This window comes from Rhinatrema bivittatum, chromosome 18, assembly GCF_901001135.1.
Source record: "Rhinatrema bivittatum chromosome 18, aRhiBiv1.1, whole genome shotgun sequence".
NCBI classification, from domain to species: domain Eukaryota; kingdom Metazoa; phylum Chordata; class Amphibia; order Gymnophiona; family Rhinatrematidae; genus Rhinatrema; species Rhinatrema bivittatum.
Genome location: NC_042632.1, coordinates 36,264,726 through 36,316,413, shown reverse-complemented (window position 1 = coordinate 36,316,413; position 51,688 = coordinate 36,264,726). Strand labels below are relative to the sequence as shown.

General features: G+C 42.2%; 2 protein-coding genes across 4 annotated transcripts; one reads left to right on the top strand and one right to left on the bottom strand.

Annotated features, from left to right (window-relative positions):
* The first annotated feature begins 264 nt into the window (after positions 1-264).
* Positions 265-20,425, top strand: RBM22 (RNA binding motif protein 22). 2 transcript variants are annotated; one of them, XM_029583224.1, is made up of 11 exons: positions 265-419; positions 1,737-1,790; positions 6,065-6,094; positions 8,437-8,569; positions 9,058-9,158; positions 9,338-9,510; positions 13,219-13,419; positions 14,195-14,359; positions 14,933-15,021; positions 15,685-15,813; positions 19,242-20,425. In XM_029583224.1, the coding sequence occupies exons 1-11, from the start codon at positions 366-368 to the stop codon at positions 19,376-19,378; spliced, it is 1,266 nt and encodes a 421-aa protein (XP_029439084.1). In that variant the 5' UTR covers positions 265-365; the 3' UTR covers positions 19,379-20,425. The 2 variants fall into 2 exon arrangements, with proteins under 2 accessions (XP_029439084.1, XP_029439085.1); XM_029583225.1 differs by lacking the exon at positions 265-419 and adding an exon at positions 498-776.
* Positions 20,426-22,663: 2,238 nt separating this feature from the next.
* MYOZ3 (myozenin 3) lies at positions 22,664-49,999 on the bottom strand. 2 transcript variants are annotated; one of them, XM_029583226.1, is made up of 6 exons: positions 49,772-49,999; positions 37,703-37,792; positions 37,141-37,295; positions 36,329-36,560; positions 32,814-32,994; positions 22,664-31,058 (listed from the first exon to the last, which is right to left on the bottom strand). In XM_029583226.1, exons 2-6 carry the CDS (start codon positions 37,782-37,784, stop codon positions 30,875-30,877), a joined length of 834 nt encoding a protein of 277 aa, XP_029439086.1. In that variant the 5' UTR covers positions 37,785-37,792; positions 49,772-49,999; the 3' UTR covers positions 22,664-30,874. The 2 variants fall into 2 exon arrangements, with proteins under 2 accessions (XP_029439086.1, XP_029439088.1); XM_029583228.1 differs by lacking the exon at positions 49,772-49,999 and adding an exon at positions 49,282-49,391.
* Between the last annotated feature and the right edge of the window lie 1,689 nt (positions 50,000-51,688).

The window sequence follows — 51,688 nt, the reverse complement described above, 5'->3', positions numbered from 1 at the left end:
GCAGGACTTGTATCAATCGGATTATCTTAGTCTAACCTGAGTCCGTGCTCTGGCGAGCTGGTCAAGACTATTAAATTAGTCTAATAAAATGGGTTTTCTACTTACATTTTTTTTGTAAACCTTTACTTCCGTCCATTTCCAAACTAGTTAAGAAACAAAACATGAGGCTACGTCTAATAGAGACATAACTTGTCAGCTGACTTGGCAAATTAAGATCCCTTCCTGCAGTGGGACTGGCCACGCTGGAGTGCGAATTGCATTATGGGACGAGGCGACGGGGAATCACTTCCGCTTGTCGCGGGATGAGCTGACAGCGGGGCGAGGGAGTGCGCAGGCGCGGTGGTGGCAGCGCCGGGGTTACCAAGATGGCGACGTCGTTAGGTTCCAACACTTACAACAGACAGAACTGGGAGGACGCGGTAAGTGGGCGCAGGGAGTGACCGTGCGGGGATGGGGGGGGGGAGAGGGAGCGAGCCTGGGCCGGGCTCTCCGCGCGGGAGAGAGAGGAGTCTGCGGCTGGGAGTCCTCCCATCCTCTCGTTACAATGAGCGGCTCAGGTGGTCCCCGGCAGAATTATAGGGACCCGAGCTTCCCGTTCTCGCCCTCGTTCTTTCTAATTCTCAAGGCTGAGCTCCGGCGCTCTTGTAGCTCTGGATACGTTGGGTTTTCATTTCGTTTTTAGCACATATACCGGCTTTATCCACAATACAGGGGGAACCCAGGACGGTTTGCATTATAAAATATGAGTTAAGAGCATAAAAGTTGTGCTCCCCAAAGTTAGTAGCACAAAATATGTTGTATTGCTTAAAACATGTATTGGGGAGTAATAGCTAATGCCTTGTTTAACAAGGGATTTGCTTGGAGGAGCACTAATTTGTGTGTGTATTTTTTTCTTTATTTAAAACGAGTTATATTCTGCGCTTTCCAGGAAGACTTGTTCAATGCAGATTACAAATTCCTTAATAATTTTAAAATCAAAGACAACATCAGATTATAATAAACAGACAATTGGTCTTTTCTGTTATGCTACTATGTATATATATTCATATTAGTATTTTGCACTCTTTGCTTTGAAAAGCAGCAATCAATACTACAATTTCCTCTAATTTATAAAGTTTGACAGAATGGAAGAATTTTATTTGGGGCATAAAATATTGGCACTGGGCAACATTCCAGTGAGTATAAATCTGTTCTCTGATGTGGTAGCATGGTAAATGACAGCAAACAGACCAATTGACTCATCTGGTCTTTCATGCAAACTGAATTGTAATGTGCTACTTCAGAATGTCTGTTTTGCATGAATATAGAATTTAGAAGGTGGATAGCCTTTCAGCTTGTTTTAGGCACCTGGACTTACAAAGGAAAAAGCAAAGAGTGAAGGAGTAGTCTTATGGTTATAGCAGTGAACTGTGATCCAGGGAAAATTAAGTTCGAATCCCACTGCTGTTCCTTGTGACCTTGGGCAAGACACTTTACCTTCCATTGCCTCAGCTACAAACTTATATTGTAAGCCTTTTGGGGATAGGGAAATACCTACAGTACCTGAATGTAATCTGCTTTGAAAAGTGGAATATAAATAAATAATGATGGTACTAGTAGTTACAGGCCCCAGTGTAGTAAAATGTGCTCTGTTGTGCACACAGTTTTGTGCATACTGTTTACTCTTGATTGAAAAACAAGTTTAGTGCACAAACCATTCACTCTTTTGTTCTAATAAACGCTTTGTTTTGGTGCAGGACTTTCCTATTCTATGTCAGACATGCCTTGGAGAAAATCCATACATCAGAATGGTATGATAATTTTATACTTTTATTGGATGAGTAGACAAAACACAGACAATGTTGATCCTTTGTATGAAAATGATAGATTCTTGAAAGGGAAGGCTGAGTAGCGGCTATGATAGTTTGAGTAAATACTGTACAAGCCTCATCTGCAGTTTTGAAAATCTTAGGTATGAACTGTTTCACATTTGCTAATTTGTTTTTTCTGCCTAACAAGAGAGGCTACCAATCTGTGTAAAGTTTGTGAGGTAACAATATGATATGGACAGATATCTGCTAGAGACAGTCATATCTGTCAGATAGTTTGCTAAGTACTGATACTAGCATGGAACCAAGGGTTTTAGTGTTGTGAAGCCAGCATAATACTTTTTAACACCTTTTCTGTGCCCTAAAATGTTATTTACTGGCACTTGATGACAAAATATCCATTTATGATTTTATTTTCAGTTATTGTAAATTGTTAATTCTATTTGTTCTGCCAAGTCATAATCATGCTTTTGCCATTGCATGCACAAAGTACCACTATAGCTGCAGCCAGGACCTCTTTTGATGATACAGTAGTGTGAGCCCAGTGTGGTGGGCTTCTTGTAGTGATATCTGCCAACAGTTGGGGCATCTTTGGATGACACAACAGTAGTGGAAGGGAGGGAAGGCAGGTACAAGAAAGACTTGGGCTAATGAGCATGAGGAGGGGGAATTTAAGGAAAATCAGAATCTCCAGCAGTTAATAGCTGAAGAGAAATTATTTTTTTCCTTGTTATCCATTCTCATGCTCATTAAACTATGCCTATCCCTTAAAAAAAGTATTAGGGTGGAAGGTTAGTCTAGTACTGCTGGTCATCTAGCTTGGAACTCTTCTTTATCTCACCTTGAGTAAAATCTTTCAGGCTTTCTTTGCTTTATCTGTTTTTGTCCCTGTCTTTGTATCTGAGGTTTTATTGCCATTTTAACTGCTTCCTTGCCCATGTCTCACAGCTTTGGGGTATACATTTAGCTGTTGGTGCTGCTTTCTTATTTCTTGGTGCTGGCTTTTGTTATTGTACAGTTGTGCATTTTTTGGAGCTAAAATAAAGACATTAAAAAAAACAACCCACTAATTGTGCTCCAGGGGTCTCTCCTCTGGGCCCCCCCCCCCCCCCCCCTATTTGTTGAGCTCCAAGATGCCAAGGCCCCAGCTCAAAAAACTTTGCCAGCCCCTGGCCTAGGATAACAGCTGTTGATCATATAAACTTTTTAAAATAAATAGTTTGTACACACTTGCATTTTTATAAATGATCCTTGCTTCAAGCTAGCTGTTTTACATCCGTGACATTAGGGAGAGCTAAAGAAATGAACAGTTTGTCCTTCCTCTCTTGCTCTTTTTACTTGACCACCTTATTCATTGGGTACCACTTGTAAAGCTATAAATTAGTGATGAGAGCCATGAGAAGAAAGAGGAGGAGGAGGGGTAAGAAACAGAGCTCCTACTAGCTGTTCCCTCCCCGATAAGGTTGGAACCACTATTGCCTCTAGTGGTTCAGTTCTACTTTCAGAAGAACTTTTTCTCCTCTTCACAGCAGATGTGAATTTTAACAAGTAAGAGGCATACTTGTATAAAACATAAAGGGTGAAGTTTCAAAGCATTTATGCACATAAAATTAGCATATATGCATGTAAGTAGCCAGTACTCACATAATCGCTATTTTATAAGCATCAAAAGTGCATGCATACATTACATTTCATCCGCACATATATGAGAGAAAAAATGGGCAGTCTAGAGGCGTACCAGGCTGGGGCCAACAGTTACGTGCGTAAGTTGCTATTTTATAAGAGACTTGTGTGCATACACTTGACAGCTTTTTCACCTAACTTTACACTTGCTAATTATCTCGCATGATTGATATCAGACTTGTTTATTGTCTACTGTTGGCTGGGTGGGAGGTCTGTGTGAATTGAGAGGAGTTCAGGCTGAAGAACCAGGAGGTTCTTGATGACCTGGGGGAGTACTGGGCAACCTAGTGGAGTAACTGGGAAAACTTGCACATGTTTGAAAATATACCAACTTCCATGCATATATTGGGTTATACGTGAGTAAGTTCTTTATTTTCACACACAAAATATATGTGCGTATATTTTTAAAATTGATAGGAAAAGTGTGCATTGCATGTATTTGTGTGTAATCATCCATGTGCACATATGTTGCTAGGTAGAGAACCTGCGCGTATTATAAAGTACGCATTATAAAATACTATCATAGATCTCTGTGTGGCCATATACGAATGGTTTGCATGTAGAATGAAGACAGCACATTTATCTATTATGACCCAAGTAGAGCTATGCAGATATTTTTTCCTAATAATAATAATAATAATTGCAGATGTGTAAAGCAACCTATCCAAATCACTCATCAATTTTCCAAACAAAATCATTGATATGTTTTTTTAATATTATACAGTTATTTTAAAATTCTGCGTATGTTCATGCTTATCCCATATGTTTCTGCCAGCCATTATCAGCCAGTGTGTAATACCTATGCGAGGAGAAGATTGATTATAGCAATACAGGTTGCACAGCAATGTATGATCATGCTTTGGAAGAAAACTCATCCAAGATGTAGAGTAAAGATCATTGCTCCACTCAGTAAACAATTTATGCAGCATGAAATAGAAAGGAGATTACTGGATTATTTGGAAACCAATTTTAGGCTCATGCCTTGAGTTTTGATACATAACTTTCGTCAGAACTGGAAATAATCCCAGGAGCCAGGTCGTCTTGGCACTTAAAATTCAGAAAATCAAAGAATAAAGGAAAAGAAAAAAAAACCTAAAAAAAATAGCAACTAAAAAGTAAGGAATCATTTTTCCTGGCTCCTAAAACCTTTTGACTAGGGCCTTGTTTTCTAAATATATTTCTGCTCCTGACTTACAATTATTTTTGAGTAATATATACTGTAAGTGCGCACTCATGAAGATATTGATATCCTTGCTTGACAAACCAGTGTAAGTGCCCATCAAACTGTGTCATTGTTTTCTACTTGTTATAATGTAAACCGGAGTGATAAGTAATTCTGTTACCTGAACTTCGGTATAAAAAAAAGTTATAAATAAATAAATAAATATGAAAAAATAAATGCATGTTCATGTGTATATTCACTCTGCTGACTTCACCTTGCCTCTGTGGCTGAAAGTAATAGCACGCCTCCTTTCCCCAGAGGGTAAACCAATGTGTGGTGAGGCAGCGAGCTTTCCCAGTGGGTAAAAGCATGTGCACGGTTGCATCGTGCACGTATGTCTGCACGCGAAGAAGCCGGGCACTGATCAGAATGCCATTTTACGTGCATGAACGCTTTTAACCTGCTTGAAGCACACAGAATGCTGCTGCCTTTGCGTCCCATGGGAAAATTGTTTTTATTGTGTTTCATCTTCAGTTTAAAGTTATTGAGGCACAATGTTTGGGGTAGCAAAAGTGCACAATAAGGAAACAGTCAATCAGTCAGTATCCTGAAAAGGCAGTACCCATTGGGTTTGAAAGTGCCTAATTGACCAGCACACCACCAATTATGTATAGTGATTCTTCAATATATATTGCAATACTTTTAACACTGTGTATGATTTGTAAATTAGATATCCACAGATAGATGAGTAAAGTGTAATTGCTTCACTCATCATGTTAAGCATTCTCAATGGACCAGATGTGCTAGAGGTTTTCCCCCATAAACTCAAACTGGGGAAAACTACTTTAGTGCATCTGGCTCACTGTTTGGTGGTATTAATCGCATTGGCACCCACAGTGACCAGTCACACTTATTTGAGCATAATTTGTTACATGCTGTTGCACCTGTACAAAATGTAATTAAATTTAAGAAAAAAATACAGTGGGATGTGTGTTTGGCTCTGCTTCATGGACATATCCCCCCTCTAAGTTAATGTGCTTGAATGGAAACACCCCCCCCCCCCCAAAAAAAAACAAAAAACCAGAAGACAAAGCGTGGTGCTTGTGGGTATCCATGCATTATGTTCTGAGTGTAAAGAATTTTTTAAAAAGAAAATATAAAATGGGACTTTTACTGTATTCAGAAAATAACTGCTTACAGTGTTTGGTTTAGTATATTGCTGCAGTGCAGTTTAAATAATTTAAGTATAATTTATAATTGGTACAGGGTGGCTATTACTATTTTCATGTCCATTTCTGAAATATTTCATAGTACACAGCAGGGTGCAACTTTATTTGAAGGCAGCTTTAGTAAGAGTTTGGGAAGGGAATAACTGACCATTGGCCTTAGTGACATTTTTATTTCATTTCAGACAAAAGAGAAATATGGTAAAGAATGCAAGGTAAGTTCCTTCTCCCTCATGAAAAACACGAGACTTTGTTTTAGACTGAGTAGAAGTAGCAATTAGCTTCACTGTATGTGTTCTATATTTGGCTTCTGCTGTCCTCAATTTCAGGCATTGGCAGCACAGATGCTAGTACTGTGGAGAGCCACACCACAGCAGATTATCCCAGAAATAAAGGTTAATGATATTTTATTGAATTAAATACATTTATTAACTAGCTTTCAGGAGCTACTGCTCCCTTCCTAAGTCCCAAAAGCTAGTCAACTTTTAACAATTTTTACACATTGTTTCCAAGGAATCAAGAAAGGGAAAAAAACCCCCCCATAAATCCCTCAACACCATTATCCCATCTCTATTGGAGGGACCCCTATCAAAACATATATAATACAATAAGAAAACAAATCTTCAAAACTATATATATCTATGTACCATCATCATTGATGGATGTAGCCCAGGCTTGTAAAAACAAATTTAACTGATTAGATCATACAAAAACCTCCTAACTTAATTTCACATTTGTAAGGATGCTTCTAAAGAAGTGCTTATGCCTAACCGATACATCTGATAGCCCAAACAACATATTCCTTGTCTGGTTCTCAAGTGAAAACACCACAGAGTTGCCCTGGCAGAAATTTCTAATTGGGAATCCTGCAAAAACGCAGTAAGATTAAGGCTATCAGCTGTTCTAACTCAGGATTAGCCTCAAGTGGTAGAATCTTGTAGAATCCTTTCAATGGATCAGTAGGAGCTATCAGTGGGGACTTTGGAAAAATCAAAAGTTGAAAATTACATATTTTACATTGATTCTCTAACATTTCTAATTTGCGATGGATAATATTCCTATCTTTAAGGCAAGTTCACATGCTTGCATTTCCTTTTGTTTGGTCCCCACCTGCTCCATTCTCTGTTCAGTCTCCAACCTGGGAATGTAAATCTGTTAAAGATGATAAAGTACTACCAACTGTTTGGCAGGGCTTTCTCCAAACTACAACTGGCTGTTGCTAGAGAGTGCAGAGTTGCTGTCGCTGGTTTAGTACAGAATATCTGAGTTTCTAAGCTTCGTGGAGGGTGACATAGACCCTAGATCTACCCCTGGAGCTGCCAGGCTAATGGAGGATACTCCATCATGCAGCTGGAGTTCTCAGACATTCCTGATCATCACTCCCGGCGTGTGGGGCCTGTTTGTGCAGGTGAAGGCAGCGGAAACCTCTGAGGAGCCTGGCCAGGATGCTCGGTTGGAAGCGGAGGTGGCCTATGTGGCCAATGCCCTCTGTAATATGCTTCACGCTTCAGTTAGGAATATGGTGTGTGTGGTAGCCACGCGAAGGCTTCTGTGGCTATGTAATTGGTCGGCGGATGTTTGGTTGAAGGTGCAGCTTTGTAATCTCCCCTTCAAAACACGGTTATTGTTTGGGGAGGATTTAGAGAAGCTGATGAAGCATTTGCCAGATTCTGTAGCAGTGCCTCAAAGTTTTGTTCTCTGTCTCCATCTGCTGGTGGGAGTGCATAAACCCACTTGTCTGGACTGATCTGTGCTATTCCAGGAATGAAAATTAGCAGGCAAGAACCAATTTTCCTTTAAAACAGGATAATAAAACACAAAAATCTGTAGTGATGCACACACAAATATTAATTAGCAACGCTGGAACATTCCTAGCAGCAGAAAGAAAAGTATCCAAAATTCAAGCTGCCTGAGTAAATGGCTTTCTGAACAAATAGATCTTTTTAGAAGGTCTTAAATCCTTATCGGTCGTGTAGTAAATCTGTCAAACTGTTCCATAAAGTGTAGGGCCTGCCACAGTGCGCAATCTCTCTCAAGACTCAGCAAGCCTAAGAAGACGAATGGAGGGAAAGTCTAAAAGGCGTAATTGGTAATGCTGTGAAATCTAGAGACAAAAGTAATGTGACTGGTGGACTTCTAGATGTGTTCTGATTACCCTCCTTCAGTTTTGGGTCCTTGCTGAGATGACCCAAGGGGGTTGGAGCTAAAATTATTTCTACGATTAGGCTTGAAAAATGTGGTGCGTCTGCTTTTGGAGCCACAAGAAAATGACTGCAGTGGCAACTTTACTGTCTAGATGAGGACAGTTTTCTTACATGTAGTTATAGAGCATCCCAAATACTGGCAGACTTAGGCTGTCTTTATGAACTATTTTTTTTTTTTTTTTAAATTTTAAACTAGTTGACTGGAATAGGCTGCCCTAAACTTTCCTGTCCATTATTTTGTTTAAGCTATAGAAACCGAGTGGAAATAGGGGCCAGATTGAAGACATTTTGAAGCCCCACCTTAAATTGCTCTGTGGCTGGAATTTTCAGCGTTGCTTCATCTCTTGTCTTAGATCTGTGCCCGGCCTTTTACTGTTTTCCGTTGGTGCCCTGGGGTTCGTATGCGCTTTAAGAAAACTGAAGTATGTCAGACGTGTAGTAAGCTGAAGAACGTGTGCCAGACCTGCTTATTAGATCTGGAATATGGTATGTACCTCCACTTTCTTGTTCATTTTTCCCCCTTTATACTTCAGTGGCTCTAAACAGTGTCTATTCCACTGCCCCACAGTATATATCCTAAAACTCTTTCAGGGCTATTGAGTTCAAATGAAAGCTAGAAAATGGTAGTGAGTGAGGCAAAGAGGAAAACTCACCTATCCAGTATTTCTAACTCATTATATCCAGTAGTTTGAAATTTAGAGGATGTATGTACGTGCCAAAAGGATTTCAGAACAATACGTCTCCTCCTTGAGACTAAAACTGACCCTTCTGCAGCTTATCCTGGATTGGTCGTTGCATGTTTCTCCATCATACTAACAAATATAGATTCACAGCTACATCTAAAGTGGAACCCGGTCTTCCCCATCTGACTTTATTTTTTATTCCAAGTCCGTGTTTCTCAGTATTTGTAAATATACGTTTCTACACTAATTTGGGTTTTGTTCTGTTTTTAAGCCTCTCTTATTTGCATTTAGGTTTACCTATTCAGGTCAGAGACGCTGGTTTATCCTTGAAAGATGACATCCCCAAATCAGATGTCAACAAAGAATATTACACCCAGAACATGGAGCGAGAGGTACAGATATACAGGCACATTTTCCTTTCGCTTCTGTAAACTGGTACCAGCGGAGCCATTTTGTTTTACTTGTACTATGTGAAGCATGAGCATCAAGTAGTTATTAAATGGCATGATGATTATCCATACACTGTTAGAAAGCGATCCACTACACGGTATGCTGTCTTGTGCTTGTGTAGATTCAGAACTCAGATGGGACGAGACCAGTGGGGGCTCTGGGCAAGGCGACCTCTAGTTCTGACATGCTGCTTAAGCTGGCTCGGACCACCCCGTACTATAAGCGCAACCGACCTCACATCTGCTCATTCTGGGTGAAAGGAGAATGCAAGAGAGGAGAGGAGTGTCCCTACAGGTAAGGGAGCCTGCTTACTGCCTCTGAGCTTCTGTTTGCCTATTACAGCATTTTAATTAAGACTCAAATGCTTGGAAAACAGAACAATGGAATTAACTTTCCTGGTGCAGTCTAGAGTGTATCTTCCCTTGAGGCAATAAGCCAACTTTCTCTGCCTTGTGCAGACTACCAGTAAAGAGAAAGCTGGAATAGAGAACTTTAGAGGGTAAGTTTCGTACAACCTGCATAGGAAAGTTAGCAGTAACCTAGTGTAAAGTACACTCATTTTCAACACGCGGAAGTCTGCTTTCAGAATTATCCTGCCCAGGTTACACTGGCTACTTGATGTGCACAGGATTTTCCTGAGAAACATACATGCGTGCTGCCGGATTTTATAAAGTATGTGCATAAGTCTGACTCCCCCCGCTCAGTCCAGGTAACTTTAGCTCTGACATGACTTACACTCATAGGTTTTTCTCCACGGTGGTTTGACAATTTTATAAAAGGCATGAAACAGTGAAAATGACCCTACTTAATTGACTTGATCCCCTGCTGCTTTGGTTTAATTCTGTAGAAATGTCACAATCCTCTTCTGGGGAAATGATTGATTTTATAAACTTGTAATTGACACAGGATCAAGTAAGAGAAGGAAATGGGTATGAGGAATAAAGTTCTTGTTCAGACAGTTATTTTAAGTAATTAGCAAAAGATGCAAGAATGACATAAAAGTATTTTTAAAAACATATTTGAAGTCTCTTACAAAGTGTATGTAAGGCAATATTTAAGAGCAATATAAATGAGTACTAATATATAGCTGAAATGTCTTTTTTTAATTGAAATATTTTTATTGGAAACCACATAAATACAAACATATTACGAAGGTACTTACACCATTATGTTGCAAATAAAAAGCCATACATTGTATCAAAATGAGAAGCCTAAGCAGAGACAACTGCCCAGAACAAAATTAAAATAAGAGAACCAAATCAAACAAACTATAACTTGCAGGATATACTTTCACTCCAGGTGGTCTCCAAAAGTTTGACAAAACACCCCAGCCGTAATCCCTCCCAAACCCAGTGCTCAAGAAAGCCAGTCAAAGCAATCGGCAACTTTTATCCATTAGGCAACCTTACATAAAAATAGTGGACAATATAAGAGTGTGGGGTTAATAGTAAGAGGGAAGAAAGCCATCAATACTGGCATAATGATGATACAAAATAAAACAAGTCAAAAATGAAGTTCAAGTGCATGACTTCCACTTAACATAAGGTGACCAAACCTTGACGAATTGAGCATTAGTCTTCTTCTTATACGCCAAAATCTTTCCCAACCAATAAATTGCATCCAATCTAGCATATAAGACCTGAATGGAAGGAATTCACAGTGAGCAGCCACCAATATTTGATTAACCAGCTTTTGTTGTTGTTTGTCCTCTGATGCGATACATTCAGAAGAGCTTGAGCTAGCGAAAGTACAATCGTAAGATGGAAAATGGGGGGGGTAATTCAGTTGAAGCATATCCAGGAAGTGAACCAGGGATTCTATGCATGGCGGTACACAATACTGTCACCAGATCAGCATATAGTCTTTAGGATTAGCAGTAACTCCTCTTCGGTTATTCTACGACTTCTGCAGTGAATGCATTTTGTCATGCGTCCACCTGGATAACACATAGCAAAGGCTCGGTTTCACAGTCTCTGCCTAACTAATTGTTTCTTATTGGCAAAAAGTATGTTTTGTATGTTTAATATAAAACTGAGTCATTTTTTTATTTTTAAATTTCATAAATATATCAAACAGTTATAAATATTTCTAGTGGTAGAGATCAGTCTACAAGAAGCTGCAACCTAAGTATTTGAACAGATCTGAGATTTTGCCAGTTGAAATCAGGGAGCAGAATTTAAAATGAAAATCATCAACAGTGTAGTTAACAAGTTACTACTTTTGGGTTTTTTTTATTATTCTGCAATCAGTATCATTTAGATTAGAAAAAGAAAAAACTCATCATTTCCCAACTCTTGAATATGATTTTCATTTTCTCTTTTAAACCTCCTTCAATAGTCTGGAAAACAAATTATCTTTGACTGTCAGCCTATAAATGTAGATATTCAATTAAACATAACACAACACAATAGTGTCATCTAATTGACAAAAGTTAGCTGCATGAAACATCATTTACACACTAACGTTTTTGAAAATACTAAGAGCTAGTTTCTTGAATCTGAGTCAGTGTCTGAAAGATAAGTAGCATCGGATTCTGAAATTTTCATTTTTATTTCCAAGTGTTGATTGAAACCAGCTTCTCTGCTCTTTCCCATGCGAGTCTGTTTCTGGATGTGGTGCATTTCCCAACACACGCCAGCTGCTTTCACATGCTGCACTCTGAAGCAGCGGAGAAGCAAGAGGGCTCAAAGGCTGTGTTGTGCCAAGGCCCAGCCACCATCCTGCAGGAGCAGTGCGCTTGGCTCTCTTAATGACCTCATACTTGGAGCACTTAAAGGGAACTCAAAACATTTCAAATTAAAGCAATCAAACACTTGGAAATAAGCATAAAAGGACTTAAGAATATTGGCTTTCTGACCCCTATCAGATATAGGTTGTCTGAATGTTAAGTTTTGCTCTGTCACCTCAGTCACCCCCAACCTCATTGTCAAGTTGAATCTCTAATGCGTATGTAGACCACCTATGGCCTAACTCCCTATTATTTAAACCCAGCGTAATTATACTGTTTGTTCACGGATCTGAGTCTCAAAAGTTAGTCGCAGATGTATTAAGTTAGTCGAGTAGGTGTCGCCTACATCGTATCACAGCAACTGCAATACTTGGCTCAGAATTGGAATGAACTAATATTTTTCATTGAAGATGTAAGACATACCACATAGTTATTAGCAAGCATTTTGAGAGTTTAATGGGCGAGTAGTTGTAATATCTTAAAAACATGTCTCAAAGTGTTTCACATGTCATTTTAAGAGCAAATATTTCAAAAGAAGCCTATGGGGAAAAAAATTGTTTTCCCGTTTTCCCCCCCAGGCCTTCATCTCTCTATAGCTATGTCAGTGGTCCATGTTCTGTAGTGTTTCTCTGTATTTAGGTATCCTAATGCAGAAATACAGAATCCTGGTTCTTCAAGGCTGCAGAGGCCAGTTTTCAGGATATGTGTAATGAATATCATTAGGCCTGTTTACCTACATTTATGACCTGGGTGGTGTACCCTTCCTATAGGGCATGCACTTTTGTTATGCATCAGTGTTTCTGTAGCACAGCACCCGCACTCTAGAGCAGCACAGGCTGAATAATCTCATTAGGTGGACTCTGGGTTAGTCCTGTTTGACGGCGTTAAGGATGCTCAGGTTCCTGTGATGCCCCTGCTGCCTCAATGGTTCAAGCAATGCAGATTACAACAGTAAAGGGGAGTCAAGCTGAGGTAGCAGCAGCATTTTCAGCTCTGTGAAATCAGGTCAGTGGTAGAGAATTGTTTAGGAAAGCACGATGGAGTTCATGTTGGTGTATTTCATGGACAGGTGATAACCGGGAGTTTATGGTGAACGGATAGCAAAACAAGTGGAAAACTGCTAACCGGGGCAACTGTTTCTTTTTTTAATCCTCAAGAGTTAATGTGTTTGATCTGAAATGAACAGAATTTGGGTTTCCTTCCACTGAAACATTCGTTGCTCAATAGTTCTTGTAATTGCTCCCATTTATTTGTGATGTTTATATTTACTGCAGACATGAAAAGCCAACAGATCCTGATGACCCCTTGGCAGATCAGAACATTAAAGATCGTTACTATGGGATCAATGACCCCGTGGCAGATAAGCTTTTGAAGCGGGCATCTACCATGCCTCGTCTTGACCCGCCTGATGATAAGGCCATCACTACATTATATGTAGGAGGTCTGGGGGATACGATCAGTGAGTCAGAGCTCAGGTGAGTGGCTTAGCCTGCATTATCCATGGTTTCCTGCACTGTCCTTGTTTGATTCTATCTGTGTGTGTGTTTGTTTTTTATTTGTATGTGTTGACTGCACTCTGTTGAGGGTACGGATTGTAAGATCAGTGGACTAGAACCATTTTTAAATAAACTGTCCCAGAAGCCTAAAACAAGGCATGGAAGCATTAGTATATGCTATGGTACTTAGGTAATCAGGTTTCATAGGAACAGTAAATGATGGCAGATAAAGACCCAAATGGTCTATCCAGTCTGCCCAGCATGGTGTTTAGGGTTGTAACTTCCACTCTGTGCAGGTTACCCCCTTGTTTTCCATTTAGGGATTTCTTACATTATTATCTGTACTATCTTCAATATGAAATGACATTGGAGATCTTGTATACTTTTAGCACAGATATCTAGTATACTTTTAGCACAGATGCAATTGGAAAGCATGTTTAGTCGGTCATCTCCTTAGATGATGTAAGACAGCATCTTATCTGTCCCTCATTCTCTATTTTCTCATTCTGTTCTTCATATCCATCTTGTTGTTTGAGACCTTTCAAAATGCATTCAGAATGAAAGAAAATCCAAGTATGACCACCTGCTCATGACTTAAGTGTCTGTTTTGTCTTTCATAAGGCCGGATGCATTTGGTTTGCAGTAACATCGGTGCTCACACGGCTTAAGTCTGTGGACTGCTTGCCCATAATTATGTTAAAATGTTTTTAACTGCATCACTAAAGAGAAACAGAAAGCATTCTTTGCCTTGCAGGAACCATTTTTACCAGTTTGGTGAGATCCGGACCGTAACCGTGGTGCAGCGGCAGCAATGCGCCTTCATTCAGTTTGCAACAAGGCAAGCAGCCGAGGTGGCGGCCGAGAAATCCTTCAACAAGCTGATCGTGAATGGACGTAGGCTGAATGTCAAGTGGGGAAGGTAAGCCGTAGGGAGCCTTTTGAAACAGCGCTGGTCAGATGCTCTGCAGAAGCTTCAAGGTCGTCTTAGTCATTTGAGATGCCCGACCGTTTTGGGTGCAGGCCACACTGCAATATTTTTCACCCTCACGGGGCTGGTGAGCCAAACGGCTTCCCCCCTCCATCACCCTAAAGCAAGCTGTTCTCCCCCGGCCCCTTGCTGGCTCCCACCGCGTTCTCTTTCCTCACTCTCCCCCCACACCTCTGAAGCTGCCCCCTATTGCCTCTGGGCAGTTCTGGTCTCCTTTCTGTCTGTGTTGGGCTATCGCCACTTCCTCTTTGTGGCTTCAGGAGCTGACGCCTCCTTCGTGCCCATGCAAGCTGTCACCACGTCCTCTTTTCAGCTGCATTCCTCGATCATTGGGATTCATCTTTGCTGCACCGACTGTCACCCCTCCCCCCATCCTCATTACCCCTGGGTAGAAACTTTTCGCAGGCCAAACGGGCCCAAGGGACGCTCTTTATGCAACCCCCATTGTACGGTAGTTTGCATTTTTTTTTTTTTGTTCCAACCTTTTGATTTTGGCGGTTTCAGGTCTCAGGCAGCCAGAGGAAGGGAGAAAGAAAGAGAAGGCACCACAGACTCGGGTATAAAGCTGGAGCCTGTCCCCGGACTACCAGGAGGTAAGGAAATCTCTCCAAATCTCTTCTGAGAGGAGCAGACTGTGCGTGCTTCCTTTTTCTTAAATATCTGCCTTTTTTTCAAAGGATCTGTTTCATTATCCAGTCTATCTGATGTAGAGTTATATATCTCCGTATATATTTCATCTGAGATGCTGTTTTTTTTTCTCTTTTGGAGTATACATTAAAAAAAAATCTTGTTGGCAGGCTAAAGGATGTAGTTGTATTTTGAGTGGTGAAACCCCACAACATATCACTGAGTTGTCTTTTTGCTAGAAGCAGTTCAAAATAGGTTTTGCAAAATGCCTGAGCAAGATGGAGAGTGATAGGCTGGGGTTTGTTTTTCCCATTGGCTATTTATTTATGTAACATCTTTTATATACCAGTATTCGTAGATGCATGATATCGGTGTTTTGGGGGGAGGTCAGGTGTCCTTTGCTTTCTGAAACAGCTATACATTGCGCTGGAGACTAAAGCAGTACAGAACTCGGATCTTTTCTGTCCGAGATTTATCCTCGTAACTGAGCTTGACCGACTTGTGTTGAATGGTTCACCAAGCTATCGGCCGGGGGCCTTTTTGTGTGTTTGTTTGTGTGTGTGTGTGTGTGTGTTCAAAGCTGGCAAGAATATTTCATGCTCTTTTTTTTTTTTTTATAACTTCTGCAGCTCTGCCCCCACCTCCCACATCAGAAGAGGAGTCTTCTGCCAACTACTTTAACCTGCCACCGAGTGGCCCTTCAGCTGTAGTCAATATTGCATTACCACCACCTCCTGGGATTGTTCCTCCTCCTCCAGGTAACCTTTCATCTTCTCCCGTGAGGCTAAGCACACGCTTTCACCTGCAGCTGTGCGCACCTGCAGACTTTACACCCGATGCAGCAGGAAGTTCTGTGCACAGCAATGCGTGTGCAGGTCAGCGCACCCCCCCCCCCTCTGCGGGGGGGGGGGGGTGCGGAAGAGTTAGTACAGTTTCTGGTGCTACTGTATGGAGCTGATTTGGAAGTTTGCAGGGCTGAGGACTTGAACTCGGGATTTGTGAGCACAGATCGTCCCTTCCTCTCCCTCTCACCTTTAGGAAAAAAATTTTTTAGTGCTCTCATGGGTCTACTGTCCTCTACCTCCCTCCAAATAGTTTCAGCCCCCATGGGGCTACGTCTCCTCCACCTACCCTCAAAACTTTCCCAAAAAGGGAAGTGACATCGGGCATCCCCCATCCAAATAAAGGGCATTCTGTTTTGAATTGGGGGGGGGGGGGGCAGATTCTTTTTTTGGCCAGGGATCCCCAGTCCTCGCTACCCTTTTTGGGGAAAAAGCTGCCTGCAGAGTTTTAGCTAGGAGGGAAAGAAACAGCAATCCCTCAGGGGCTTGGGTCCTGTGCCTTCTCACTGCTTCTCCTGTGGTCGTCTTCACCCAGGCTCTGCTCTTAGCTCACCTGCCTTATGATTTATGCCCACAAAAGATAATTTGTGCATATATTATGATCGCAAGGGACTCTTTCTTTCCTGCCCAAGTTAAACTGTGCACTCATACTATGCAAAAGGCTGAACATGCTTTGGTTTTTTTTTTTTTAATTCTGATGCATTAGCATACCAATCCCTGTACGTACCCGGATCAGTCCAGAGGCTGGGGTTTGCCTCCCATCCAGCAGATGGAGACAGAGAAAGTTTGACTGACTCTGCCAACTTAACCTGAGGTGCCACCTGCAGTCTGCCAGTATTTCTCTGTCTCCAGCAGATGGCGGAGGTGCAAAATCCTGCAGTCTGAGATTTAAAAAAAAAGAAGATAGAAAGTAAAGCCAAAAAAATAAAGGAAGAAGGCTTCAGGAATTAAACTTTTATTTTTTAGCTCATGTGTCAGACTGTATGCTGGATTTCAGCTCACAGTCTTAATGCATGGCTTATTACATTGGCCTCTTTATTTACACAGGACCCAGTGTCACCTCTGTGATCTAATTGTCACCTTCTCAAAGTGCTTTGCTAATCATATTTCTAAATAACTGGTTATTCCCTGTATGTTCCCAAATCAGTCCAGATTCCTGGGTTTTGCTTGTGTTTTCTGCCCAATATGCCTGTTAGAATTCAAAAATAAGTAAATCAGAAAATGAGATATAAAAATTGTTTAAATCAAAATTTAAAAAAACCCCAAAAAACATTGTATAGAACATGGCATCAGAAATATGAGGTGCAAATAGGTATACATCCACCGCCTCTCGCCATGCAATGGGCTACAAGCGGGATCATGTCAAACACCTTGAATATCATTCATTTGCTGATTCTGATCTCATAAATAACTCTGAAGGTAAACCTAGCAACTCTTACAGCTATTAACCAAAAAGTTCAATTACAAAGTATGTTTCTCCCGCCATAGCAAAGCAATGGTTATTGAATAACACAATATTACTGCTTCCTTGTTCCTACAAATAGAATCCAATGATCAAAGAATAATTAATGTGCATAGAAAATTATTTCATGCAAAAATCATATTTCAAAAGGAGGTTTTATGACTAATGATTGAACATCTCCAGGGTGACTATTTAGTTAGCCCTTCTGGTATCTGAAGTCTTTTCCTCCTATTAATAAAAATAAATATAATTCAAAAATATACAAAAGTTTTTAGACAAATTTTATAAATAGTTTTTGTCATCAATGGGTTACTTTTAAATAGATACATAGGTGTGGGTTTACATATTTTCTCCCGCCATTACAACACATTAAAACCACTCTAAACTCCCAAAATAAACACTAATCTTGCACTTTTCTTGCACCAGTTATGCCTGTAGGCTGAACATGGGCGTACTTCTGTAGAGACATTCTGTCCTTTGGATGTCAGTGGGCAGCAGTTTCTTTCTGGGGAGTTCTCAAGCACCAGTTGATTTTTCGGTTGTCTTGTAACACTGAAGGAAACTGTGTGGCCTTCGTCCAAGAGTCCTTCTCTTGTTTACATCTCTAGCCTTTTTCCTGTATCCAGGAGGTTCTAAACCTACTGTCATCGGGGTTTACTGATCTAAAGCCCTGCTTGTAATGTTTTCTGTGATGTGGAGTGTGTTTATTGTTGGTACTCGCATCACTCCCCTGCCTTAGGCGCCTCTGTTACGCATCAGGGTTTTGTCTCAATCTTTTCTATGGTTTTCTCTTGTAGAACCCAACTATTTTCCTGCCTAGACCCCTTTGTGCGTCGGCTGCCTCACAGATAAAAGAGAGAGAGGGGTGGTGCTTTCAGCACAGTGCGGTTTCCCGCTTTGTCCTGCTCGGACAGCCTATAGCTTGGGATGCATTCATATGTGAGGACTACCATCCTGCTTGTCCCCAGAGAAAGCAAAGTTGTTTACCCGTATCAGATGTTCTCCGAAGACAGCGGGATGCTAGTCCTCACGAAACCCACCCGCTTCCCCTGGGAGGTGGTTTCTCCATGTGTTGGCCATATTATGGACTGAGGGACTCTGACTGCAGCCTCACGTGCTCAGTGGGGCATGTTTGAAAGTTCTAGATTCTTTGAGGTCAAAATTCCATGCTGGGCTCCATCTGATGATGTCACCCATGTGTGAGGGCTAACATCCTGCTGTCCTTGGAGATCACCTGTAACAGGTAAGCAGCTCTGCTTTCTGAAAGGCAAAAATGGGTCAATGCTGTACAGATCACATTTGAGTTCAGATCAGTTTAATTTGAGTTTAAGCTTTATCTTCCTCTAAATTGGCCTCAAAGCATGCATAAGCTGGTAATTTGACATAGAAAGACTGTGTGTTTGTGTGTGTATTGGAGAACACAGCATATTAAGAATTCCTTTATAAAGCAGATAATTGCTGGCCTTAGTAATATTTTGCATATAGCATGAGAACCTCTGCCTCATCTTATTCTTCAGAGATTTTCTCTGGTAGTTCTATCCGATTTGTAAACTAGAATTGTATTCTTCTGGCTTTGTGTTCGTAATGTTTGTTTGCGTGCCTTTTTCTGATATGTTGATGATGTCTAAAGTTGACCTGAGAACTTGCCTACTGATACTCTTTAGCAGGGATGTGCATTCGTTAGTCATTCGTTTCACGGTACAAGCGCAAGTGTTCCCGCTTGTACGGTGGGAAAACGTATGCGTTTACCACGAAACGAATGCACATCCCTGCTCTTTAGCACTGTGCCACATGATTTGTCATTGGGGGAAACCAGCAACAATAAAACATGGGAACCCGGGGACCTTGGTTTTAATTTTGTTTTCTTTACTTGTCTCTGCAGGTTTTGGGCCGCACATGTTCCATCCGTTGAGCTCCCACCCACCCCCTCCCTTCTTGAGAGCACCAGGCCCCATCCACTACCCTTCTCAAGATCCGCAGAGGATGGGCGCTCACGCTGGCAAACATACCACTGCTTAGTCCTCGCTTTTTGGGTCAACGACTTAATCGTTCCTGTGGTAGCCAAACGTTGCTGCAGGAGAACAGGATAGCGCCAGTAACTGGTTTCCTGGAATCGTCACAGGAACAGGAGGAGCCATGGTCTATCTCTAGCTGCAGTTTTGTTTTTTTTGTGACTCTATACCTGATTCATTTATTCCTTAGCATTGGAGAGAGAGTAGGTGCTTCCCTGCTGAAGGAATGAGCCAAGATGGTATTACGATCTCATTTTTTTTTTTTTAAACATCAAAGTACATTTTCTTAAAACCTTTATATCCTTAACCAGTGGCGCTATAAACAGATATTTTGTACTGTCATGAGGTTCATTTTAATCGTGAAGGTCAGAATTGCTGTTAATCTATCCCATCACCAGTGTGCCATTAAAAAGATGTAATGGGGAAACAGTTGGGCATACAGGAAGGGCGTGTCTGCACTTTCATTGCATCTGACCCAGAAGCTTGATCTTGCAGATAAAGTTTCCCAAACTTGCTTCCTCCCTCACCTCATGTTGAGTCAATGTGTCAGAAGCCCTCAAGTTTCCAGTTATTCCTGTTGCATCCTGCAGACTTTGTTTCAGTGTGCTCTGACTGTAGCACTTCTCATGTGGTCCTTGTTTAAAATTCATGTAAAGTAAAGTGACCAAACCGTTGCCTTTTGCATGGAAAATCTTTCAGTTATTTGTTTCTGCTTTTAAAGCAAAATCTCGGTAGTGTGTAATATTCTCCATGGAGTGTCCTTGAAGGACTTTCTTTGCTTTTGTTTATACATGTAATTCTTCCAGTGACTTGGTCTCTTATGAAGGAAGCAGCAGGTTTTTCCTGTTCATATGCCAGATCAGTCCAGACCACGTGGGTTTTTGCCTCCCTACCAACAGATGGAGACAGTGAAGAAAAGCTTCACTGACACTGCTTAACCTAGAGTGCCCCCTGCAATCCCTCAGAGATGTTGAGGTGTAAAACCTTCAGTCTGGAGTTAAAAAAAAAAAAAAAAAAAACATTAAACAGGGGAGAGATTTCTTTCAGGAGCTTCCTCCTAGGAGGTAAGACCTGGTGGGGGCCATTATCCTTGGTTGAGGTGGACGAGCAAGGGTTCTGTGGCCTTTTTGATGCTCTTGTCCTTTACAGAGGGAAGTGTTGATAGCCAGAGATGCTGGTTCCATCATTCCCTCTGCCTTGCCTCGCTGTCTCTGCACTGTGGCCTGCCTGGATTCCTCTAATCTCAGGGACGTGACTTTTTTTTTTTTTTTTAATTTGTTTATGCTGTGATTCAAGCTTGTTTTGAAAAAAAAAAATGGCAGCCAGCACGAGCTCTGGAGGAGCCTGTAAAGGTGGGCTGGCATTCTCCCATAATGTGGGATTGCGAACAGGCCTGGGCTGGTGGTGGGGGTGGTGAGATGGTAAATACCTACTGGTGGAGCTGTGCATGGCCATGCAGTGCAGCTCTGGTGATTACCACTGGATGTGTGAGGAAATGCCAGCAGGAAGGGATCGTCCTGGAGCTATTCTGGGCCATGGACTCGGCTAACCATGTTCGGGAGATGGAGGGCCGGGTGGCAGTTTCTGTTTCAGAATCGGAAAACCGGGGATTGGATCCATCCTTAGGATCTCAGTCTGTCCCGCTGCGGCTGAGCAGTGCACGGGAACGGTGAACAATGTGCAGGAATGGCAGCCCATATTGCTTAGAATAGCTGAGGCGTTGTTGTCTGACCCGCTGATCCTGACCATGCTAATTCTCGTTCCTGGAATACCACTGATTAGTCCAGAGTCTCTGGAAAGACTGCTCTGTTTGCTGTGAGTAGATAGTAGAACCAGATTATTTTTAGATTTGGATGAATGGGCTCTGGTTGGGGGGAGCTCAACCTTTCCCCTGCTTGCTTTGGGGTGGCATTCATGGTTTAACCTCATCTTGGCTTGGGTACCGGTCATACTGAGGGGACTGCAGGTGGCGTGCTAGTTTAAGTAGCAGTAAAGCTTTCCTTCTGTCTCTACCTGCAGTTAGGGAGGCAAAACCCATGCGTCTGGACTAATTTGTGGTATTCCAGGAAAGAAAAGTAGCAGGTAAGAACCAATTTTCCTATTGTGCTCTTGCTCTTTATTTGTAACTACAGGCCATCTTACCATGGCTTTCACATAATCTGGTACAAGATTTATTTTGCAGCTTCCTTTAAAACAGCAGCACTGGAATTGCATTTTTCCTTATTGTTTTAAGTTTGGCATGAGGCTCCAAAAACCGTTTGAGTTAAATGAGGACCTTTTACTTCTTAGTAGTGCTACATCAAAACATAGGCCTGATCTGCCAGCATGTTCTGTTGGACCCTTCTAGTCTTCCCACTTCACTTCTTGGGCACGGTTGACACTGGTTGATGCCTTTTGCCTCGCTCCTTCACAGCGAGTGCTAATATTTCTGGCCAGCAGAGGGTACTAAGCTAATTTGTTGTGTTGGTTGAAGTCTGGGAAATATTTGTTCATTGCAATATTAAACAGTGGTGTTGGAATCTGGTAACCTGGAATTCAAACAGTTATTGAATTTTTCATAGCAAGGGGTTCCCTAGTTAAACAGTGGAGAGTGCTTCACAATTTCCTTTTTGTGACCTTCCTCTTGAATTAAGTCACTTGTTAACTGTAGCCTTATTGGTATTGATCCTTTTTTTATTTATTTTTTTTAGCACCTATAAATATGACCCTCCCCCACTATGATCGTAACAAGAGTTACCTACATTGATTATGAGCTTTGTATGAATATGATTTTTACTCTTCTTGGGTTATCTGTTATGTTAACAAAATGCATTTTTATCATTCTTTTTTTCTTGAAAATATGTAGGGGATTAAAAAAGTACAGTATTCTATACATAGATTTAGTCAGACAGATGAAATCCCTCTAAAACTTGGTGGCTGATCAGCTTTTTTAATCATCAGTGACTGGCTACTGGACTGACAGCAGAAATTCATGGTAGACTTTGTAGTCAGTTGGTCTCCTGCTTTTTATGGTTGTCCTTGTATTTCTGTGGTCATGGTTTTGATTTAGGGAGAATAACACAGATTTTGATACATGGTCTCCATTGCTTGCTCCAGAACTCGAGTGGTACACTCCCAGCACTTTTTTAATGGCTACCACCCCCGATCTCACCTCCCATCTGCAACAGCAACAAATCTAACCTAATAACCTTATCGCATCAGCTGCTCCAACTATGGTAAATAGCTGGAGTATGAAAGCTGACGTTCTTTAGCATCTACTCATAAGCATAAAGCACCAACACAGCCTTAAAAATATAGCGAATAGTTTATTATTTTACCCATATTTCTGAATGGAATTCTGTTTTCATGTAGCCTAGAGAGAAAAAGGAAGATGCAGAAGCATGAAAGTCCATGAATGGTTAAATATTGACATGTCTGTTCTAATAACTGTTTTCCATAACAAGCCATTTTGAAATGGAAATATTGATAGAAATAATATGATTGAAATCTTCACATTTTTCTTCTTCTTGTCTTTTATCAAAAAGGACATTGGTTTGCACCTAATATTTTTGCCCCTGTTAAACTGAAATGTTCTCACAGTGTACCCGCCGTTAATCTCCCTTCCTACCGTTGACGTCACAGATATTACCACAGAAGGTTGTGAAGCAGGATAGTAGGGATAAGTCAATTGAGAAACAGCAGATGAGTCTTTAGAGTCCTTATTCTGGTTCTTTTATTTTATTGTAAGACGTTTTACAATTTTCCAGCATTCAGTGGAACTCGTAATAAGATTAATGGTGGTAAATTTAAAAAAAACAACTTTGACTCTGCTTGCTTCGGCAGCGCCTCATTGACAAGGATTGGGTGAGATGCTGTGGTTGCAGCATTCTGAACAGGGAAGTGTAGCTGTTGTACAGCAGTGCCTCCTACAGGTTTACTTTGGGGTATATGTGTCAGGATCTGTCACCTTGATGACTAGATAATGGAGGGAGAGGGATGGGAAATTAATTATTTATTTATTTTAAATGGTGGCTAGCTATAAATGAGTGTGTATTCCCCAATCAAGGTAGGATCCATTCAAGGTGAAGGCCCAAGAAGCAGGAAGAAACTGCCATGCCCAAAAACAGTAACACAATTTGGGCTTTAGGTGAGAAAAAGCAGATGGATTCTGCTAAACATATTGCTTTCCGGGTCTGATGGTGCACTAAGGAGTTTGCCTTACATTCTGTCTTGGTGAAAAAGCCACAATACATAGGCACAATCTTTGCCCTTTCACTTGCTAAAAATTCCCTAACCTTAACCAGTTCGTGTGACACATACTATCTTTTCAAAAGCCAATAATGTTGCTTTATTAAAATGGCACGGGATAACTGTAATTTGACAAGTCTCAAAAGACATCCTTCACTCAAAAGCAGGAGGGGGACGGTGTAACCTATCCCTCTGGGTTGTAGATTATCTACAGTGAACAGCCCACAAGGCACATCAGGAAGAAAAAAATATCAAAGACTTGCAAGACTCTCTATTCTGTCTCAAAACCAAAGAGCTGGTTTGACATCTGTTTGTGCGTCGTAAGAACAAAAGGAACGCCATGCTGAGGTCACAAGTACCTGGCAGGTCCTAAACGGTAGAACTATTTCTTGTCTGCTCCCAGGAATAGCAGTGGCTTTCCCGAGTCTGACAGACTAATAATGTTCTATGTGCCTTTTCCTCCAGGAGGTTATCCAAGCCTCTTTAAACCCCACCATGCTAGTCACCTTCACCACACCCTCTGGCAACGGATTCCGTAGCTTGATTGTGTGCTGAGTGAAAAAGTATTTTCTGCGATTTGTTTCGTGGAGATGGGGGGCAACCAGAACTGCCCTCGGTACTTAAGGTGCAGTCGCACTGTGGATCTCTACTTCTTTTAGGATCTTGAAAAGAGTAAAGTTCCCATTTTGCCACCTGTTCCAGTGTTTCCAATTGGCACATACATATTCGTGTTCTCTATCATTCCATCACTTTCTAACATCCTTTATAGCTCCCGCTGCAAACTATTTCTGTTTAAAGAAATCTACTTCCTCCACACTTTGCAGAGCTTGACCCCCCTGTATTTTTGGAAAACAATCTGTTATAAACAAGTCCAGCTATGTGGTTTTCACACTCTTATCTCATGTGAGGTCATAAGCTTCTCTGATATCATTGGAGAGGTATGTATTAATTGAATGTAAATATTTGTGAATTTGTTTGGCTTAAAGCTAGTCAAAAGCTCTGGAAAGCTGTGTTCAGAAATAAGGCACACTATCCTGTGGGAACAAACCTCCTAATTGTTGCAGACTTACTATTTGTGTCTGTGCTTTGAATTGCTGTCTGATTCATGGTGGTATGTAAGTGGGAATTTTTTGATTCCCTGTACATACCTGGATCAGTCCAGACGGTGGGTTATGTCTCCCGTCCAGCAGATGGAGTCGGACAAAGCTTCGGAGGGTGCTGCCTTATAAACCAGTGCACCCTCTGCCAATCTTCAGTATCTTTCTGACTCCAGCAGATAGGAACAGGGGAACCTCTGATTCCCCAGTACATTGATAGAAAACTTGATTTCTTACTTTTCTACTTTTAAGCTTCTTCCTTCATTAGATGTATCAAGTTGTACAATTAAAAAAAAATAATAATACTGCTTATACCTTGCAGACAGATCTGTTCTTTCTTCTCACTGTCTGTTTTCCTTATCCTGTTTGGCTGTACCGGGGTAGGTTTGTGTATTTGTTTTGTTGTTTCAGGGTTAGTCTCTAACTCAGCTCTACTGGGGGTGCATGTTGGAGGTTCCATCCGACCCGCTGCCCCGAGAAGCGCATTCCTTGGTGCTGCTGGCCACAGAAAAGTTACATTCCTCTGTGGCGCCTGTGAATTTCATCGGGTCGGTGTGAGCTAGCAAGCGGAAGTTTTTTCCTGCTGCCCGCGGCACTGCCTGTTATTTCCTCGCGGCTCCCCCCCCCCCCCCCCCCCCCCCGGCCATGCCAAGGGCTTACCGGTGTTCAGCGTGCGGTGAGCCCGGATCGAGGCTTTCCCGTGAGGATATGTACGAGGTACCTCCCCGGTGGGGAGGGCCCCTCGCAGCCGATGGGACATTCTGTTTCGCACTCTCAGGCGCGCCTTGACAGGCAGAGACCGTCCCCGATCCCGCTTAGCGCGGGGCCATTTTGGATGCAGAGCCAGCTGCCCCAGGGCTCCCAGAAGATGATTCGGAAGGCATTTCTTCACTATTACCGCCAGTTTTAACACGGGTTCCTCCTCTGGAACCCTTCTTACCGTCTGGGGATCCCCCAGTTTTGCCTCCCTCGGGCCCGCTTCAGTTTTCCACGGACTTCATACTTCTGATGCATAATGCCTATCTGGCCAGGATGACCCAGCCTCCGGATTCGGCAACAGGGCCTCCGCCTCCCAAAGTGCTCAGGACAGCTGATCCTCCTCCCGTGGGATTCTCCCAGGGAGTAGAGGGCTTAGGGGTGGGGGGGCATCTGGGGCCCCTCAGGAGTTCTCCAGGGTATGTTTGGTACTCCCTCCTGTGGAGGGGGGTGGATTTTGTTCCAGACCCTGACCTGGACAATTCCCTGCTTGCTTCCCAGATGGAAGGGGACGATCCTAGAGTGCTGTGGATATTCCAGAGAGACGAGTTGGACACCCTCCTTCCACATATCCTGCAAGAATTGGATATTGAGGCCCGTCTGGACCCGCCTGGTCCCACTCCAGTGAAAAAGGGAGACCCCGTGCTTGCGGCGCTACGTCCTCCGACCAGAGCCTTCCCTACCCATCTACTTTTCTTCAATTGTTGGCAAGGGAATGGGATTCGCCCGAAGCCTCACTTAAAGTCACCAGAGCAATGGAAAAACTGTACCCCCTCCTTGAGGACTTTCTGGAGCTGCTTAAGGTCCCGAAGGTGGATGCAGCACTTTCGGCAGTCACGAAACGACCATTCCAGTGACGGGAGGCACAGCTCTCGGGATCTGCAGGACAGGAAACGAAGTCTATCTCAAAAGAGTGTTTGAGGTTTCTGCGCTGGGAGTCTGGGTGACCATGGCGACCATCTGTAGCTCACTAGCGCAAAGAGCGAGACTTCGCTGGGTGCAACAGCTACTCACCTCACAAGAGTTACCGTTGGAGGAAGCACGACAGGCAGACCGTCTGGAGGCCGTCATAGCCTATGGAGCAGATGCCCTGTATGACCTTCTCAGAGTACTGGCCAGATCAATGGTCTCAGCGGTCTCGGCCCAACGCCTTCTCTGGCTCCGCAACTGGTCGGCAGATTCCTCCTCCAAGACACAGTTGGGATCACTACCTTTTAAAGGGAAATTCTTTTTTGGGGATGACCTGGACCAGATTATCAAGTCCCTCGGAGAGAATACGGTGCATAGGCTTCCGGAAGATCGGCCACGGGCTACTAGAATGTTCAGTGCCTCCAGAAGCCGGTTCCACAGTCAACGCCATTTCCGCACCACAAGACAGTCGACACCTCGGACGCCCTCTTCCCAATCTCAGACCTGGTCCCGTTCCTTTTGAGGCTGCAGACCGGCACGTGACGGCATGGCCCAAGGGGCACCCTCCAAGACTTCACAATGATGCCAGACTGGCCCACTCCCCGACCCCCAGGATAGGGGGGCGGCTCTCTCTTTTCTACGAGGAGTTGGTCCAGATCACGTCGAATCAGTGGGTCCTTGGGTATTCTAAAGCACGGCTGCACATTGGACTTTGCTCGACCCCTAAGAGACAGATTCCTCTTCTCTCCCTGAGGACCACCCAAAAGCAGCTCATTGTGCGACAGATGCTCGACAGGCTCCTAGCCCTCGGAGCGATCCTCCCAGTGCTGCCCACGGAAGTTGGGTCCGGCCGTTATTCAGCCTACTTTGTGGTTCCCAAGAAGGGGAGGGATCCTTCCGCCCAATTTTGGATCTCAAATTGGTCAACAGGTCGCTCAAGGTCCCACACTTCAGGATGGAGACCTTGCGCTCGGTGATTGCTGCAGTACATCAGGGAGAATTTCTCGCCTCCTTGGATCTGATGGAGGCTTATCTTCACATTCCCATCCTCAAAGCGCATCAGCGCTTCCTTCGATTCAAAATACTGGGTCAGCATTTTCAGTTCCAAGCTCTACCTTGTGGCCTGGCGACCGCCTCCTGGACATTCACGAAGGTAATGGTGGTGGGAGCAGCAGTTCTCTGCTGAGAAGGGGATTCTGGTTCACCCATATCTGGACGAGTGACTCATTCAAGCAAAGCCCTTGAGTCAGTGTCACCGGGCGGTCGACAGAGTAGTACATCTCCTACAATCCCTTGGTTGGGCTGTCAACTTCACCAAGAGAAGTCTTTTTCCATCTCAGTCTCTGGACTTCCTGGGAGCGCGGTTCGACACAGCGGCGGGCAAAGTCTTCCTGCGACCAGACCGGGCCCAGTTGCTCATGGCGCAAGTACAGCACTTCTCTTGTCTCTTCTTTCCCATGGCTTGGGATTATCTACAGGTCCTGGGATCCATGGCATCCACTATCGATCTAATACCCTGGGCTTTTGCTCATATGCGTCCTCTGCAGAGAGCATTACTCTCCTGATGGAAACTGGTGTCTCAGGAGTTCCAGACCATCCTTCCACTCCCACAGCTCGCCAGGGACAGCCTGCTCTGGTGGCTCGATCCGCTCCATTTGGCACGGGGAATGCCCTTGGAAATTCCAGAATGGGTGGTTGTCACCACGGATGCCAGTCTCTCCGGCTGGGGGGCAGTGTGCCAGACGAGTTCAATTCAGGGGCAGTGGATGAAGTCTCAAGCCACATGGCCGATCAATCGCTTGGAAACAAGAGCGGTTCATCTGGCGCTGAGGAGTTTTCTTCACCTCATTCATCATCGGGTGGTCAGGATCCTCTCGGACAACGCAACCACGGTAGCATACATCAGTCACCAGGGGGGCACAAGAAGTAGTCATGTCTCGTTGGAAACGGACAAGTTGATGACTTGGGCGGAGATCCACCTCTCTCGACTGGCGGCCTCTCACATTGCAGGAGTAGACAACATTCAGGCTGACTTCCTGAGTCTGCAATGTCTAGATCCCGGGGAGTGGGAACTCTCCGAGGAGGTGATGCAGCTTCTCATTCATCGTTGGGGGACCCCTCGCCTGGATCTCATGGTCACCTCCCACGATGCAAAGGTACTGCGATTTTTCAGTCGCAGAAGGGAGCACGGCGCAGAAGGCGTGGATGCGCTAGTCCTTCCATGGCCACATCACATTCTCCTCTGTGTTTCCGCCATGGCCACTCGTGGGCAAGGTCCTCTGGAGAATAGAAGTCCACCAAGGTCCGATGATTCTGGTGGCACCGGAATGGCCCCGCCATCCTTGGTTCGTGGACTTAATCAACCTCGCGGTGGAATGTCCTCTTCGCCTGGGCCATCTGTCGCGCCTACTGCATCAAGGTCCAGTATTTTTCGACCAGGCAGATCGCTTTTGTCTTGCGGCCTGGCTTTTGAGAGGAGCAGACTGAGACGCCGTGGATACCCAGAGGCCGTAGTTTCGACTCGCCTCAAGGCTCGGAAGACGTCAACGTCCATGGCTTATGTCCGGGTTGGGAAGGTTTTCGAATCCTGGTGCGCTGCCCAGGCAGCATTGCCATGGACTGCTTCAGTGCCTCAGATCCTTTCTTTCCTTCAGGCCGGGCTGGAGAAGGGCTTAGCCTACAACTCACTGAGGGTTCAGGTTTCTGCCGTTGGATCCCTAGTCCATCGACAGGAGGGAATTCCTCTTTCCTCTCACCCGGATATTGTCCGGTTCCTCAAGGGATTGAAACACCTGAAACCTCCGGTTCAAGCTCCTTGCCCTTTCTGGAGCCTCAACTTAGTCTTCCGGATCTTGGGCGGCCCTCCTTTCGAGCCGATGCGTGCCGCTACCCTGAAGGATCTCACCCTCAAGACTGTTTTCCTCATGGCCATTTGATCTGCCCGCCGGGTTTCCGAGCTCCAGGCGCTGTCCTGCAGGGAACCCTACCTCCGTTTCACGGACTCGGGGGTCACCTTGCACACGGTGCCCTTGTTCCTGCCCAAGGTGGTTTCTGCATTTCATCTGAATCAGACGGTTGAACTCCCATCTTTCTGAACTGATGATCCCCGAGATCTCCATAAGTTTGTCAAGCGCATCCTGATTCGTTTTCTGGAGGTCACTAATGACTTTCGTCTGTCGGATCATTTGTTTGTCCTTTGGAATGGTCCAAAGAAGGGATCCAAGACTACGAAGACGATTGCTTGCTGGCTGAAAGAAGCTATTGTGGCAGTCTATATAGAGGTGGGGCGGCAGCCTCTGCTGAGCATCAGGGCCCACTCTCTTCATGTGCAGTCAGCATCCTGGGTGGAGAGCCAGTCAGTTTCCTCCCAGGAGGTATGCCGAGCGGCAACCTGGAAATCGTTACATACCTTTGCTCGGCACTATCATTTGGATCTCCAGTCGCTGACTTTTGGTTCTTTTGGCAATAGAGTCATTCGAGCAGGGCTATCAAGGACCCACCCTACGTAGGGAAGCTTTGGTACATCCCACCGTCTGGACTGATCCGGGTACATACAGGGAAAAAAAATTATTCCTTACCTGCTAATTTTCATTCCTGTAGTCCCACAGATCACTCCAGGTGCCTTCCCTAAGAATTGTTGGGATTTCTGGGATTTACTGCTTGATTTGTTTTGCTTTTGCTTCTCTGCTCACCTACTTCTGTTGTAGCCTCTCATATATGGGGCTGTTCAATAGTTCTTTTTGCAAGTTTGCCTTTTGGCCCCAGTTTGTGTTTTTCCATACACACTATTTAAAGTTACACGTGTTTGGTTTCCTTGATCCATCCTCCTCTGTGTCTACTGCTTTGATATTCTTAATACTGAAGATTGGCAGAGGGTACACTGGTTTATAAGGCAGCACCCTCCGAAGTTTTGTCTGACTCCATCTGCTGGATGGGGGACATAACCCACCGTCTGGACTGATCCATGGTACTACAGGAATGAAAATTAGCAGGTAAGGAATAATTTTCTTTTTTTTTTAAAAGATTTGTTCTGCAAAGAACACTTGTTTCTACCTTGGTAAATGTCAGCTGACATGGAGCAATTTTAAAGCAGATGGGGACTAAAATAACTTGGGTTTTGCTCTTCTAATTGGAATCCTTTGCAATCTCCACCTCTACGGATTCGAAGCATGAGAAAAACGGAAAGGTGAACTTCCAGAATTATTTTTGGATAAAATTGAAACCAGAACTAAAACTGTCACAAGAGTAGCAAGGAGAAGGAAGTTGGTAGTTTGGGGAAATTGGCTTCTTCATTTGTTGGAGTGAAATTAACAAGGAAACTCAACAAGTGAGTAGCTAATTAGGAAAACTGGGTAATTTGTTTTCCAAAGTAAGTTTGAGAATAACCCTTTCTGCCACTTGTTTGAATGCTAAAGCAATGCTTGTGAGTACTTTTCAAATGACATTTAAAAAGTAAAACTGGGACATGAGAAAAAAAAAAAGTGCACGGTGTGACACTCATTGCTAGGAAAACACTATAGATCGCACGACTCTGGTATAATGCGCGTCTTCCACCCTCTTGGAGCTCGGTTAAAGCTGGGTCTCCTGTTCATAATCTCCAGGTTAGTTATAGTATCCATGTGATCCTGGGGCTCTTCAAATGCAGGCAAGTTGATCATCCTCTCACCAACTATTAACCCACCAAATGGCACTGGAGTCCTAGAAAAGGCAAGGAAAGTAACAGGATAACTTAAGTGATGTATGCTTCTAGTCCCTACTTCTGTATCTACTTATCTTGCTAATACCAAAGAATTTTTCATAGCAGAGGGAGCTATTTCCAGATATACCAGCTTTAATAGGCAGGTTTATGATCAATCACTAAATCTCTCCCTTTTGTGATCGATCTGGTTCTGACAAACAGCAACTCATGGGTGCATGCATCCATCTTATGGCAGGAAATTAAGCAAAGAAAGACAGCTGCAACCTCGAGTTGATCCCTACATCCTCCACGGGGGCATAATTATAACAGAAAAACAGTCGTGGTCATCCATCAGCTTTGAATGCTGAAATAATTGTGATCAAGGCAAGAAGAGACGAGAGATTCACGGAGACACGATAAAGATGTATGGACAGCATTTATGGAAGTGCTAACAGGCAGTTTATCAGATTTAGTAGATGCTTCTAGTTTGTCCTGTTCTGGGTGCTAAACAAGGATCTGAGAGCTTCGGAGTTAAGTGAGTGCCAGAGAAAGTATATTAAATATCTCAGCAGAAAGCTTTAAATAGAAATACAAGCCATTGCTGGAAGGAACAAGATGCAGAAAAAGTGAAGGTATATCTGGCATCACTACCAGCACTTAATTCACTATCCATAAATACAAACCTATCCTCCCACCCCCACGTGAGAAGGAGACAGACAAATGGGAACATAACCAGCCATATATCTACAAATAGAGCTAGAAACAAATAACAGTGCTGAATATTAAATTGTGCCAATACTGGAAGCAAATGTGCTATAAATGTGAAATGCCATCTGCACTCACCATGCTTGCCTCGTTCTATCCTGATATTTGTACTCGGGCATATTAGAATAGTGGTATAAAAATTTTACATACATAAGAAAATTCAATTGATGATTTCTCCCATCTAGCGGCTTCAACTAGTATTACCATGTTCAGTCTCATAATTTCCACATTTCCTGATTCAATAGTTTAATAAATATCACAACTTTGACCCGTTCTAATTAGTCAAAAGACTGTCTAGACATACCTTCCTCATTACACCTTGAGCATTGACCATCCGGTGGATGTGGTTCATTATTGAATTGTCCTGCTGGGCATTCTAGACCCAATCACAAGCTCACTTGTGTGAGGTTATATTTAAACCTAGCTATGCTAACGAGAAGACTAAATTACACTTACATATCACCTCTTGGGTAGTGCTGCTACATGCCATCTGTGCTCATCAGTTGCCTTATGCAGAAAGAAATAGAGGGAAAGCTTGCATGCTGCTTTTAGGTTACAAAAATGACTTTAAACCTTTTTTAAAACTTATATTCCACCTTTCTTTGTGATTTTCAGGTGCCAAGCTACAACTATTGGCCTTGGATGGGCTTATTGCTTAAACTACGTTTCTAATTAGGGCATATTCTTTAGTTAGCAAACATTGCAATCTGTTGTCTGTGACTGCAAAGGATTACATTTTTTAAAAAGCTGGTAAAACAGTTTTAGCCTGAGCTCTCACTTTATCCCATCCCCTAAGTTTCACAGACCTTGCAATTCTTCCTTCATCCACAGGAAGTCCTCCTTAGCATCATGTGCCCAATAGAGAAAGATCTTTGTAATTTCAGAGTTTCCCTGTCTGCATGCTGGAAAGACTGCCTTGCTTGAGAGCAAGCCATGAGAGAGCACTGGAGTTTCGTAACTTACTGCATGAAGACATGCTTGGAACCTCCTTATGGAGTGATGATACTAACCTGTTGAAGCTCCGATACAACACGTAGTTAGGTTGTGCTGGAGACTCTGAGGGATCCACGTGAACATTCACCACTTCATTCTGGTTGCCAAGTGCATTATGCCATGGAGAGCGATAGGCTTTGGGGATGATTGTGACATTAAATTTCTCTGGTGGAACCCCCAACAAAGGTCCAGAATAACCTGAGGTAAGGATACAGGATGGATGCAGGCATCTTTATTTTAACAAAAGACACACAAAAAAATGCCATAATGGATTAGACTAAAGGTCCATCAAGCCCAGCATCCTCTCCAATCCAGGTCACAAGTACTCAGCAACATCCCGAAAAAATAGATCTTACCCTCCTTGCTTCTGACCAAGGATAAGCAGTGGCTTTCCCAAGTCTTCATGGCTAATAGTGGGTTATGGACTTTTCCTCTAGGAACTTGTCTAGACCCTTTTTGAACCCAGGCAGCTACGTTAACTGCTTTCAGTACATCCTCTGGCAACAAATTCCACTGTTTAATTGTATGCTGAGTGAAAAAATGCTTTCTCACATTTGTTCTAAAAATGCTATCTATTAGCTTCAGAGAGATCCCTTACTGAAAAGGGTAACTAACTTCCCTATTTACCTTTTCCACCCCACTCATGATCTTATTGTCTTCTAGCTTATCTCCTCAGCCGTCTCTTCTCCAGGCTGAAGAGTCCTAACCCTGTCATCATAGGGGAGCTGTTACATTCCCTTTATCATTTTGGTTGCCCTTCTCTGTATCTTTTCTATCTTCTTTTTTGAGATTGGGGCAACCAGAACTGCACACATTACTCAAAAGTGCAATTGCATCAAGGAGTGATAGAAGGAAAAGAAACCCACTTTTCTTATGGCCACACAATTTAGATGTCCCTAGCAAGGGGCACATAATATTTTGCTGAGGTTGCTGAAGTATAAAAGAAGCAGGATGAAAATAGACGCTCGTAGTGAGCACCCATCGCAAACGGGCACCTGATGCAATAAACTATTGAGTGCTACGGAGACACAGTTCTCCTTTTTAGTGCACCCTTTTTAACGCTGCCTCTCATTTAAATATTGCATCGGGTGGCCACGCTAAGACCACGGGTGCTCTATACTAGTGCCCATTTTCAGTGCACGTTTTACTGCATCGGCCCCAGTGTCAGTCGTGTAGACCAAATAACTTCCTCCTCACTGAGGCAGACTAGCAGTAATTTAGATGAGTTCAGTGGGTCCAAGCAAACAAATCAGTTCAACTTATCCATGGTTCCCCCAGAAGGGAGTAGACAATACCAGGAGTGGATCTAATATCTCTATCTTCCATTGACAATGTACCTTGTACCTTTTGTAGCTTGCTTATTGCGGTGGTTAATACCCCTAACTCAGGGGTCGGGAACCCATGGCTCGCGAGCCAGATATGGCTCTTTTGATGGTTGCATCTGGCTCGCAGACAAATCTACTAAATCAGTGTGTCGCCACACTTTCCAGTCCCCCGCTGACCTAGCTGCTCCCCGGTCCTCTTCTGCCCGGGCTTAAAATGCTGTCAACCTGAGCGGAACACGGCAGAATAGCTGGAGTTGGCGGCACCGGCATGCTCTCTTCTTCCCGCCCGCCCGCCCCCCGCCAACGGCCCGGAAGAGGAAGTGGTGAGCATCGGGTGCGTGCGTGGGAAGACCACGCTAGTGTGGTCAGCGTCAGTCCGAAAAGAAGACTGCAGCGCGGCTCGGAGGAAAATAAAGAAGAGCTTCAACCACGGCCGATGGGACTCCTTCTCCGCGAGGGCTGAAAATGAAGGAGGTTAGCGTTGGGAGGAGGCTGCTGCTGCTGCCGCGAGTTACCGGGGTGGGGGAGAGAGAGAGTGAATGAGCGAGCAAGCATGTGTGTTTGAGATCCTGTGTGTGTGAGTGAGAGATTGCATGTATGTGAATGATTGAGAGCCTGTATATGTGAAAGAGAGTATGTCTGTGATTGAGAGCCTGCCTGTGAGAGAGAGAGCATGAATGTAAGTTTACGATTGGGAACCTGTATGTGTAAGTTTGTGATTGAAAACCTGTTTGTGTGAAAGAGTATGTGTGTATGATTGAGATCCTTTGTGTGTGAGAGATCATGTATGTATGATTAAGAGCCTGTGTGTATAAGTAAGAGAGAGCATGTGTGTCTGTGTGTGATTGAGAGCTGGTTTAGGTGATGGAGCATGTGAGTATGTGATTGAGAGCCTGTGTGTAAATGAGAGAAAGAGAGGACATGTTTGTAAGCATGTGAATGAGAGTCTGTGTGTGAGGAAAGACAGCATGTATTATGTGATTGAAAGTCTGTGTGTGTGTAAGCGTGAAAAGATAGACAGCATGTATGTAAATGTGTAATTAAGAGCCTATATAAGTGAGAGAGAAAAAGCATGTGTACATGTGAGTGACTGAGAGCATGTGTGTATAGGTGTGTAATTGAGAGCCAGTGTGAGAGAGAGTGCTGGTATGTGACTGAGAGAGGAGAAAGTTCCAAGCAAACCACCCCTCCTCCTGCTAATTCAGAACAATCTCAGGACACCTGGATATCAAACGTTCCCAGGTATGCAGAGCAAAAACATTTTTGTATCCTTATTATTTTTCATTACTGGGTCTTTGTGTCTGCTAATTTGAAATATTTTGTTGGTATCTGGAAATTTTTTATATGAGTTTTTAATTATTGGATATTCCACTCATCGGCTGTTTCGAAATATGTTTTTTTGTTAGTACAGTTTTACTGCTGATGATTTTATATTTCTTGATTGTTTTATAAGGATGGTGATGTTTCTTTTTTCCTTTGTTACACTGCATACAGAGACTCTGGCTTGTTGCAGTTTCCAATTCAGTTTTTTCTGCATGCTTCTAGTTATGCGTTTGGTCTCTTTATTCTATGTTAGGTGAGGGACAGCACGTGATTCAGGTGAGGTTTTCTGCTGGCGTGTAGTTTCTGTGTAGGACTCTATAGCAGCCTGACTTGGTCCGTTTTCCTAATAGGAGATGTATTGGTGTCTTAAGGCCTGGTGTAATATTTTCAGAGACTTATTGTACTTTAAAAGTGTGATCTTACATAAAATGCACACATTTACTTGTATTTAGTTTTAAACATATTGTATGGCTCTCATGGAATTACATTTTAAAATATGTGGCGTTCATGGCTCTCTCAGCCAAAAAGGTTCCTGACCCCTGCCCTAACTAAGTAAGCTATTTAAATTAGATGTAGTTCCAACACTGCTCTCTAATGGCGGGGGTGGAAGGGAAATAGAATAAAAAAGGTTGCTAAGAGCCAAGAGTAACAGATAAGTATGAGAGAGAAAAAAAAAGTGCAAAAGCGTGCTGGGCAGACTGGATGGCCGTTTGGTCTTCTTCTGCCGTCATTTCTATGTTTACCAATCTAAAGTGTTTCTCTGAGCCATCTTCATATACATGCAAGTGTACATATACGCTACATATCTATGCACAAATAAATTATATCCCCATTATAATCTATCACTATAATGTCAAGGACTCAGTACTGATCAACTTGGGTACCTGGAGCAATGGCACTAGGGTTTAGAGATGTCTTCATCTGTAAGACTTTATTTGATTTCTTGAGCACTTCGGGGGCACGCCCTTTGCTGGTTGGTGAGATGTACGTCTCTGGATGGTAGTTCTCTTTTCCCTCTGTACTGCTGGCTTCTGCAAAGGCAGTTCTAAAACGGTTGGTGCTAGTACTGCCAGCTGCATCCCTGGCAGACTGGGTCGTGTTCAGATTCTTACTGCCCTGACAGAACCAAAGAGAGCAATGAAAGTGTTATAAAAACCGGTGCATAAAATGACATATTAAAGACTACTTGGCTAATACAATCACCTAACAGTTGTATCAATTTCTAACATAAGTATAGTGCATATTTCAAAACTGTGTATTAATAACCCCTGTTCAAAATGGCCAGAAATGTACCTCCCAATGACGATCTTAAATTGAAAGGATTCATTGCAATAAAGGAATATTGAATATTTCTAGAAAAATACAAGTATTACCAAAGGAATTGATCGATTTGGACCAAGCTGGCCCAGTTCTGTAGGTTTTATTTTTTAATGTTGCATGCTATATTTGGTCTTGCTGTGATGAAGTAAAAAAGAAATGTATAAGTGCCAGAATTAGTGTGGCTAAACATGCAATCCATTCTTATTTTTGGTTCCTATTTTCTCTTAGCATTATAACTCCTATGCACATGTCAGATTTTTTTTTTGTTTAAAGAAACATCTTTAGCAATAAGAGAACCAGTGATAGTAAACTACATCAGGAAGAGGAAACATGCACATAATGTTCTAGGAAGAGATGTGTCCAGTGGGAGACTCACAATGGTTGTGTTCGTAGGATACTCCAAGATGAATCGCTGCACCCTTTTCTGTCGTTCTAGGAACATTCGTGAGGCCTTGTTGTTCTGTAGGGACAGCTCCTCTATCATCAGATCCTGAGGAGTGCTGACCTTCTTACCCAAGTACAGCTGAGGGTCTGTGGGAAGTCAGAGAATGGGATACAAAAAGTATATGGTCTTTAGGAGTTGGTGCTAATCCAACCCCAATGATTATGTGTATTCCATTTCTGATGATGTGGGGACTCTCGTTAAGATTTCATGAGCTGTGGCACCCTATTACTCCTGCTGTACTCAGCCTGGGTTTCAGAATATAGATCTCATAGTACTATGAGGCTGGGCATGTAAATTTAGATCCTACTGCACACTGAGGCTGGAAGGAGTTTTTGCACTATTGTATTGAATCTATGCTGCCGTAGAGGCTAAATCCTGAGCACTGAGTGATGTGGGAATACTATACTTCTTACAAGCTGGCAGTGTTAATACTAGCACTGTATTTTATTTTTTTTTAACGTTGCAAGTAATAGGTGGTGCGCTGTAGTCTTACCTTGCTCTCCGATCTCTGTAGCAATGGCCCATGTTGTGCTATTCTGCAACTTGGTGGGATGTGAGGTAGCCACGGGGATCATCTTCCCAGCTAAAAGTAGAAAAAAAGTCAACAAATGACCTCAATTATAGGACAAGGAGAATCTACACTTATTCTTCAAAATAAACTGTAGTGTTCTAGTATTTTTGGTGTATTGCACCCATCTTCAAAAACATGGCAATATTTAATTCTATTGCTCAGTTCTTGAAAAGTTTTTCTGCGAAGATGAGACCTACAACATCGACATGACTGGGAGTTTACCTTTGAAAATATCTCATTAACCCTTGATGTTATTACTTGTGGAATACATAATCATAAAAAGCCATACTCCTAATCATTAAAAAATTAACAAACAAAATAACTTTATTCATCATTTATAATATAAACGTCACCATTCAACTAACCATCATAATCATATTAATGAAAAACAATTTTCAGCTAACATAACATAAAAGTTACATATTTGTGTTCTTGTTTCATTGTATCACTGATAGGGGCCCAAACAACAAAACAGAATGCCCATACAGTACAGATAAAGACATAGAATAATAAAAACCACACAATCACCCCAAATTAATCCATCAGAAAAGCCAAAAAAAAAACCACAAAAAGGGAAGAAAAAGCAAAATATCTCTACATCCGCTAGAGAAATTTTATTACACAAGTTCGGTCTGGTCTGTTCCCCTGCCTTGGGGTTTAGCCTCAAGCGTCAGTTTTTATTAACTATCTTCTTGCTATTAAAGAGGATGTTAAAAGTGCTATAGTTTTAGGGATTTTAACCTTCCAGTAGACTTATTAACTTTCAAATGTAATTAGGGATTTTTTTTTTTTAACAGCCTCGCAGGCACTAGGGTGGACCCAGCTGATTCCCATGCGCATACACACAGGCTGGGCCACACTCTTGGTCTGGTTTTTGTTCACAGTGACTGGACTGGTTCCTGCTGTTTCTCTTGCTCTGATGTGCCTTTTTAATTCACTGTTTGCTAATTTACCCAGCACTTCCATTCCATGGCACCATTGCCCCTCCTACGATCATGAGGTGGCCTCCTATTGATGTCGAGCAGCTGCGGTCTCAGTGGCTGCCTGTTCTTTCTCAAGACTAATAATTTAATTGCTTTTTGGCAATCATCTCTTCATACAACATTAAACACTCTTGCTCCTATGAAAGCTTTGCTAGTAGTGACAGCAGAGAGCTGCCCTTTGCTAGTCCCCTTCCTTAAGCACAGTGAAGCGTGATCTTCAAGCTGTTGAAAGCCATTGGTATAAGAATAAATTTGACACTGTTTCTTCCTACTGTATTAAATTGGCAGCATACAGGTCTAAGAACATATTGGGTCAGATTGAGGGTCCATCAAGCCCAGCATCCTGTTTCCAACAGAGGCCAAACCAGGCCACAAGAACCTGGCAATTACCCAAACACTAAGAAGATCCCATGCTACTGATGCAATTAATAGCGGTGGCTATTCCCTAAGTCAACTTGATTAATAGCAGTTTATGGACTTCTCCTCCAGGAACTTGTCCAAACCTTTTTTTTAAACCCAGCTACACTGCTTAATCACATCCTCTGGTAATGAATTCCAGAGCTTAATTGTACATTGAGTGAAAGAATTTTCTCTGATTTGTTTTAAATGTGCTACTTGCTAACTTCATGGAATCCCCCTAGTCTCCTTGTTTTATCTGAAAGAATAAATAATTGATGCCATTGATCAGGCAAAGCGTATGTGGTGTTTCGTATCACTGCTGCTGCTTCGCATCCTCATGAATTATTTAGGATTGTTCATTCAGTGTTTACAACACCCCGGCCTGTAATTCTGTAGTTGCTTTGAATGCAGCCTACAAGAAGTTTACATCATTTTTCTCCCAGAAGAAAGCACAGGTTGTGAAGTCTTTCAGTGCTCAATTACCAGCAGGTCTTACAGTGCAATGTTCCACTGCCTCTTCTTGATGAGAATTTACTCCTACCTCCCAGTTTTGAAGTTGTTTCTGTACTTAATGAGCTGAAGAATAATTATTGTGTCAAATTCTTGTTCTGCTTTGATTAAAGTCCTGTGTACTGATGGTGCTTTTATTGCTAACCTTACGAATGCCTCTTTTTTTTCTGAGGGGCAACTTCTGTCTCTGCTGAAAGTTGAAGCTGTATACCCTCAGGGGAAGATCCTGTCAGACCAATCTGATTGACTTTTTTGACTAGGTGACCAAGGAATTGGATTGAGGAAGAGCGCTCGATATCATCTACTTGGACTTCAGCAAAGCTTTCGACACAGTCCTGCACAGGAGACTGGTGAATAAAATGAGAAACTTAGGAGTGAGTGGCAAGGTGGTAGCCTGGATTACAAACTGGTTGACGGACAGAAGACCATGTGTAGTGGTGAATAGAACTTACTCTGAAGAGAGAGCTGTGTTGAGCGGAATGCCGCAGGGATTGGTGTTGGGACCAGTCCTGTTCAATATCTTTATGAGCGACATTGCAGACTGGATAGAAGGTAAGGCTTGTCTTTTTGCAGATGACACTAAGATCTGCAACAGAGTGGACACGCCGGAAGGAGTGGAGAGAATGACAGGATTTAAGGAAACTGGAAGAGTGGTCAAAGATATGGCAGCTGAAATTCAACGCCAAGAAGTGCAGAGTTATGCATATGGGGTGTGAAAATCCAAAAGAACTGTATTCAATGGGGGAAGAAGGGCTGATGTGCACGGAGCAGGAGAGAGACCTGGGGGTGATTGTTTCACCAACTTCAGATCATTAGACACTATGTAACAAGGCGATAGCTAAAGCCAGAAGAATGCTGGGCTGCATAGAGAGAGGAATATTGAGTAAGAAAAGGCATGTGATTATCCCCTTGTACAGGTCCTTGGAGAGGCCTCACCTGGAGTACTGTGTTCAGTTCTGGAGACCGTATCTCCATAGAGACAGGATGGAGGCAGTACAGAGAAGGGCAACCAAAAAGGTGGAGGGTCTTCATCAAATGACTTATGAGGGGAGATTGAAGAATCTAAATATGTACACCCTGAAGGAAAGGAGGAGCAGAGGTGATATGATACAGACTTTCAGATACTTGAAAGATTTTAATGATCCAAAGACAACGACAAACCTTTTCTGTTGCCAAAAAATCAGCAGATCCAGGGGTCACGATTTAAAACTCCAGTGAGGAAAACTCAGAACAATGTCAGAAAGTATTTCTTCATGGAGAGGATGGTGGATGCCTGGAATGCCCTTCCGGAGGAAGTGGTGAAGACCAAAACTGTGAAGGATTTCAAAGAGGTGTGGGATAAACACTGTGGATCCATAAAGTCTAGAGGATGTGAATGAAGTTTAGAGGCATGTGGGTGGCTTGCGGGAATGACGGCTACTACCTGGAGATTAATATCCTAATTCAATAAACATACACTCGGTTAATGTAACTCCAACATTGCTCTATGCTTCAATGGTAAGAGGAAATGTGAAAAAAAAGGATTTGCATCCACAAAAAAGCAGGGGAGTAGCTTGCTTGATACGGCGGTTACTACCCTAAACCAAATAAGCCTGATACTTCACTTCAATGATATCCAGCATAGTTCTCTGCTTCAACGGCAAGTGGGAATGATGAAAAGATCTCTGCTTCAACGGCAGGGGGAATGTTAAAAGATGATTTATATTTGGACAACAACCAACAAGGACTGAGTTGGCATAGGCCTGGATAAACATGCGTGGGAGTAGCTTGCTATGACGGCGGTTACTACCCCTAAACAATTAGCTAGATACTTCACTCAGATGCAGCTCCAGCACTACTAACTACATTGATGATGGGGGTGGAAGGGAAATAGATCAGTGGGGGTGGAAGGGAAATAGAACAAAAAAGTCAACTTACAAGGGACAAGATTAACAGATAAGAATGGGGGGGGGAAGTGAAAGCTTGCTGGGCAGACTGCATGGACCGTTTGGTCATCTTCTGCCGTCATATCTATGTATGTTTCGAAAAATGCCTATTTATTTATTTATCGAGTTTTATATACCGTCATTCGTATTCATCATCATAACGGTTTACAAAAAATACAAAGGTTACAAGGTTAAGGGGATTAACAGGGTTTCAAAAAAGGTTTAAACAATTGTTAAACATAGGGGAATCATATGCTAGTTAGTTACTGTTCTGTTTTAAGTTTCATTTCTTGGTTATAATCTATAGTTGAGATGTTCATTTATTCATTTAATCTTCAGGTTGGAGTGGAGGGTGAAGATGTTATGTTGTTCATTGGGTGAGCTGGTATACTTTGTTGAACAGCCATGTTTTTAGATCTTTTTTTGAATGTTTTTAGGTTTTCTTGGGTTCTGAGTTCAGTTGGTAGGGAGTTCCAGAGTTTTGGGCTACCTAGAGATATTGCTCTCTTTTGGGTTGAGGTGAGTTGATTGGAACGCATAGGTGGTGTTTTTAGAAGTCCCTTATTTGCAGATCTTAGGTTTCTGTTTGGGGTATGTAGTTTTATAGAGGAGCTTAGCCAATTTTCTTGTTTTCATATAAAATTTTATGAAGGATGGATAGTACTTTGTATTCAATCCCGAATCTTATTGGTAGCCAATGTAGTGAAATAAGTATTGGATTCAGACCCTTCTGATTCTGATTGGATTCAAACCCTTCTGATCCATCAAACGATCGTCTTGTTTCTACTCTGCCTCTATTGACCCAGTTGCAGAAATATATCAATGACAACAATTTCCTTGATAGTTCACAGTTTGGGTTCCAGTCATTTCATAGCACTGCATCATTTTTTCTGTCTAGACACTATTTGCCAGGGTTTTGAATCTGGTGTTAAATATTTCCTCATATTACTTGATATTTCCTCAGCCTTCAATCCCCTAAATCATGATATTCTACTGGATCACTTGAAGGCCTTGGTATTGCTTCTATTGTCTATTCTTGGTTTTCTTCTTTTTTTGTCTAATCAGTTCTACTGTATAAGGTCATGATTGGTGGTGCATTATCCAACTTGCACCCTTTGTCTATGAGGGTTGCCCAAAGTTCTTCACACTTGGCTATTCTCCTTAATATTTAATTTAACTCCTCTGTTTCATCCTTTCTAGACTGGATGACTCCTTTAAAATATATGCAGTTGGGATAGTTTTTCTTCCCTATTTCTTCTTCTTTTGATATTTCTCTGAATAGGTTGCCTTTGTTTAGCCCAGGTTAGAGATTGGCACTGATTGTTAAAAAAAACAGAAATTTTGTTTCCATCTCAAACTGTGCCTGCTGATGACCCTTCCAGTTTTTCTTTAGATGAACTCTCAATAGCAATCAAATGTCAAGCTCGTAACTTGAGGGTCCTGCTTGATTCCTCCTCATCTCTGCATCCACCCATTAATTCCCTGGTTCAAATATCTTATTATAAGCTTCATCTTCTGTGTTCCTTAAAGCCTTTCTTTGCTATTCTGATTTTCTCACTGTTGTGCAATCTTTGGTCTGGTCTTGTCTTGACTATTGTAATGCATTGTTTTTGGGTCTCCCTGATTCACACTAAAGGGCCTTACAATTGATGCAAAATTTTGCCACTCATTTAATCTCTGGTTCTACTTTACGTGAGCATATCTCTCCTGTCCTGGTTGCTGTATATTAGTTATCTGTCACATGGCAGGTGAAATTCAAAACGCTTTGATTTTCAAGGCCCAAACATGATCTTGCTCTGTTTCATTGTTTCTGCAGTATGGAGTTATCAGCCACTCCAGCTCCTCTTATCTACCCAGCATCTATTAAAGATTACATCTCTGCAAGATGCTCAGCTGGCTGAATCCAGAGAGTGAATTTTTAGGATAGCAGGCCCTATTTTATGGAATAATTTACCTGAGGAGATCAGGGCTGAGAATGACCTCCTCCATTTTAGAAAAAGGTTTAAATCTCAGCTTTTTTTCCTTGACATTCTCTGTATGACACATGCTTGGATGCATTGGTATGTGTCTCTATGTCCTCAGGACAAAAAAACAGCTACTGAATTTTTATAACTATTTACTTTGATTTATTTTGTCATTGTTTATGGTTTGTTTATTTATTGCTGGTTTGACTTGTTTCTGATTATGTACATATGTGCCTGAGTTTTGTGGATTGGCGAAATACAAAATTGTTTAAATAAATAAAGCGCCTAACTTGTAAAGCTTCATAAAGTTCCTTAGAAGACTTGTAAAGAAACTTTGTAAAAAATCCTTTGGCAACCAGAATGTACTCACTAAGCGGGATACAGAGAAATACCAGCATGGTGTTCCTTCCTCCTCAGCGAAACAGTATTCAATCATACAAAAGAAAGAAGAAGTAAAGCCTCATCACAAATGGGAACACTTTCTTCATGGATTGTTGTAAAATTTCAACATCACCCTGACTTGTTTCACCTAATGCCTTCATTAGGGGTTGACATCACACAGTTATCAAATCACATAAGTTTCTCTTTAACAATCCCAACCAGCTTGATCGCTAAAAAACAAATATATAAAAGAAACACATAAAACCCAAATAGAGCGGATTGCCTCCGAAACAAAATATAATCCGCATTAACTTCAGTGGATGACATGCATACACACTCAAAAAATAGATCACGCCACCATTTTGAAAATCAGCATGTAATGTAATCCATTGACGTGCCTTTATAAAATCCATCTAATAAATAACTGCACACAATTTAAAGGGACAGATTTACAAGAACTCCCCCCCCCCCCCCCCCCCAAATCTTGTTGTTTTTTCAACCAGCAGGAGTTAACCCAACTCGTACATTCATCTTCTGTTACTTATGTAGCAGTATACAGAATGTTAGCACCCTTCTTGCCCAATGTCCCAATACACAGATTCTAGAATCCCTCTACAGCATACCCTTGTTCTTCCCGGTGCTCTGACAGGGATGTTTCAATATGGTTAGTACAGAGTGTTGCTACAGTGTTCCATAACAAGGGTCTTAATAGCTCTCATAGTTTTTGCCACATATATTAAATTGAAAGGGGCATAAAATAAGGTACACAATCTGATGAGAAGTACAATTAGTGTAGGATTAAAATTTGTAATTTTACCAGTATGGTAGGGAATGAAAAACTACTGCGAGACAAATGGTCACAGCTTTGGTGTCCAAAATTATTGACGTGAACCACAGGACAAGACCAATGAGATGAGGCCAAATGGTCTTCATACTCTATCTTTTTAAAGACAAATGCAAAAAAAGATGCATGAGCCTCTTATAGAGACCAGTGTTTCTGATAATTTTAATAATCCTAGATGTATACATGGTGTAAGGAGGAATGCAACCATGCGATCCAAAGAGCGTACTTTAGACTGTTGAAACAAAAGATCACAGTTCACATAACAAGCATGTTTATAAGCCTGCCATACTGTGTGTACAGGATATCTGTTGTAAAATCTGTACAATCGTAGTACAAACCTGCTATAAACAATGGATTGTTTGATCTCAGATATGGAGGTTGTAAGCTGTTTCTATCAGTCAGCTTCCTACATAAAGTAGTTATAAAAACACCAGTATTATACCCACATGCTAAAAGACACCTGATGTCTATTCAAGGTAAATGCAAATCTCAAATTGGGATCACACTGTTCTTTAAAAGGTCCAAAAATTCCTGTGAACCCTTTAATCATAAATATATCAATGTATTTTAACAAAAGAGGATAAACCTCCAAAAACCTGAGTAGTTTACACTCATCTTTGAAAGCAGAAACAAAAAGACAAGCTATATTGGGGGCCTTGGTGGACCTTGTAGCAGTCCCCTCGATTTGAAACATAAGAACATTTGCTTATACATTGTGCCTCCAAAATCAAGAAAGTTCTTTGTAAGGGGCTAATTTGGCTAACAACACCAAAAAACAAGATGGTGACCTTGTCTGTAGAGCATGAGGAATCCAAACAACTCTGTACAACATCAAGGGTTTCACCCTGGGTAATCTTAGAATATCGAGACCCCTTGTCCAGACTAGCCAGCCAAACATCATTACCTTGCAAATGGAGACCACTCAATAAAGTGAGAGGAATCCCTCACATAAAATTGAACCTTTGGAACAAAGGGTTGAAGAAATTCATCCACATATTTCGATAATAGTTCTAATTTGGAACCCAAACTAGAAACAATTGGGCATCCAGGAAATAACGCCAGCCTCATGTATTTTTGGCAACAAATAAAAACAAGCTAATCAAGGATGATATTCTACTACAAAAGCTGCTTCCTTATTAGTAATATAACCTACAGATAAAGCATTAGATACAAGTAGGGATATCCGCTTCAACAATTCTGAAATAGGTTCAATCATCAATTGTTCATAAGGCGCAGAATCCAAGAGTTGTCTAAGGGTCTCCCACTGGTAATCCACAGAGTTCATGACCTCTATGCTGCTTATTTACAGTCCACAGTGGCTTACTAGTTTACATACACAATATATCAACAAAACAGTAGACAGACAAATACAAATATAACAAACAAAATAAAACTTCAAAGTAAAAACAACTACAATTACTTTCAGATCAGCATAACACGGGAGTTGGAATCATTGCCAAACTACTCACAGCTACTCATTCCGTTGACAAATTACTTTTACCACACAATGGTCTAGATAACTCTAAAGTCTGTGCATCATACATGCGATATTTGCTGCATTATATGTAAATATACCCCATGCCTATTCATTGTGGATATCCTGAAACCAGGCCTATTTGTGGCACTCCAGGACTAGCATTGCCTACCCCTGTGTTAGTTATATATATTTTAAAGGCCAGTATAATTATTATAGTAACCTAAAGCAGCAGTACTTTTCAATTGATTGTGAATATTAACTTTTGCAGTGAACAGGAGGCTGGTCAATGGAATTATATTCTTCTTAAATTGTCGTTTTTGATAGACTGGGAGGGTTTAACTCCAGATTTTCAGTTGCAGGATTGATTAGATCTGGCCAGATCAGTGACAATGCCCACTGCCCTATGGAAGACTTGGATTTACTTCTCAGCTCCTGTTTTCTGCTTCTTGGTTGAGGCTGAGGATGCTGTTGGGACAGCATTCACAGAGCCTAGACGGAAGGCGTTCCAGTCATGATCCAGCAATGACACAGTGGATGGATTTTCTACCATAATTGCTGAATTCTGGACGGGGAACCCTGGTCTAATTTTTTTTTATTTATTTTAGATTTAACTCGTGCCTTTTCATTGGTAGCTCAAGGTCAGTTACATTCAGGTACTGTTAGGATTTTACCTTTCCCCTTGGGGCTTATAATCTAACTTTGCACATGAGGCAATGAAGGGTGAAATGGCTTGCGTTAAGTCACAAGGAGCATCAGCAGGATTTGAGCCTTGGCTTCCTAGGTTCTCAGCCTGCTGCTCTAACCACTGGGCTATGCTTGCACTCAACCCCCAGTAAGGACTGTTGCTGGGACGGCTGGGCTAGGTGAGTCGAGAGGGGAATACAAAAAAAAAATAGGGGAAAAATCCTTAGATAGATGTACATGAAGGCTCATGTAGTCAGATCTTAGCCCTGGTTCTAATTGAACTGGAGGTCCCATAGCAGGAGGAAACAACTGGGCCCAAAACTGGACTTCAAGAAGATATGCAATTTCCCAGCTTTATCCTTGCTTGCTCTACTCTTGGGAATTATTAGAAAGGGAATGGTGAATAAAACAGAAAATGTCATAATGCCTCTGTATCGCTCCATGGTGAGACCGCACCTTGAATACTGTGTACAATTCTGGTCACCGCATCTCAAAAAAGATATAATTGCGATGGAGAAGGTATAGAGAAGGGCTACCAAAATGATAAGGGGAATGGAACAGCTCCCCTATGAGGAAAGACTAAAGAGGTTAGGACTTTTCAGCTTGGAGAAGAGACGGCTGAGGGCGGATATGATAGAGATGTTTAAAATCATGAGAGGTCTAGAATGGGTAGATGTGAATCGGTTATTTACTCTTTCAGATAATAGAAGGACTAGGGGGCACTCCATGAAGTTAGCATGTGGCACATTTAAAACTAATCGGAGAAAGTTCTTCACTCAACGCACAATTAAACTCTGGAATTTGTTACCAGAGGACATGGTTAGTGCAGTTAGTGTAGCTGGGTCTAAAAATGGATTGGATAAGTTCTTAATAGCATTACCTGCTATTAATTAAGTTGACTTAGAAAATACCGTTGCTAGTAAGAGCAGTGGCTAACATGGAATAGATTTAGGTTTTGGGTACTTGCCAGGTTCTTATGGCCTGGATTGGCCACTGTTGGAAACAGGATGCTGGGCTTGATGGACCCTTGGTCTGACCCAGTATGGCATTTTCTTATGTTCTTATGTTTAATTAAAGTAAAAATATAAACTACAGTTATTTATACTTTTTATGGTTGATTTTTAGGGTTTTTCATGTCCTATTATAGTTAGGAAGAATGGGTTGACTGTTTGCTAATGAGACTGATTTAATTAGAGAAAACTTGGAAACGAAGTGCATATCAAGAGTAATATAGAAAAAAAAAAAAAAAGCAATCTGCCTGCCACAGCTGTACAGTAGTTTAAAGGATTTGTGTTCTCTCATTTTCCTCATGATTGTTTAAAAGCTCTGTACAAATCGAGTTACTGAATAAATAAAACACTGAGACCCTCCCCACACCCAGCTCATCCTCAGCTCTCGTGAGGCACACCGTCCAAGGCTATGCCAGGAGCTATTTCCAATGTTGCAATTATCAGATGACAGATGGATGTTCGGGTTTGAAGCTCTGAGCACATGGATGGCACAGCAAGAGGGATAGTGCTTCACTTGTCCTCTAATATAAACCACCTTTTTGAGGCTGCTTTTAAATCTAAGGCCTGATTGTCTGCTTTTAGCCTCATTAACTAACTTTCTTTTCTTTCTAACCATTGTCTTGCTTTATGAAATGCCCCAAGTTTCTTGTCCTATATGTTTGTCTTATTAGTGTAAGCTCTATTGAGCAGGGGCTGACTTTTGTGTGTGTGTGTGTGTTTGTACAGTGCTGCATAGGTTGGGTAGAGTAATAGAAATGTTTAATAATAGTGAAGTAATCTGGTTGTTCCACATCTGTGAAGGCACCACGTATTCCAGAGGCTATCATCTCACCAACCTGCTGCTGTCCAGTGCTTTTAAGCATATGGATACTTTTCAGAGGTGCCTGGCTGATATGAGTCACCAGGTACTGAGACTGCCCTACGTATTAGAACTGTGCAACTCCGGGGGGAGAGCACGTGTCAATCTGTGGCTGTTGGGTGAGAGAGGTGTGTGCCTAGTGAACATAAAAAAAAACGTGGTTAAACAATTCAGTACTATCATCAGCTACAGTGAGCATCATAAGCACAGTATTGGGGAAACTGGTTTTTGTTTCCTCTACTAAATTGTAGAAGAGGTTAAGTGTTTTCATGTGGAACGTGGTGGTAGGCTCTTTTTGAAGCTGACTAGCTTCACATTTTTAAAGTGCCTGCCAGCTCTGTCCTTTCAACACCCCTCTAAACAGGACACAGACCTATTATATCCAAGTTTTAGTATATTATGCTGAGATCTAGGGCCTGCCTCTTCTTCTTCCATTTACTGTACAAGAATAGTGTTTTTCCTAACCTGAGCTTTCAGATCATTACTGAGCTGTAGGTGCTGCTATTTCCAATTTCTGGGATTTACAGTCTCTTGAGCTTGAACATTGTTATCCAGATTTGCCAAACATCGTGCCGTCACTCTTTTTTTTTTTTTTCTCTGAAGTGGTAGGTCTGAGGATGAACGAGAGTTGGGTAGTGGGGAAGGCACAATAGGGTCTGAACAGTTCCTAGAATATTTCATTCAAATCATAAGCAGAGGTGTGAGAACCTCAACCCAAGCATCATAGGAGAAAGAAAAGGTTTGTTGGTAGGATATGTTTGTTTGTTTTGGATTTATTACCTGCTTTTTTTTTTTTAATAAGAAATGTGCCCAAGGCAGGACACAACATACAAAACAATGTCAGAAGATTAATACTTTTCTCCAGGAAAGGCTATTCCATCCTGTGAGACTAACATTAGCCAAAGGCTATTTCAGAAACGACATAAAAGGAAAATAGACTTAAAGCTTCCCTCACCTGCTTGCTGAAGTCTTATACAGCTGAAGAATGCCCAGTTTGATTGATAAGAATCTCTCTTGGGATTTCCGTCTGGGTTCCCCGCTTTGATAATTTCCGTCAGTGCTATTTGGAAAGGGATGTGTTTTTTTATTTGGGACTTCCAGACGGGTCTGCCACCGCCTTGTCCCCCCTCTCCCTTTGCTGGTTTCTCTCTCTGTCTCTTAGAGTCTCAGCTCAGCTGGGGTGACTGAAGCTAAGATTCCAAGGTCCTAGCTGCCTTACATCATCAACTTATTTCTGGCTGAAGGGAGAGTCAGGCAACCAAATGTCAAAAGCAGATCTGTAGCACGCTGGCCTCTTCAGCGGGCTCTCTTGTGGCTAAGGATTGCGAGAGCCCTAGAGATCATGCTAATTGTGATGAAAAGAAAAGAGGTCCCAGGCTGGGGCCACTAGCAGCCTCCAACCTCCATTCCAGTTACAGTGTGGAAAAGCATGGCAGGAAAAAACAAAAATCAACACTGAATAGAGCTATAGAAACAGATGCATCAGTACTTCTGATTTTCTTAAGGTTAGATCTACTAGTGAGAGAGACTAAGGATTGTGTAAAAACAAACAAAAAAAACCCCTTTAATATTGCCTAAGAAATTAAATAAAAAGAGGAGACGGACTGAATTTTGTTTCATATGTCAGTTGAGTTATCTCAAAACCTTTTTCCATTGCTATTAATGCTGAGTACTAGTGCCACATCTGTATTTTATGTAGTTTTAAATAAATCTGTGATTATAACAGTGACATTTGCCTTTAGAGTCTCTGCTCGTGTAGGGCTGGTTTACAGCATCTTCAGGGTCACTGCTGCAATTTCAGTGCCCACAAATAGAGCTGGAGCTATCTGAGCAGTGACTCATTCTTTATAAATCTTTCTTCATTTCATCCTATTGGGTTTACTTTATCTAGTTTAATTTAAATTATGGCACAGTATAATCCAACAGAACTGTGACCTACTGGTAATGAGGGAAGGTTACTGCAATGTCTGCAGTCGAGGGGGTAGGCAAATGTCTTGGTCCGAGGGTCATATCGGTGGCTTAGCCTAACCTGCAGGTCAGTCTGTCCAGGGGGGAGGGGTCCTCCCCGTCGAAGCTCCGGTTGTGGGAAGGGAGACCCATGTCTGTCTGAGCCTGTGATGGAAGCATCAGTTCTGGCCCGTGGATGTTAATTCCTCCCAGGAATAGTAATCCCCGCATGAACAAATCCATGTACAAAAAAGAATCACACAACTGGTTTAAGCAAATTAATTCCAAACGTAGACATCTGAATTGAATTTAACTATGACCACTGCAAATCAGTCATGGACTGCATTCATATTGTATGTCTTGTGTTTCCTCATGGCAGATGAATATAATTATATGGTCTTGTTTAGGTCCAAGAAAACCAAATTTTTTTGTAAGTCTTTTTATATATATATGCAAATAAAACCACATATTTGGAGGATTGGAGGAATATATTTTAATTTGAAAAAAACACAAGCTTTTAATAGTCTGTTAAAATCTTATCTGGAGAAAAGTGAAGTAAAATGGCTGCTGTAGTCAGATGAGTTGGTCATTCTGTCACCCCCGCAGAAGGTCCGAAAGAGAATCTAAACCTGCTACTGCAAAGCATGGGCTGTAAAAGTAATTAAAAATTATGATTTTCCAGAAAAGGCCTAAAAAATTCCCCACAAGAGGTTGAGCATCCCGTAGGCCAGTGGTTGGGAGAGGTGCGTCGCAGGGCTGGTAGGAGGCTGCTATCTCCTCCTCGGCTTGGGTGAGAGTAGGTTGGCTTCTCCTTTATTGGGCATGAAAAAGGCTACGCTGGCTTACATCTTTCTGACCCAGCGGGAGGCTGATTCCTCTTTCACCCAAATCAGAGCGAGCCATTGCCACCTCCTGCTCCCCTAGC

Coding starts and splice junctions, on each gene's coding strand:
- MYOZ3 (XM_029583226.1), bottom strand. CDS start 37,784: ATGATCCCCGTGGCTACCTCACATCCCACCAAGTTGCAGAATAGCACA. Junction 37,296..37,702: donor TACAGAGATCGGAGAGCAAG/GTAAGACTACAG, acceptor GACTTCCCACAG/ACCCTCAGCTGTACTTGGGT. Junction 36,561..37,140: donor ATCCTACGAACACAACCATT/GTGAGTCTCCCA, acceptor TGGTTCTGTCAG/GGCAGTAAGAATCTGAACAC.
- RBM22 (XM_029583224.1), top strand. CDS start 366: ATGGCGACGTCGTTAGGTTCCAACACTTACAACAGACAGAACTGGGAG. Junction 420..1,736: donor GACAGAACTGGGAGGACGCG/GTAAGTGGGCGC, acceptor GTTTTGGTGCAG/GACTTTCCTATTCTATGTCA. Junction 15,814..19,241: donor GATTGTTCCTCCTCCTCCAG/GTAACCTTTCAT, acceptor TTGTCTCTGCAG/GTTTTGGGCCGCACATGTTC.